At 41.7% G+C, this 72089-nt stretch overlaps 2 protein-coding genes across 3 annotated transcripts in view; one reads left to right on the top strand and one right to left on the bottom strand.

Annotated features, from left to right (window-relative positions):
• Window positions 1-3554, top strand: part of LOC121874561 (oplophorus-luciferin 2-monooxygenase non-catalytic subunit-like) — a 9553-nt gene extending 5999 nt beyond the window's left edge. Inside the window, exons 3-4 of the mRNA XM_042378754.1 lie at window positions 2195-2302; window positions 2841-3554. Of these exons, the coding sequence (XP_042234688.1) occupies window positions 2195-2302; window positions 2841-2983 (251 nt within the window). The 3' untranslated portion in view covers window positions 2984-3554. The remainder of the gene's footprint in view (window positions 1-2194; window positions 2303-2840) is intronic.
• Window positions 3555-12449: 8895 nt separating this feature from the next.
• LOC121874560 (protein Wnt-2b-A-like) lies at window positions 12450-61917 on the bottom strand. 2 transcript variants are annotated; one of them, XM_042378752.1, is made up of 7 exons: window positions 61864-61917; window positions 52396-52914; window positions 22675-22910; window positions 22029-22147; window positions 18884-19045; window positions 18464-18728; window positions 12450-18346 (listed from the first exon to the last, which is right to left on the bottom strand). In XM_042378752.1, exons 2-7 carry the CDS (start codon window positions 52479-52481, stop codon window positions 18123-18125), a joined length of 1092 nt encoding a protein of 363 aa, XP_042234686.1. In that variant the 5' UTR covers window positions 52482-52914; window positions 61864-61917; the 3' UTR covers window positions 12450-18122. The 2 variants fall into 2 exon arrangements, with proteins under 2 accessions (XP_042234686.1, XP_042234685.1); XM_042378751.1 differs by lacking the exon at window positions 61864-61917 and having other exon boundaries at window positions 52396-53025.
• Window positions 61918-72089: the final 10172 nt, after the last annotated feature.

The following is a 72089-nucleotide window of genomic DNA, read 5'->3' as shown; positions in this document are numbered from 1 at the left end:
ACTGTCACCCCGTCTGGTCCCCGAGGTATGCTCGAGACTGTCACTTGATTGAAAATGTCCAAAGGAGTCCACCAGACTGGTGCTCGCTCTATGGGACCTCAGTTGCCCAGAGATAATGGAGCGCCTGCAACTACCTAGCTTATACTCCAGACTGGAGAGAGGCGACTGTCAACACGGTTTTATGCTGGGGAGCTCCTGCTTAACACAAATGCACAAGGAATTGGGTATTTGGACCCAAATTCTGGAACAGGGTGGTAATATCGACAATATATACCTAGATTTTGACAAGGCTTTCGACAGGGTACCCCATGAAAGGCTGAAAATTAAACTGGAAGGGTACGGGATTTGGGGAAATGTTCTGGCATGGATCAGAGACTTTGTACATGACCGCAAGCAGTGTGTAGTGATTAATGGCATGAAATCGTCATGTGTACCCGTTACAAGCGGGGTACCACAGGGCAGTGTATTGGACCCGCTGTTGTTTGTTTGTTTCATAAATGACATGCCTGACGTACACTCCTCTATACAAATGTTTGCGGATGACGCCAAGTTATTTCGGGAAATTAAGAACCAAGCAGACTGTGAAGAGCTGCAGAAGGATCTCTGTGAGCTTCAAGAATGGTCGAAGAAATGGCTGCTAAGATTCGGTGTCTCGAAGTGTAAGAGGCTGCAACCGGGACCGTACCAACGGCAAGGAGGCGTATCATATGTCCCAACGGGACGAAGCGACTGCATTAAATGAAACTGAATGTGAAAAGGACCTAGGTGTGTACGTTGATAATGAGCTGAAAATCTCGGGCCATTGCGAGAAGGTAAATCAGGCAACTAAATTATTAGGTCTTATTAGAAGGTCGTTCAGATATCTAGGCGGTCCGTCCCTCATAACGATCTTCAAAAGTGAAGTGCTTCCCTGTCTAGAGTATTGTCACCCCGTCTGGAGTACTGTAACCCCGTCTGGTCCCCGATATATGCTAGGGACTGTCAACTACCCTGAGAGATTAGAGCACCTGAAATTGCCTAGCTTATACTACAGACGGGCAAGGAGAGACCTAATTGAGGTGTATAAGCATCTCAAAGGGCACTACTCAGTCGAGTGCCCCTACCTGGAGCTGGCGGACGCTCGCCCCACAAGGGGTCACAGCTCAAGGTTGAAGAAGCCACAAGCCCAGAAAATTGTGAGGGGTAACTTTTTCGGAGTGAAAGTTGTGAACTCTTAGAACAATCTGCCAGAGAGTGTTGTGACGACACCGAGTGTGAGCTCTTTCAAGACCAGGCTGGATAAGCACTGGAGTCCGTTTAAATATATTCAGGAGCCAGTGCATGCCCAGTAGGGAACTTACCAACAGTGCGGAACAGAGACGTGACTGACTGTCCAAGCGCCTAACGAGCCGATCAATGGCAAAGAGGATAAAAGTAAAGATTAATATAGTTATGTCTAGCAAACAAGCAGATCGCTGCCAAGCAGTATATTTCGTAATTTTTATTCTGTATAACGTGAATTTGAGACATATAAAAGCGTTTTCTTGTTGCATTTAGTGTAACAATTCGATCGTATTCTAGAGTTAATTGTAATTTTACATTAAATCCTTACCCGTCCCAGTTTAAGGTACAAGGGTCAAGGGTATGTTAGAAATAAAAGCATACAGTACCATGGGTATGCTTAGTTATCAGTGTAATCTGTACAGTATACCTCTCTAGACCAGAGAAAAGTGTTTTGTTAAGCATGAAGGTAAATTTAGTCATCAATATACACCATACAGTACGGTCAGTACCCTGGCTAATATAGTCTACTATTTCTATCACCTTACATTTTTTAACAGTGTAAGTGGTCATCATTAGTTGCTGTAGATGAATGTTTTACCTGCAATTTAGGTGTGTAATATTAGATGATTTATTTACTCGCAGGTAACCCCAGTCTTACTAATATAATCATTATCTATGAGAAAGAGACAGACAGACAAAGAGAGATAGAGATAGACACAGAGAAATACAAAGACAGACAGATATATAGACAGAGAAACAGAGAGACGAGAACAGACAGACAAAGAGAAAGAGGGAAACACTTGAAAATCTAACATCAAAAGCTTTCCTGAAGATATATAATACAGTAAATGTATCATAATTCAAGGTTATATGAGTGACATATTATACTGCATGGGACTAAAAGATGAATGAATCACTTTCCTTCCAACAGGTCTGCTTCCGGGGTCTTACATCACCCTCTTCCTCAACTCCCTGAGAACGTTTGAGGAGGAGGTGTGGAGGCCCCTTTTGGATAAGAATGTCGAGGTCGAACTTGGAGGTCAGTCATACTCTGTTCTTCGTTCGTTCTGGTTCTTAGACATAGCTGCTTCATCCTTGTTTTTTGTTAACATTGCCATAACGGGGGGCCGGTGGTAGAAGCGGTATCGCTCTTGCCTCGCAAGCAAGATGTCACGGGTTCGATTCCCGGGCCGGTGGAAGTTGTTTGGACATACTTCCTAGCCCCCATTAGTCCCTGTTCACCTAGCAGTAAAGTAGGTACCTGTTGTAAGTCGAAAGCTGCAAATTCGTATTCAGGGAGTTGTTGGAGCTTCCAATAACTTGATGACATAAACCATTGACTCTTCAGGCTTGTACGCCCTTGACTCTTCAGACTTCTACGCCCTTAACTCATGAGACATAAAGGCAAGCATGAACTTAGTATGCTTCCCTGTTGGGCGCTGTAAACGCTTCTGCGCTTCACCTTACACAAGGATGTAGGGGGTGAAAAAAAAAGTGTCATAACATATTCTTCTTCTTCTTCTGATACTTTAATTCTTCCTAGATGCATGACACCTATCTTCTGTCTTCACCTTCAGGAAATGACCTGGAGTGTGGCTGTGATGTTGCCTGGGTAGTGGAGAACAAGACGCATTTCCTCCCCTTGATGCATGACGCCGTTTGTTATGATGGCGTCAAATTCCAAGATCTTGATCCTGACTTTTATATACATTACTGCTAACCTGCCTCGCTTGACCTGTCGAACTGTCCTGCTAATTACCTAGAAGAGTGTGGTGCTACTATTGTTCTAGGCCTGTTAACTGCTGATTCTGTCTAGGTTAATGAGGCCGGAACATTTATATTATATAGGGTTTTAGTAGCGAAACCCAATTTTCTGTTATCCATTTATTCAGGAACTATCTAGGATACAGTTCCAAGTAACTTATCACTGTAGCTATGAGTGTTAAGAGAAGGACAGAGGCTATGTAAATAGACCTGCTAAATACGTCCGTTCGGTGTGAGGAGTTGAGTAACAATGCCAATGAGTAGTGACCCATCGAGGGAGAACGGAAATATGTACGTCGTCCTCCCTAGACGGAAGACGGAACCATCCACGATGGCTCTCAAATAACGTCTTCCTCTAGTCAAGGATATCCAGCTACTGCCCGCATTAGGTGGCCAGGGAGCCGGCTATTTAGTGCCTTAACTCAGCAGAATACGACGCGGCTTCCCGTGGGTACACCTTATCACGTGCTCTGAACATGCTACTGTGGGGGTATGAGATATTGGTTCACACTCAAGATGGGATGGAGAAAGGAAACTCACAATGTGCTCACTGTATACATATTGTATTGGATGTACAATGCAGCGTGTTGCTGGGTAGGTAGCATAGTAATAAGCGTTGAGTAGAGAGAGCTGGGTGGTGAGGGTGCCCAGAGTGAGGGCATGCGGCTTGAGGGACGCCAAGGTCGCTGGCGGGAACGGCAGCCGCCAGACTGGCGCGGAGGAGGAGGTGTTGCTTGCTGGTGGCACTGTGTAGAAAGTGGCTGGTCACAGCGGTGTCAGGCCTTATAAGGCGGGGGTAGGCGTGAGTAGATAGTTGACCCCCGCTCCGTGGGCGGCGCTGGAGGCGTAGGCTGGGGAATTCGAGAAGGTTCGGTGCTTGTAGGGGAGGAATCCACTACACTACCTCATAGCCAGTGGAAAGTTACAGAGGGTGAAAGAGTATATAAATTAAATGTAATTAACCCATTTATATAATACTTCTGCCTATAAGACAGGGGCTATTGTAGTGGATTTCTCCCCTACAAACGCTGTTTGTCGCTGAGTAGCCGATCCCGCGAATTCCCCAGTGTATGCCTCGTGGTCTTGGTCAACCAGCGCCGCCCACGGAGCGGGGGTCAACTATCTACCCCCGCTATTTAAGACCTGACCTCGTGGTGACCTCTCTCTTTCTACCTACACCAACCAGCAAGCTACTCCACCTCCTCCGCCGCTGCCTGGCGGCCCTCGCTCCCGCCGGCGAGCATGGCGACCCACAAGCTGTCCTCCTCTGAGCACCCTCACCAACCAGCTCTCTCTACATCACGCTTGTAACCACGCTGCCACTTCCCAGCACCAAGCTGCATTGTACATCCAACACAACATGTATACAGAGAGCACATTGTGAGTTTCCTTTCTCCAACCCATCCTGAGTGTGAACCAAACAACCCGTACCCCACACTATTACACTATAGCGTGCGGTCAACAAGGTTTTTAGGTTAAATTAGCTCACGTAACCTAACCTAACCCAACCAGCATCGATAAAGTGTGTATTCGTCCACCAACGTTGCTTCACGGACACTGGCTATTACCCAACATTGTTGAGGGATCATCTTGTCTTGCGGGATATTGATGACGTCTTGTATAGGATGTCACTGAATCCTTGTACTAAAGTGTAAACAAGTTGAGTGTATCCGAGAGGGCGTATGTAAACAATGTTTACATGTTTGAGGTATCAATGGTTGACAAATGGTAATGCTGTAGTAAAATTGGTGCATTATAAAGCACATATGTTTTATTTAACCCAGATGAATGAGAGAACATAACTATGAATTAGTATACATACATACATACATACTATACATACATACATACATACATACTTTTTTTTACTGGATTAGCCCACCAGGGCACAGGTCAATGATCCACATCAGGGCCTGGGGGTGAAATAATAATAATAATAATAATAATAATAAAGGACCATAAATGAATACACAAATGAAAATAAAAGAGATTTATAGTGAGAAACGATATATGTATGTTGTGTTGTCAATAGTAAGATAAACAATTGAGACCCTGCAATTATGTGTAAATGAGGCAGAAAGTCAGATCAGCAACCTGGGACTTGGTCACAATTTTCGTGATGCCATATGGCAGGAGGGTCTACCATTAGACAACACATTATGCTTCCAATATCTTCCCAGGCGGTAGTACCTCCCTGTTTGGTAGCTACCTATTACTGTACCTACATACATACATACATACATACACACATACATGCATACACACACTATCATAACACATACAGTATATTAGTGACGACCTCGAGCACCTGAAGGGTTAGTGGGGTGGGGAGGGGGATGAGAGGTGGATAGGGGTTGAGGGGGAGGGGAGGGGTGATAGGTGGTGTGGAGGGATGAGAGGTGGGATGGGGTGAGGTGGAGAGGAGAGGTGAGAGGAGGGGGATAAGAGGTGGGGGTGAAGTAATCGCCCCCCACAAGAACTAGTCGGCCCAGCAGGATAGTTCTCTTACAGAGGCAATTACACAATCCATCTTCATTATTCTCTGAGTAACTAAATACCTGTCATAAGCTGCTCTTTGTACCTGAGATATCCTTTATTATTATTATCATTATATATATATATATATATATATATATATATATATATATATATATATATATATATATATATATATATATATATATATATATATATATTTTTTTATTACTCCTATTATTATTATGATTATTAACGTTATGAATAATAATAACATAATTATATGTAATATTGAGAATGATAAATAATGGAACAAAATATAGCAAAATGGATTAGCCAAGACCAAAAAACTGGTTTCTGGTTAATTAGTTGTGTTGGAGAGAGGTAAATATCCCGATCCTAATAATGAAAGGGAATTAGTGTCAGATAATGTACTTGTTGGCATCCCCTCCTTCTTCCACCACTATCAACAACTACCTACATCCATTACTACCACCATCACTACCATCACCACTACCACTACCACCATCACTACCATCACCACTACCACTACTATCATCACTACCATCCCCACTATGAACCTCTACCCCCGGTATAACCACCTCCGCTATCATCACTACCACCACTATCAACACTACCACCCCCTTGATTACCGCCACCACTGTCCGTACGCACTCACACACACACACACACACACACACACACACACACGTCAAGAAACACACACACACACACACACACACACAACACGTCAACAAACACACACACACACAACACTATCAAAACACAAACACACACACACACACACACACACACACACGATAACTGCCCATGAGACCCAACAACAACCAACAATCCGTCTAGGATAGGAAGGCCTGGGACCACACCTCACTCATATAACACCATCTGTGAGGGAGTTACTACACCATGTGAGGCCCCTCATAACACCATCTGTGAGCGAATTACTACACCACGTGATGCCCCTCATAACACCATCTGTGAGAGAATTATTACACCACGTGAGGTCCCGCATAACACCATCTGTGAGGGAATTACTACACCACGTGAGGTCCCGCATAACACCATCTGTGAGGGAGCTACTACACCACGTGAGGTCCCTTCTAACACCATCTGGGAGGGAGTTACTACACCACGTGAGGTCCCTTCTAACACCATCTGGGAGGGAGTTACTACACTACGTGTTTGCTGTTCAACACCTACATTAATCTGTATGTTCACTGTATGTCCCTTAACCTGTCTCTAACGAAGGCTTTTGATAAACCACCAATGTATGAAATAAGTCATTTATGTCCAATGTATATTATGTCCAATGTATATTATTATTATTACACACACACACACAACACTATCATAACACACAAACAACACTATCATAACACACACACACACACACACACACACACACACACACACACTATCAAAACACACACACACACACACACACACTCACACACACACACACAAAAAACACACACACACACACAACACTATTAAACACACACACACACTCACACACACACACACAACACTAACAAAACACACACACACACACACAACACTATTAAAACACACACACACACTCACACACACACAGACACAATAGACCACAAACTGGACTGGAAGTCCCATGTAAACAACACTATCAAGGCAGCCTCGTACCGACTCTACATGCTACGACGACTCAGGTCACTTGGGGCACCCATGCCAGAGCTGAGGATTATCTACAACGCATTTATATTCCCCAAATTAACGTATGCGTCACCAGCTTGGTCGTATTCTCTCAACTCTACCCAACAACGTCAGCTAGAGAAGGTACAGAAGAGGGCCTGCAGAATCATGCTCGGCGCAGACTACTCCGGCTACAACAATGCTCTCTCCACCCTGGAAATGCCATCCCTCAGTGACCTCCAGCACCACGTACTAGCAGGGTTTGGGAGCGTACTACTGCACCATCCTCATCATCGCCACTTACTACCACCTGCAGTCCCCCGCCCACCTCGCGCAGTCCGCCACTACAAGAAAATTCAGCCTAAAGAGCCCGCACTGATAGATATAAAAATAGCACCATCCCATCTATTGTTAAAATAATAAACAGCTCCTGATTTATGTACTGTAACGCCCTGTAAATGTATTGAACGTATATTATTATGTCTAAATCATAAGTAAGTTTGTATATTTTCAGCCACTGGCTGCAACTCTATTAGTAAACTGTTTATTATTATTATTATTATTATTATTACACACACACACACACACAACATATCAAGACACACACACACCCAACACTATCACTACTACTTTGCTGTCACTCGGAATCGAGTATGACGATCATCCAGCTATGATACAATGATATGAGTTATTAGGGATGTCACCTAGATTGGTGAGTTTTGAGATGACTAAAGAGGCCGATACTGGACCTGCAGGGTCCTCCACATTCGTTGCACATGAGGAGGGCTGCATCTAGTGCAGGAAGGGGGGTGACAGCGTCATTCCGGCGTTGACGTTATTCTTCCTCGGTTTACAGTCGGGCTGACTCAAAAGTATTGACACCTTCTCGTGTGGTGCTCCTCCAAGCGTTACGATGTGGAGTAATCGACTCCCAGGTGAGGGGGTCAATTTGGCATTTTTTCAGGATTGTCCTAAGACTATCCTAATAACCTTTTCAATTGCCTGCCTGCGTTACGTTTACTATTCGTTACGTGACTGTAAAGTAGCTGCTTTGGCAGTCTACTGTCGTCCATGCGGGTAACATGGCCAGTCCAGCATAGCTGTTCATGGATAATGGTAGCCTCGATGCTCCTACACTTGGTGTCAGCAAGAATACTGGCATTTGTTCTCTTGTCTTCCCAGGGAACCCATAGGATGGATCGTAGACTACGTCGGTGAAAGTTTTCAAGTGCCTTGAGGTGCTTCCTGTATGTGACCCATGTTTCACTGCCATATAGCAGGGTGGGGAGGACCACTGCTCGATATACATGCAGCTTTGTAGATAATTTCAGATCCCTACAGCTGAAGACACGGTTTTGGAGTCCGCCAAAGGCTTGAGATGCACATCTGATCCGGTGCTGAATCTCTTCATCGATGTTTGCGGTGGCGGACAGGTGGGAGCCGAGATACGAAAGTGGGTACATTAAAGATGGTAATACCGTTAAGCTGGATGGATGATGCAGGTGTGCCTGAACCTGGGCAGGTTGAAAGAGAATCTGAGTCTTACATACATTCACCTCAAGGCCGAAGTGTGCATACGCATCTGCGTAGGTGTTTAAGATCTCCTGTAGGTCGTGTTCAGTGTAAGCAACAAGGGTGAGTTCGCCTGCATACTGATGTTTAGTAATGGAAGCTGCCGACGCCTTTGTTCTTGCCAGCTAAATTGGCACTGGCACAATTAAGGAAGGCAGCCAAGGAAATGGAGCCCTGTAAGCATGCCTGCCTGATACAGGGCTCCACCGCAGATTTTTGTTCGGGGTTTACTCCCGTAGCCTTATACCTGCCAAGGTTAATTCGCAAGGCAGCGGGGCAATGGATGGAAGGCGCCAGAACGTGTCCACATGCCAGTGGGCCTATGACCCATCCCTCTAGGGCCCAGCGCTACTCCGAGAACCCCTGCTGGTCTAGCCTGGGCCTACGAGGCACCCAGTTACCGTGTGTTGTCACGAGGAGGCACAGCAGGAGTCTTGATGTTGAAGAGGCTGTGTACTGGCAGGGGAAGACTTATGCAAGTTCCTTCCCTGTTCGCCACGAGGGCTGGCCAGCGGCGGCAGCTGAAAGCGAGAGGGAGCATGCAGTGCTTGCACCTGAACACTGACATAGTGCTGCCACACTAGACGCATTTCACCACCCTGTGTGCGACACACACACACACACACACACGGGTCGAGAGTACCGGTATAGGTGAGCATGGGGGTGGGGATGGGGACTTGTGTAAATGTGTACTTGCAGTACATACTTACTGTATACAGACGCCGTGAGCCTGACTCTCAGAGAACAATGGGGTTGAGGACAGAGCCTTTTTAAGGTTTCAGAGCTGTAACCTTTAGTGAGTAAAGGGCCATTAGAACCTTTAGGGTGGGCTTTAAGGGGCAAGGTTAGGGACGTATAAGGTGAAGGCCGTCGGGAAGAAGTTAGGGAGTTTTGGGATAGGATCGTTGAACTGGGAGATAGACAGAATAGGGACCATCAGGAAAGGCTCATCTGGGAGGTATAGATAGAGACATTTAGTATAATATGGTTGGGAGGGAAAAGGACCCTTAGGGGTCTGGATGGTTGGGGCGGGTCGGGGCGTAGGGAGCGGGCGTCGACGAGGACAAGAGGGGACCTGGAGGTTGTGGCTCTTTCACTACGTCGTTTGATCGAGGGATTAGTGCTGGCGAGAGCCATTCACTGCTAGCTGGCAGGGCCCCCTCCGCTTACCATTATCCCCCCCCCCCCACGTTTCTCTCTCCCCTAGTCCTACTTGGTCCCATCTCCCCTTAGAGTATCATCCAGGAAGGGGAGGTAAAGGGAGGGGGGGGCGACCAAGATACCATCGGTACCATTGACAACCAAAGCCATGGATGCGGAAACTGTTGGGCTCTCCTCAATTGCTTGTGTGCGGCTGCGACTGCGGGAGGAGAGAGTTTTTCCTCTCCTCGAGATGGTCGACGTCCCCGGTGGCGGAGGAGGGAACACCGACCTTAGTGACGGCGGGGAAGAGGTGTATCAGCACCAGACAGCACAACAGTGGCGGCAGCTTTGATGAGACAGATAGTCGAGGACATGATGACAACCCCGCGGTGATAGGGGGGCAAAGGATTTAGATTAAACTAAAAGAGAGAGAGAAAGAAAAAAAGATTGGATTTTTTCCCACGATGAAGAGTGGGGAGGGGGGTTAGGGAGTTGAAGGAGGGAATACAGAGAGAAAAGAGAAGGTAAGGTTGAATGGAAAGGGAGGAGAGCAATGGTCACTGTTCACAATATAATGCCAGGAGGCAGCTCTGTCATTAAATAAAGTAAGATAAACTTCACTGGATTCAAACGCTTTTATATCAAATGTAAACAATAACTGGAATTATATTTTGTCGTTTAAGAATTTCCGATTAAAGATAGACTAAGGCCAGTAACCTCAAATAACGTGAATTTTATCAGTGAAAAGGAAGTGTTCTTCAGTGCTAAAATAAACAAATATCCTGTAGTTCGAATCTAAAAACGAACAATAAACATTTTAAACAGTTTTGTTTAGACATAAAACTAACTCGTTCATTCACAGCCTCAAACATTATTAACACACACACACAATACACACACACACACACACACACACACACACGCACAATACACACACACACACGCACAATACACACACACACGCACAATACACACAGACACACACACTCGCCACACAATAAACTTCCCCAACAAACACCACTGGCACACACACACTGGGAGAGGGGGGGAGATCTTGATTACAGTCTTGCCAGCCCTGCATGACTTCCTCACCAGGTTTTTGTTACCAGATCAGAGGAGGAGACTGTTGAGCCCACACACACACACACACACACACAATACACACAGACACACACACACTCTCTCCGCCTGGACAATTCGATCGATATATCTTTTCCAAGTTTAGACAACCCAAATAATAGTTCAAAGACCGCTCCCTCCCTCTTCCCTCTCACCTTGCTCTCTCCTACCCCTCTCACCTTAACTAATAGTCATCCTTCGCTATGGTCATCCCTCGCTATAAGTGTTACCCTTCAGCGTAATTACAGGTCCGCGTCTCGGCAGGTGAGGTCAGGTGAAGTAACCACGGCAGACAGGATTAACCTTGAGACCTCGACGGCTGGCTCTCTGGGTGCCGTCCATATTTGTGTCTGCCGTGGACTCTGGGAGGGGAGGAGAGGGAGGGAGAGAGAGAGGGAAGGAAATCAACTGTTATTTTTGATTTGGGAATCCAATTTCTGATTTGAGAAGAGATAGAGGGAGATAAGAAGAAGAAGAAGAGCAACAAGAACAACACAACAACGAGGTGATGATGGTGCAGAAACCATAGAAAATGGAAGAAAAAGAAAAGGACAGGAACAGAGAGAGAGGCCATCTACACACACACACACTTGGGCACACCCATAAAGATAATCAGAATTAACTTCAACAGATGGACTCAGCCAGGCGGTTTAACATATGGACTCAGCCAGGTGGTTCAACATATGGACTCAGCCAGGTGGTTCAACAGGTGTACTCGGTCAAGCGATGACGTCCATATACTGTTCATAACTTGCTGTACATGCACCAATATAAACACGGCCGGCTTTACCCCAGCCTCCGTAAAATAACAGCAACAAAAGTCAACAACATATAATTAGAATAAGAAAACAAACAAACAAACCCACATTGGCAATTTTTTCGTATTTATCAGAATAAAATTATAGGTGTACTGTACATCTAAGGCTAAGAATTATAGGTGTACTGTACATCTAAGGCTAAGAATTATAGGTGTACTGTACATCTAAGGCTAAGAATTATAGGTGTACTGTACATCTAAGGCTAAGAATTATAGGTGTACTGTACATCTAAGGCTAAGAATTATAGGTGTACTGTACATCTAAGGCTAAGAATTATAGGTGTACTGTACATCTAAGGCTAAGAATTATAGGTGTACTGTACATCTAAGGCTAAGAATTATAGGTGTACTGTACATATAAGGCCAAGAATTATAGATAATTTTGATCAGGTAGAATGAGTCTTGATGGTGACCCAAAACTCCTTCATAAAACTCTACGAGAACGAGACCTTACAAACACCAATTTGGTTTAATTCTCTATAATATTAAGATAAATTATTAAATCAAATGATGTACTGTTTCACATATAATTTTATTGTGTAGTGTTAAGAGAAATTATCAATAAAAAAGATCGTTTATTTTATATTTTATTTTACTTTCTGTACAATATTATTGGATGTTAGATCTAAATAAACAGAACTATTTTGGGATACATAATTTTATTTTGTATTGGTTTCAAGATAAAATATATATAAAAAGAGCTAATATTTATTTTCATCTTTTCATATTTTTTTCCACCAAACATTACAAAATATTGGGATTATGTTCTTAAGTATTTTTCTATAATGCCAAAGAAAAAATAAAATCTGAATAACCTTTTTTCTCTCTTTAAAACTCACAATACAAAAAGTGATAATAATAGATATTTCCTTTATAATCAAATGCTCCAACTATTGTGTAATTATAATCGTTAGTATTGTAATATAAAAAAAATGCGTATAATCACTCCACCTGACCTGACTTGTAAGGATTATTATCAAGGTGAAGGATGCTTACGGTACCTCAATAATTGTTCTTACAACCAATGACCATTTTTTACACCAATAATCAGTCATCAAAATCTAGCTTACTCCAAACTCATTATAATACCCTACATATATTTTAATTATATCATAAATAAACGTCTAAATTACTCTAAGAACACAAATGTGAAGTTCTTATATATTGTATGAGGGATTAATGTACACTAATAATATACCATGGTGGACAGGTCACTATACTATACAAATATATATATATATATATACTGTATATGCGTGTATTTATAAATGACTAGGTTCACATGTACTGTACTGAGTAACTTGTGAAGTGGGCAATTACTTATTAATGTACAACAGACTATATTCTAGGTCTTGTGTGTGTGTGTGTGGTATATTTTATGAATTACATTTATGAGTGCGCATCCGTGTGGACATGTTCGTGCAAATAAAACGCTTTAAATAAATGAGAGGAAAAATCACACACACACACACACACACACACACACACACACACACACACACACACACACACACGATTCAGACTAAACAGGTAATAGTAATATTGAATCATAAATCATTTCTATTATTTCGATTACAAAATTAAAAACTTGACTCATAGGTACAGAAAATCTCGCGACAACCTTCCCCGTAACGGGCAGAGAGGATGAATATGAGAGTCGAATCCGAAGTCATGTACTGTACATGTGTTCGATCTGGAGGGTCGATTAAGAATGTCGAATTTGGAAAAGGTTTAATAAATGTATCGAATTTGAGTGTTCAATCTGGAGATCGAACATGATTGTCGTTTCTGAAGTGACTATTAAGTGTCACGTCAGGAGAAGGTCGCGTATGAAAGTCGTTTCCTGAGAGGTCGACTGAGTGTTAAATCTGAAGATTAAATAAGAGTGTCGAGTCTAGAGGGTCGAAAGGAAGTGTCGAGCCTAGAGAGTCGAAAGGAAGTGTCGCGTCTAAAAGGTCAAAAGGAAGTGTCGAATCTGGAGGGTCGAACGGAAGTGTCGAGTCTAGAGGGTCGAATAGAAAAGTCGAATCTGGAGGGTTGAAAGGAAGTGTCGCGTCTGGAAGGTCGAATGAAGTGTCGAGTCTGGAGGGTTGAAAGGAAGTCGCGTCTGGAGGGTCGAATGGAAGTGTCGAGTCTGGAGGATCGAATGGGAGTGTCGAATCTATAGCTGGTCGAATTTAGGTGTATTACAGGTCGAGTAATAGATGGGGCTACATTAATTGACTGTACGGAAAATGTACAGTACATTCAGCAAAAAGAAAAGTATTGACCGTAGACCTCATGGCCCGCAGGAATCGAAAATGAGCAATTACTTCAGATGTGATGTATCGGATAGGTTAGTACCCCTAGCTATAGAAAATGCTTCCTCTGTGATTTTAAGTTTATTGATTAATACCACAGATAACATTATGAATGATATTAAGCATTCATGTGCAATGTAATATATAATTTAATGATGAATAAATATCGATGTATTTGTGCAACAGGGTAAGGGTAGTGTTATAAACCCAGAGGCAAGTTGCTATTTCGTTACTGTTGTGTTTGGAAGAAAACCATTACAAAGTTAAAGTACTGATTAATATAAATTGTGAATATATGATTATGTCTACAGTTGATTTGTACTTTAAAATTAAGTAAAGATTTACTGAATTATTGATTTTATTTATCTGTTAACGACAATCGCTGTTTTTATATCAATTTTACTTAAGGTAAATAAAAACGAAATGCAGACAATTTTTCTGTTACTACCAGGATTGCGGCCATATGACTACAGCTGCAGCAGTCCTGAAGCACCCACACACGACGGAACGTCAAAGGAAACGCAAGATACAATGTTACTCTTCACTATAATGGTCTGAGCAACGCTGAGATAGCTCGCCGGACTTATAATTCAACGCGATTGTGACAAAAACTGTTGCTATAATTTACCATTAAAGTCAGTGTCAATGAAATACCATGATTTCACTGAAGAACTAAAAAGTTGTGGTTAGAGACGAGCTGGTTATTTTTTATAACGTATCATAAAACATTTATATTCAACACACAACCAAGATAACTTTACATACATTATACACAGGGACCAAATAGATATGGAATTATCGTGAAAGGTGTTTATAGTAATACTGCTGTACAATAGGAGCAGACCTACCAATATACAACGATAACCACACGAATACTTTTTAAACCTTCGCCCTAAGTAGTAATATATTACACACACAATAATTAATTAATTCGTTTACTTGAAAAAATGGAGGCTTACCTACTCCATCCTCTCCTACGGAACCACTGTTCTCCAGCACTATCAGAGCTTTATCGAAAGATGGGCTTATGAATCTTCGGTGAAGTTTATTAAGACTTCCGCCAGTGATCGGGGTGTGTTTCTGTAAAGTTGTAAACATCTCTGCCTTCCGGTTCCATGCTGTGTGAAATTTCTACTTAGAAAAAATTCTACCCCTGGCGCTATATTGCGCATGTGCGGTCATGCGCCAACCAGAAATCATCTGTTCTGCGCATCTAAACAGACGCCACGAGACCCAACTCTGCTATTTGATTATAAGTATATATATATAGCTTGAAATAATAAAGATATCGCAAGCTGTCAGTTGCCTTTTGTTCCATTTTATTGATATTGTTTGGGAAAAATGGGTAAATATTTCACAGTGGTAGACATCTCACATAACGCGGCAGGAGCAACACCATTTCTGCCAAAAAAGCCCGTCAAAATGACGTTACTGTGACACATTGTCACTGAAATTAAGTTTATACTTTACTTTGACAACTTATAATTTATAATTATAATACAATTGCAATCTATTATTATTTTTATTTAAACTAATTTACGAGAATTAAAGTAATTGACGAGAAATTGTTAACTCGACTTAACCCGGCGAAACATCTGATGGCTGTCAACGCTAATCAGACTAATTATTTATATTAAACCAACACCCCAATTTATATTTTTATACATTTGAATCATGAATTATACGGAAAATTTAGAGAAATCCATGATCTATCCATAACAACAGGCCTTTTATACTTTAAATTCATTTACACACTCACCATCCGAATTAGGTTGTTCCAGGTGCGAGCATCCCGTGGCATCGAGCGACTGCACGATTGAACGCGCTACCTTGGTGTAGCAGACAAACATAGGTGTTTTCTTTGATGTGTCCCACGTAGACAAGTGAAGCGTTCGCGAGCGACCAGGAAGCAGGAACTAGACTCGCGACCTAGAAGCAGCGATCAAATATTTTGATCGTCGCTTCCTCAGTTGCGCGAGTCCTCGCATTCTACTCCAAAACTAAAGAAGGGTATAAATTTATTTTCCACTGTTAACAGCTTGGTCTTGCCAAGAAATAGATCCTTGTGGAATATTAAAGCATCTGCAAAATGTTTCTCTTATATAATATTTGCAGAAGATTGTAAAACATCATTTATTCAAGAGGGTGCTGTGTTATTCTCAACTGTATATTCTTGAATTGCATATGACTTTGCGTCCAGACCCTCTGTGTCAATGAGGATATTATGTAAATGTGTCGAACACTTTATAATGTTAACAGTAGTATCTACCTTTTTTCAATCGCTTTATTTAAAATTCTCCATTTACATGTACCAATTTCAAATGCACACTCTACAACACACCTGGCACGGGACAATCTGTAATTAATTTCATATTTGTTCAGATCATTCCTAGGATAGTTTTCAACAAATATAAACAGAGTGGGTAGGCCTCGTCCCTAGTCAGAATACATTCTGGTGTACTCGTGAAACTTCTTTGGATCTTGGCGAAGTTCCTTGTAGAGATGGTGAAGTTCGCCTACTTCCACCCTCCTCTAATATATGGGATGTTTTTTCCTGGGTACCTCTTCAGGTACCACACATTGAAAGTCATTATTTTCTAAAAGTACCAGCAAACCTCTGTGATGCGTAGACAGCATGTTAACGCCAGGAAGACACTGGCAGGTGGGGCACAGTCACACAGACCGTTTTGGAAAGTAGGTAGTGCGTCTACGCCCTGGCCGCTCCATGCCGCAGGAATAATATTACGTGGAATTATACAAAATAATTCCCACACCCTATTGTCATCCTGAAGCCTAGGTCATATGCTATACTGAATATTAACCAATATATGGATAGATAGATACACAAGTAGATCATTAGCCAGATTGGCAGTTACATACAGAAAAAAATAGATAAACAGAGTTACATAGTTACGTACAGGGCCTAAACTACAATTAGAGACTAAGGTCCACATATACACAAACATTGGTTCACTGATAGATCATGGTCGACTACCACTGTATTGATAACACTACACACAAGGAGACACACCTCACAACCTCTACAGTATTGGATTCAATAGTCTATAATTTCATCTATTATCTATCATTCTTCTCACCATTCTCGGTTAAGTTTTCCAGGACCGAGTGTTCATTTGGCTGTCTGTCAGGTTAACACATAATTAGATGAAAGAGAAGGAAGGGCTTATTTCCGTGTCACTTGGTTTATGTCGATAATCCTCTTAGACCCGTGATTGGTTGATGGGTATTTCACATCCTAATGGTCAAGGTCGATTGGTATTTTTTTTTTACTAGGATGGGTGTAGACACGTAATGCAATTTTCCAGTAGTCGCAACCCCCTAGCTGGCTGCTGCATTTGTATCTGAGTTATTTTTTTCTAGAAATAATTGTTCTCATACACATTTTAGTTTTTTATTTGATTTATTCTCTTCACTGGGTGCGAGTGAAAAAAAATATAATCTCAAATAGATCTTTTCTTATACTTTTGTAAATTTACTATCAATTTCATTTCTTATATCACTTTGGGTCTGTTTACATAATTATGTTTTCTGCTTTTCTATAATATTTTCTTGAATATTTCGTCGTGTCTTTTCACCGATACTTTATACGTCTTTCTCCCCAATAAGGACAGTCGTTGTTGTTAGTCCTTTCTGTTGCTATAATCTTGATAGTCTGACAACATATTATTGAGTGTCTGTCTGAGGCCGACATGATGAGCCCACAACGGGTCTAATATTGGCGACCTGCGGTTTAGAGTTCATAGGTGCTGGAGCGGGCCCCGTTGTTGTATCTGACGACTCAAACAACGTCAGGATGAATGACAACACCAGATCCTCCAGGTCTTGTTAGTCGACGGAGTAAACACCATCTTCCTGAAGAAGAAACAGGTCTCAGGCGTTATGACGGGTCCAGCTCCCTTCAGGTACTGTACCTTCATCAGGCCTTAAGCAGTAGACGAAAAGAAACTCAGTCGAGCTGGTCAGAGACGATGTAAAGGGTCCTGCCAGGCCTTACAGAAGTGTAGGTCCATCCAGGCCTCACAGGTCTTGCATTCAACGGAGCAGCACCACTGGAACATGCACTCACACTTGGTGGTGATAAGCCGCTTGTGGGTGTCGAAGCCTCGGCCACAGCACAGCAGTTCACAGCCGTCCGTACCTTGTGATGTCCGATTGCACTGGCGGCCTCCCGTGCCCGTGAACCCTGTGGGGGAAGAAGTAGTGTCAGCTCTCTCTCTCAAGTCACCTCTCCCTTCTTCCTCTTTCTCTCACACTGTTAAGTTATCTTTCACACTCATCATTAAGTCTCTCTCTCTCTCACCTGAGGAAGAATCAGCGTCGCAGTAGTCCGGGGAAGACTCGAGGTACACCAGATCTTTCTTCCTGGGTTTCCTGTGATCACCGTATCGGGGGACCATAAACACACCGTTGGGTTGGACTCTCACCTCCGTGGCTTCGTCGTAGCGACTCTTGAGCCAGCGTGCCGTGGCTCCGAAGGGCGCCATTGTCTGCCAGCAGGTCCTGACTGTACATGAGCCAGACACCCCATGGCACTTACACTCTAGACGCATCTTCTTCCGTACCCCCTGGAGGAGGAGAGGGGTTAGGGGTAAGTCGCTCAAGAGATGAATGGAGTTTTTATAGTATTCTCTCCCTCTCTCTTTATACTTATATCTATCCATCCATCTATCTATCTATCTATCGATATAAATAACTATCTTCGACTCTCTCTCTCTCTTACCTTGCGACCAGCGCGGTTGTTGTGTAGGTTCATGAGAGCTCTGGCGTCCCGCGGCCGACGATCACGGGCGTCTATGAACTTCCTGGCGAAGGCGGTGCCGTAGCGGATGTTATCTGAGCAGCCGCCCCACGTAAACTGTCCTCCCCGGTCACGATGGCTGCCCTACAGAGTAATATTTCACATAAGCTACATTTAAATAGAGTACATTTGACACTTGAGAGTACACACATAATGCATTAAGATACATGGACTTAACTTAAATGGTTATGTTGGCGTCCTTGGGGTTGGTAGAGTTCAGGAGACTAGAGTACACTAAGGCAGAGTTGTAAAAAGTACCGGGCTTTGTTACCTAAGTAAAAGTATTGTTACATTGGCTAAATGTTACTAAAGTAGAATTAAACAAGTATTTCATTCCTAAATTACTATAGTACTGACCGTAAAAAGTAATAATAAAATTATTATTTATTTTAAAGATTTAAATAAATCCACAGTAAATTATACAAAATATTTAACTAAAGATAAATAAAGACACAGTATTACACTTGTTTATTTGCAAATCTTTCTATTGAGATTAATCAATAACTGCCTCTCAAAATTATGGATGTCCAATCAGGATCTTGTGAGCTTAAATATATGCCCAGCATGACATACGGAAAGTGAATACTTCAGCCTCTCTTCTTGCTATAATCCATTGTAGGTATAGTGTGAAACATTCTAGAATCACAGCCTCTTTGAAATTCATTTTAGCTACAGGCACCTCCATTATGCAAAAGAGCAACTGACACCTAACAGGAAGACCAAGCCCCTGAAGGAAAGTTGAGGGAGAAGAGAGGGGATTCGATGGGGGAGGGGCGGTAAGAGCGGAGGCTAGGTAAAGTGCGAGGTTAAGATGCTAATGGACACAAGATTAAAGGGACCTGACCTGATCTTACGTCACCTCACCTCACGAGACCTCTAGGTATGTGACTGTGTGGTGTTTCCCCACACCCACACCGTATCCTCCGCCCACCCACAAGAATTAATTTAAAAATATATTATTAGTATGCCACAGACATTAAGATGCTTTGCTTGGGGCACGTAACGAGTAACGAATTTTGTTTTTACAATTGTATTGGAGTAAAAGTATTAGAAACCATACTCAAGTAAGAGTAAAAGCACTAAAAAATTTGAGTACTTTTTAAAAAGTAGCTGCCCAAAAATGTTAATTGAGTACAAAACACGAGTAAGTTTATTTCATTACTTCCAACTCTGCACTTAGAGTACACAGGAGACAAGAGTACATTTGAAGTACACTTTGGGTACACAGGAGACTAGAGAACACTTACAATACACAGAAGAGCGAAAATGAATACTCAGAGCGCACGAACAACCTAAGACGTACCCAAAGTACTGCGAGGACATGACGACAACGGAGAGTACACAAAGCTTCAGATAAAGCTAAGTGCCTCCTACCGTATCACTTACCTCCTCCTACTCCTACTTTACAGATTTAAGCACAGCAACAGCTACAGCTATACGGACAGCAACAGCTACAGCTATACGTACAGCAACAGCTACAGCTATACGTACAGTAACAGCTACAGCTATACGTACAACAACAGCTACATCTATACATACAGCAACAGCTACAGCTATACGTACAGCAACAGCTACAGCTATACGTACAGCAATAGCTACAGCTATATGTACAGCAACAGCTACAGCTATATGTACAGCAACAGCTACAGCTATACGGACAGCAACAGCTACAGCTATACGGACAGCAACAGCTACAGCTATACGGACAGCAACAGCTACAGCTATACGGACAGCAACAGCTACAGCTATACGGACAGCAACAGCTACAGCTATACGTACAGTAACAGCTACAGCTATATGTACAGCAACAGCTACAGTTATACGTACAGCAACAGCTACAGCTATACGTACAGCAACAGCTACAGCTATATGTACAGCAACAGCTACAGCTATATGTACAGCAACAGCTACAACTTTAAGCACAGCAACAGCTACTTAACTTAAGTAAATTTGCTGATATCACTAAAATAGGGCGTGTAATTAAATCTGACGAGGACTCTGCAACACTACAGGAAGATCTAAACAAAATTTTCGAATGGTCTGAAAAATGGCAGATGAAATTCAATGTAAACAAATGTAAAGTACTCAGTATAGGAGATGTAAACAGGGAAACCAGATACCAGATGAACAAGGTCGATGTTATTGAGAAATCCGACTGCGAGAAGGATTTTGGAGTAATGATGAGTAGGAATCTTAAGCCAAGTAAACAATGTGTATTTGCTCAAAACAAGGCGATTAAATTGCTTGGGTTCATACAAAGGAGTGTTAGTTACAAGACTAGCGAGGTCATCCTAAAACTATATCTTGCGCTTGTGAGACCTCACTTGGATTACGCAGTTCAATTCTGGTCACCGTATTACAGAATGGATATAGAATCCTTGGAAAGAATTCAGGGGAGAATGACAAGACTAATCCCGGGCATTAGGAACCTTGAGTACAGAGACAGGTTAAAGCATCTTAATCTGCACTCCCTCGAGAGACGTAGAGCGAGGGACGATCTGATAGAGGTGTATAAATGGAAGTCGGGGCTGAACAAAGGGGACATTTTAAATTAGACAAATTTAGATTGAGGCGCGAACAAGGTAAACATTGGTTTGGAAATAGAGAAGTGGACGAGTGGAACAAGTTACCAAATATCACCATTAACTCGAATATGCTGGATAGCTTCAAACATAGGTTGGATGGATATATGAGCAATAGGGGTTGGGTGTAAATGGGACTGCCCAGTATGAGCCAATAGACCCGCTGCAGTTTCCTCCATTCTTATGTTCTTATGTTCTACAGTTATGCGTAGAGCTACAGCTATACGAACAGCAGAAGCTACAGCTATACGCACAGCAACAGCTACAGCTTTAATTACAGCAACAGCTACATTTATACGTACAGCAACAGCAACAGCTACAGTTATACGTACAGCTACAGCTACAGCTATACGTACAGATACAGCTATACGTGTAGCTACAGCTATACGTACAGCCACAGCTATACGTACAGTTTCAACTACAGCAAGTCTCTTAAAGCTAAAAACGTCCATCATGACAAAGCTAAGGCGCCCCTCCTTCCTCACCTTCTTGGTCAGATCACAGGCACAGTTGGTGATGGCGCCGCGGCTACAGGCCCGGGTGATGGCGTGCACTACACCGGCACTGTTGATAGAGTACACGAACGCCGACTCCCGGGTACCCGCTGGAACACGGAGGTCAGGTCAGGTCAGCTTGTGCAGGAGGTCAGCATATAGTTACGTTAAGCGTCAGCTGTGATGCAGGTCAGGCCAAGGTCAATATAGCTAGCTCTAGTCAGGTTTAACCTCAGCCGAGCAGGAGGTCAGGTTAGTTGCGTAAGGAGAGTTGGTCAGCTTTGGATAGGTCAAACGTCAGCTGTAAGGGAGGTCAGCCTTTATCAGGTCAAAGATCAGCTGAGGCAGGAGGTTATCTATGGTCATGGAAGTGTCCTGGTGACAGTAGTAGTCCCTCGGTAGTATGGCTATATGACTATGGCAATAATGGTCTTACCATGGTGGCAACAGTGTTGTACTCAGCAAATATCAGTATCATGGTTGTCATGGTAGCAACATCATGGTGGTCATGGTTTATAGTGGTGGCGAAATTTCTGGAAATAATTGTCTTTTCTTTAGTAATATTTTAGTTTGAGAGCAGAGACAGAGAGAGAGAGAGGCTGATAGAAGGCCAACAAGACTCATACACAAAACGTACTTCTCAGAACGTGTCTGCCGAAGACGGACGCGTCACGAGGGATGGTGGAACAGTTCCAGCGGGAGTGGTGAAACTGTTTCTGACAGTGCCTGACGCCCTGGATGGCACCCTCCGTCACGGCTAACATGGCGTCCGGATGTCGCTTACACAGTACTCGCTGTCGGCGCACCAGCCCGGGGATGTTTTCACAGTGGATTCTTGTCGACGAATATGAGGCACTGAGCTGCGACACGAACCTGCAGCAGAAGACGAGAGAGGTAAGGTTAATGAAAACACCTGACGAACCTTCAGCAGTATATGAGGGTGGCAGGGTTACTGAAGACACCTGAGGAAGTATAGTGGTGACATATAAATGATTTTAGGTGATGAAGGTGTTAGTTAATGTTTCTAGGGGGACAGGAAGTGTTTAGTGTGGATCACAGCCGAGACATTCAGCTGTATCACATGGCTAAATAGATAAAGTTAGAGACAGTGTTTAGTTATGTTTAAATAGACAATTATGTTTTTATTGTAATTTACAAATACAGTCAAGGTACGTTTAACGTATACGATACTTCCTGAGAACCTGTACGTTAACCGGAAGTATCGTCAACCAAAGATGCATCGACCCCACCCTGGCTCTCGCACCTGGCAATACTTGGTGAAGTAAGACTGTATGTAATGGGGATTGAGTAGTGGATCTATTTTTGACTGTATCACTGTCAGCCTGGAGTGTTTAATATTTATCCTGACAGTGTCAGGATAAATATTAAACAATCAAAAGGTAGCATTTATATAATAATAAACTATTCATTGTTATTTAAGATCATGAGTAGTTTCTAAATGTTCGTATAATTGCTTAAATAATGAAGAAATATGTTCATAAATTGGCAACTTAACAATCAGAGCTGCCACAAGATTCTCACATCAAATTGCGAGTGCGAGAGCCAGGGTGGGGTCGATGCATCTTTGGCTGACTGTACAGTACGTTAAGCGGACACAGACTTATATATTCATCACAGAAACCTTGAATGACCTTAAGAGAGTCACTTATCATGTACGAAGATTCTACTTGTCAAAAAATTATTTCTATTATATCACCAGAACAATCCCCTTCCCGAAGACAACCCTGGAGAAGCAATCACGAGTGCCTGGCGGAGGTAAAGGTATGTAAGTCCAACGTTCGCCCATCTTCCCTCCACCCAGGAACAGCACAGATGAAAATTACGCCAAGCAAACGGTCGCCCGCTTTCTGCTTACTGTAGTGCCAACTTTACGTCTCTCACCATGCCACAAAGACTGTTAATGGAAAATACACCACTCGAACGTTCTCCAAGCCTTCTGCCTGCTGTGGAGTTCATTTATGGTTGGGGCCCAAACCAGAGGGCGGACGCCCCCCTCAAAGACCATAAAGAGACCACCGCCAGATGGGCCATGAATGGTCCACTGTGTAAACTGAATCCATAGGGGGGAACACGATACTCTGAGGGCTCACAAGCTGATCTACGATTACTATCCTTACTCCTCTGTATGTATATCCTCTTTCTTCCTCTCTCTCTCTCTTTCTTCTTTCGATTGTGTGCAGAAGTTGTATTTTTGTCCTTGTACCTACTCCCCCCCTCTCTCTCTCTCTCTCATCATCCATTTCACACAAGGAAAATGGTCGAGTATATTTTTAGTACTGTTCAAAACAAGGAAAATGTTAGGCGAGTATTACTGTAACTATACAAGTGTTGCGGTAATGTAAGGTTGACTCTGACCTCTGTATGTACTAGACTGTGTATTCGATATGACAGAGGTCTGGTTTACTAGCGTTTGAGATCAAGTTAAGATCAGACACCACAGTTTGTTTCATCTGATGCATTAACACCTTAACGTTACCTACCTGGAGGGAATAGATTAAACTAGGATAAATTAGGTTAAGTTATGTTCTCTTAGGTTACTTCACGTTCAAATAGATTAGATTCTGTTAGGTTAGGTTAAATTAGGTTAGGGCCTGTTAGGTTAGGTTAAATTAGTTATATTCTGTTAGGTACTGTTAAATTAGGCTAGGTCCTGTTAGGTTAGGTTAAATTAGATTAGGTTCTGTTAGGTTATGTTAAATTAGGTTAAGTCCTGTTAGGTTAGGTTAAATTAGGTTATATTCTGTTAGGTTAGGTTAAATTAGTTAGATTCTGTTAGGTTAAATTAGGTTAGATTCTGTTAGGTTAGGTTAAGATTCTGTTACGTTAGGTTAAATTAGCTTACATTCTGTGAGGTTAGGTTAAATTAGGTCAGGTCTCTTAACAGTTGCTCACCGAACGTACTTTGCCAAATCTAGTTAAGGTAGAGTCTCTGAGTAATTGTTTATACTGTTTCTGTGTTTTAGCTGAAATGAAGTGAACCGGATATGAGAAATATTGATCATAGAAAAGTTTATACATCTTGGGCAGTGTGATAAAAAATTATGTAAACAGCTTGGGTTAATAGGCCTTAAGAATGTTCTATTTATTAACTTATGATAAAGATTCACCATACTGGTACCGTACCTGTTAAGTTATACCCGAGCATGGATGGACAGTCAGGGGGAAGGATGGACAGTCAGGAAAAAAAATGTCCTGTCAGTCCTCTCTCTCCCATTCATGAACTCTGAGACTCATGAACCATTGAATCCGAGACATCACACATAGTTGGGGCCCATAGATGGTATACACTGGGCTGGGTGATGTTTCGTATTCACAAGTTCATGAGTCTTACAGAATCAGAATCAGGTACAGTATTACCTTATCTGCGTCACCCTAGAGAGGGGAAAGAGAGAGAGAGCAAAGAAAGATAAAATGAGAGAGAAAAAATATAAATAAAGACAAAAGAGGTAGAGAGAGAGAAAAAAAGGAAGAGAGAGAGAAGAAAGATAAAGAGAGAGAAGAGAGATAGAGAGATAATGAGAGAGAGAGAGAGAGAGAGAGAGAGGAGAGATATAAAGATATAAATAATACCAGTTCCTTGTGGCCAGAAATACATAATAATCATCCAGAGTTAATTTTTTCCCTCCCACTAAACACAGATTAATTTGAATAAAATCATGTGGGAATTATGTTTAAGCTTATATAATTAATAACATTACACCTGAATTATAGGGTACTTATATAAGGTATAACATTATATAAGACTTCAATTTTAACCAATTCCCTAGTAAAAATTTTTTTTTATCTGAAACCAGTTATATATTTTTTTCTTATAAATGATTTAATGGTTCATTATCATACCAAAAATCTGCTGAATGGCATTATCTTGCCTTTTGAGTAACTTAATTGCAATATAATTTTACTTTAAAGGAAATTAACACTGAGAGAATATTCTGTTTAACAAGTATACTTCTAACGTGTGTGTGTGTATATATATATCTATATATATATATATATATATATATATATATATATATATATATATATATATATATATATATATATATATATATATATATATATATATATATATATATATATATATATATATGTGTGTGTGTGTATGTGTGTGTGTGTGTTCTATTCGTATTATTTGTATATTTGTACAAGAAATATACATTATATTTCTCATTTAATTCTTTAGGTTAATATTATAAGAAATATTATTAATATTATAGTTTTCAAAACAGAAAGATGAAGAGATGAAGATGGACAACGATCGACATGGAACTGACATACAGACGGATACACCGGACAGACAGACCAACAGACAGACAATATGAAAATTATTTCCTGACTTGCCCTTGAAGGTTACGAGGATAAAAACATGAGTGTGCCCGGGCTCCGTCAGCTGAGTTACCAGGGCTCCGTCATATCTCAAAAGTCATCAAGAATGGAGAGAATCTGAGGTAGTGAATTGCTGAATATATTATGGCGTTTTTCATAAAGGGATTTTTGATTCTGTCGCTGCAGAGGAATGTGGAGCAGATTGTGGCTTGGATATTTTTTTCATTTTATTTTTACGCTTTCTCTATTTTTATATTGTGAATTTATAACCTGGGTTTATCTACGTGACGAAATCTTCGAGAAATTACTGGAGGTATTCTTGCTTGAGTTCAGCAATTTTTTGACTTGATATAAAAAAAAATCATAAGAGATATAATAAGAAGACCTTCGTTGAACTTGTTGGGGGAATTATTATTACATCAGGTTTTCAACATCTAGTCTTCTAATATAAACACTTGTAACTCTCCTCCGGCGATCGTCATTTGTTATCAAGACGTTATATCAACTTTGTTTTTCCCTCCACTTATAAACACAGTTCATCTCTTGATATATTTTGTTCACTAGTTTATTAAGTAATCTAGAATATAGACACTGTATTGTTATTGTTATCTAATATATAGACGCCGTAGGCCTACTCTTATTGTTATTTTACATAAACACCGTATTGTTATTAAGCTATTCAAAATATAGAGACCGTATTAGACTATCAGAGCTAAAAAATAATACCAATTAAGGGACGATCGTGTATACCATATACTGAAAAACCTGACTGACTGACTGGCTAACTGACTGGCTGGCGGGTCATTCAGTCCACACCTACAGATTCTAGCTAACTGAAACCACAGTAGCTTGAGGCTAACCATCCATCACCCCCCTGCCGTGTACCCTTCGCTCACTCCGACATTACTATGCATACTGCACCATTATACACTAAAACTTAATACATATAATTATGCCATTAGGCTAGTTTAGAACCCCAGTGTATGAAGAAGGGGGGGGGGGTGGTATGCGGTTAAAAGAGTCGTATGTATGCATTAGGTCTCTTGAGCTATATATATCTTTCTGGTTGATATACTGTATACTTATTTGTCTATAGTTATATATCATCTATAAGTATATCTACAATTTGTTTTATAAGAAATGGAGTAAGATGTAATAGATAGAAGAGATAGATGGATAGATAGTTGAGATAGATCGATAGATAGCACACAGATTGATAGATAGTAGAAATAGATGGATAGAAACAGACAGCTTCCTTCAATATTTTCATTTACAACAGGTATGTAAACATGGGAAAAGTATATTGTTAGGCGTTTATTAAGTATTTCTATATACACTGTGATGTATATGTGTGTGTGTGTGAGGAAATACAGTAATGGTGGGTCATATAGTATTATGCCTTAGCTGATATACACTGTCTTCCGTCATAAACTATATTAGAAGAACATGAAATAAATAAATATATTGCTGTTGAAATCTCTACCCCTTAATGTTTACGATCCCTTAAGTAGATGATGCCAGATAACGTCAAGTGTTCAGTGTCCGCTACTGTACAGTACAGTACTTTCTTATAAAAACGACAAGTCACATGCTATATCGGAACCTGCTATCGGAGTCATTAATATTTTTTACCGTGGTTGTGGTGTTTTTCTTAAAATATTTTAACATAATTTGTAAAATTCTATGCTATGGATGATCTCTATTTACGCTTATCTTACTCATTCTCTTTTAGTGTAAATTGGATATAAGGAAATGTGGTGTGGTTGAGGAGCACGCGGCCATCACCACACACCACGGGTCTCTCAGGCCACACGGAAAGCATCACATCTTGATGGTATAATTTACGAGCGTAATAACACCGTCGATTCTTGTTCGTAACTGATGCTTCTTTAATACCAATAATAAATTTGGAAAATATAAACATTGTGAGTAATTTGCTCGTATCTCTTGGTGGAAAATTTACCCGTGTTGTTACGATATGATTGGTGGTGTCGAGGGCTTGTACACAAAGAATAATCTCCGGCTAGGCTGTAATCTGGTTAAATTACTGCTTATTAATCACAATTGAAAGGCTATCTCAGCGTGATGTTGTTCTTCGTAATGAGTTTCAGGACTAAAATGATCATTTGAGATGAACGATTGACGCAGTGAGTGATGGAAATTGAGGGAGATGGCAGGTGCGCTGAGAAATCTAGCCTCACCGCGTCCCTCAAAATCAGCGGGTAGCCTCATAAGCAGTGGACGTTCAATCAACTACCAACCTCATATTTCCCCAATAAAATTATCTGAGAAGCAACAATTAAATGCATGATTGAGCTTGCGAGGTCAGATAGCCACGAGTCGGCAGGACAAGAAGCAAAATTTATTCGGTGCTCAGGTTGCTGCAATCTCTCCCTGACCATTTTCCCGCCAAGTGGGCAATTACGTGGAGTCGTCCAGCCTCAATCAACGTCTCTCTCGCCTCCGCCTCTCACTGTTGCCTGCCGTCTCCAACCTTTTTTGTTTTCGCCCTTTACTTTTTTTGTGTCGTACATTACCCAATAAGCAGGTTCTGGAGTTATGAGTATGGATATTTAATCTTTAGCTGAGTCGAACGAAAGCATTTGGAAATATATCGTTCACTGTTTTGCATCTCTGAGAACAGCGCCCAGCATACAAAAAAGCTATCCTTCTTATCCTATGATTTCCTATGCAAATGCCGTGTAATCGTTCATAAAGCGTCGTAAAATAGCGCTTAATTATCTGCAATTACTTCACTTGTACGATACGAAACATTATGATGACTAGGCGGTAATGACCGGGTGCAGTGAACAAGTAATACAGGGTGTCTCGACCTGAGTTCCAACTGATATGTTTGTGGACTACAGAACATATTTTCGGGAGTGGTACTCTCTCTCTCTCTCTCTCCACAAAGGCGACTGGACGTTCGCTCTAAACTCTCAAGAGTCTCAGTTGCCTTAATTATTATTACCGATGTAGCGATAAAGTCACTAAACTGTGTGATAAGATTTAGTGTAATTTTCTTTTTATATAACAGCGCCTCTCATGGCTCGCCCAGGTATCAAGACAATACAATTTATATAACTCCTCTTATACCTGAAAATACCAATGTAGCCTCCAAAAACCAAAACAGAGCATCGACTGCTTAAAAAAAATCAATCAGTTTCGAAAGTTTTCTCTCACACTGTGTTTTAAACTTTTCGGTGCCTCGGATGATATTATCAGGGTATACCTCGCGGTGTTGATCATATCTGCCACACTACATGTTGAAATTAACTGAATAAATTTGATGCAACTTTGGAAATACCGCCCTTTTTTATGTCCCATTTTATTGACTACGTCGCTACATCAAGATGAAATTTTCAAAACACAGCATTTTTAAGAGTCTGCCGCAACATTCAGTATAGTTAATGAGAGATCCCTGCCAGACTGGGTCCAGATTCTCAGATATTCGTAAGTAAGAATGTATTAAATTTGTACATTTAAAACTACGAAAAACTACGAAAAAATCCTCAGACGAATACCGAGACTCCACAATAATGAGACGTGGCTCTCATCCCCAGTTACCAGTATCCTCGCCTTGACTCCCAAAGCTTATAGAAATATATACATATATGTTACAGGGGAGGGGGCGTGAATTTCCACAGTTCATGAACTGGCCAGTCGTTTTGTCCACTTCATGGTATGGGTTCTTAGCCTAACCTAAACCAAGCAAACTACCATAACCTAACCTAGGTTATAGGTAAGTTAAGTTAGGTTAGGTTAGGTTGGGCTGGGTTAAGTTGGGTTCGTTTAGAAACCCATTTCACGAACTGAGAAAAATGACTGCCCGGTTCATGAACTAGTCAATTTCACAAACGGTGCGTAACATACTGTGTACATATATATATATATATTGCCAACGGTTACGAATTACGATATAATCCAAATGCAATTTTAAATTCATTTTGGAAGGAATGTCTGTGCAATTACATATATCTTGGTTCACCGTAAGAGTCAGTTGGCTGCGTTATCTCATTCTTGGTCACGAAGGCAAAAACAAAAATTAAATGTAATTATTTTTGAGAAAGTGTTGAGAGGTGAGGCAGCAGCTACACCACAAGATGGAGCACTACCTACACTATTTTCCCACATCTGGGGAGGATATCTTGTTTGCCTGGCAATACTTGTTGTGTGAAGTCCCTTGGGCCATGGGTTTGATATTACTCAGCTGCTTCAGTAAATATGTTAGCCACACATCATGCACGCCTGGATAGTTACCCAAACACCGACACACAACCATCATACAATCATATCTCACTATGTAATTTTTGTGTACGTGTGTGCGTGTGTGCACGTGTTAGCGTCAGCATGTGCGTTATCTAACTTGTTATGAATGAACGAGTGGCGAGGAGATAGTAAATACACGGATGTACGTTTTTATGTGTGTGTTTTTGTGTTTGTGCCTGACCGTGTGTACATAACAGGCGTGACCAGGGTGTGTCTGCTTCATCATCTTGTATACATGCACACGCTAACACCTGCGATTACACGGTGGACACGCCTCTACACATACGTAAACATTCGTTCCAAAAAGTATCTTTACGATTTTGTGTGAAACAATATGACACAACGGACAAAGGATTATGACATCCCTACCGAGACAGCAGGAGTCGCGGTGTTCATTTTAAAATTCATCGGATCTCCTCCATAAAGAGACTTTTTGGAGCCGATTGCATAAACTTATAATCCGACACAATACAGATAATTAAAACTTAGGGTGGCATCTCTAAACTAACCAAATCAGGTGATAAGCAAACCAATGACCCAAAATACAGCTGATACAAGAAACAACTAGTCATCATAACAAAATTGTCCAAAGCAAAACTAATTCAGGGAAACATCTGATTACCAGACCAACTGACTGAAGTAAACAAGATCAACTGACATGATAATAGGCATAACAGCTGATCCTTAACATTGTTGACGGTAATATTGTTGTTCTATTATGATTTCTTCCTAATGTTTGTACTTTTACATATACACACCGCATAATTACTCTATATTTTGTGTTATTATTCATTTAAGTTGTATCTGAAGTGCTATATTGACCCTGCCCATTTACCTCCTACCAAAACACATGTCATCATTTTACTTGTTTCAACCGACGGAATTACCCGGTTTATGATGAAAGATATTATAACTGATATCTTACTTATGGCTCCTCTCGTCTGGTAGATGTTCATAAGAGAGGAGCTTTAGTGATACTTAGTGAGCGTCTGTATTGTGTAAACTTTGTACAACACACACACACACGCACACACACACACGCACACACACACACACGCACACACACACACGCACACACACACACACACACAGGAAATGTGGCCGATGTATGTGTGTTTGTAATCATGATTGTTAATATAACTATGGTCAAGTCATATAACAGGAAGATTTAAATTAGATTACTGAGTTGACGAACATACGAACATCTCAGCAACACCACTGCCTACATCATCCACAAAACAAGATGGTTTCATGCGTTCCATTTATACTAGCAACTATTTGGCTTATATTAGTGTCACTAGTCAAGTCTCTTCCAGCAATGATTAAGATCGTACGTGTCGCGTGTATTTTTTATCTTCTCCACACTTATTGCTGCCACTATCACCTTCAGTAAGTAATAATGATGCAATTTCTTCTTCAATTTCAATGCTAAACTGTTGCTTAAATTAATATATATATATATTTATCATGGTGTATTTTAAGCTGTCACACAAGAATCTATCCCACGATATTAAACTAATTATAAAAGGAGGTAAAATGGTCCTTCTTATCTCTTCTGTGATTTATTGGTTTTGTTTGTGTGCATGTAAGAGACTCCCACCCGACTAGCCACCGCCTTCCAGATTAGTGGCCAACGAGCTTTTTCTCTTTCTTCAAATATCTCTCTTTTCTGTAACTCCTCTGTATCTTTCTCCTGTGTGTAGATTATGTATTTCTCTTTCATGTCTTTCAATTATCTCTATCTCTCTGCCGCTCTTTCTGTCTTCTCCCCATTCTAGTTGGAAAACCAAAACAAAAGCACCGCTGAAAAATATTGTCTACGTGAGGCAAAGTTATTGTAGGAAAGAGAACATCGTAATAAACAATTAACAAAGACCAGCTTGTTGTTGAAGACTCGGAGGTATGTTAGAGTCCTCGGCCTTACAATTACTGCAGAAATACATCGACATTTAATACCTGGCGTCGACGTGCACTTGCATATATTATCTTCACTCGACCTTGGTGGTTGTAGTTGAAAGGACCCGGGCTCTAAAGGTGTGATCCCAGCGTTAATATTTTCCCCTGACAAGCAATTTGAAGGGAATACTGGAAAAAACATATGACAGCTTTGTTGGGCTAAACCTTGGTCGATTCACCTTCTTGCTTACCATTGTTCATAAACCTGCACTGTCTTTATAGAATGTTTGTATAATTGCACTGCCGATGTACATTGTTTGTATACCTACACTACAGTATATATACCTCTCCCTCTCCTTGTTTTTATTCTTGCACTGTCTATATACATAGTTTGTATAACCTACACTACAGTATATATGGAAATAGTTTATTTACCTGCACTATTTATGTATACACACACACACACATATATATATATATATATATATATATATATATATATATATATATATATATATATATATATATATGTACATTATTTATTTATGTACATTCTTTAAGTACTTTGATTATATAACTAATGCAGGTACATAATTCAATTCATGTGAGTATATTTGACGATTTCACTGAGTAAATATGTATTTATCTATCTATCTTTCGATCTATCTATCTATCTATCTGTCTTAGTTACTTCATTATGGACTCTCACATTTTCTCATGCTATCATTTTTGTGACTAAATTGTTCACTTACGTTACAGCACAAAGATCACAAAGGATCGTACGTTAATATTTTCTTTCTTACGAATGGAGATATAAGAGAGCGATTCACTACCTCACTTGACTTATGATAAAATAAAAAGATCGTAGCTAGAAACTCTTACGACAAATAGTGAATACAGAAGACCTAAAGTTACTGTTTAGAATGTTCAAGGATGGGACCAGTTTAAATCCTAAGTCGCGTCTAATCTCTCTCTCTCTCTCACACAGACACACACACACACACACACACACATACACATATATGCATACTTAAATACACATGTACACACACATACACAACTATATACATACACACCGCACACATACGCCCCACACACATACACAAACATCCCACAAGCATACACATACACCCCCAGCCCCATATAGCGCCCCCCCCACACACAATATATATTCAACACGGAGTAATATATATATATATATATATATATATATATATATATATATATATATATATATATATATATATATATATATATATATATATACGTAACCAAACTGGGAGGTAATCAACTACCTGTGCAGAGAGAGAACCAGGAGGGTAAAGTCATGAAGCTGTGGAACGTCAGTCTTGGCATTTACGATGCGTTTTTGTGGTAATTTGTGGCATTTCCTTGATTGAGATTTTGAGATTAAATAGAGAATGAACCTTTTATGTGGGTTAGTGGAGAGGTGGTGGAATGTTGGTGTGTGTGTGTTTGTGTGTGTGTGTGTGTGTGTGTGTGTGTGTGTGTGTGTGTGTGTGTGTGTGTGTGTGTGTGTGTGTGTGTGTGTCGGACAGGGTGGTGAAATGCCATCAAGCAGATGAAAAATAACAAAGCCTCAGGGCCTCATGGAATCCCAGCCAAGGTGTATAAAGCAGGAGGACCTCTGCTTACCAGCCGTCTCCACTCTCTCCTGGAGAATATATGGGAAAAGGAGGAAATCCCCCAAGCTCATAAAGACGCTTCCATTGTCAATATTTATAAGAACAAGGGAGACCGGTCAGACTGTGGCAACTACCGTGGGATGTCGCTGCTCTCCGTAGCTGGCAAGATTATCGCCCGAGTCTTCCTAAACAGACTCCTTCCTGAGGCGGAAAACTTCCTCCCAGAATCTCAATGTGGTTTTAGACCATCACGTGGCACCACTGACATGACCTTTGCTGCCCGCCAGATACAGGAAAAGTGCAGAGAACAGCGTCGTGACCTGTACATGGCTTTCATCGACCTAACCAAGGCCTTCGACTCGATCAACATGGAAGCTCTCTGGCGGACCCTCAGCCATTTTGGCTGCCCACCAAAATTCATCGCAATTGTGAGGCAACTCCACGAAGGCACGAACGGCAGTGTCCTGCACAACGGCGCCCAGTCTGAGTTCTTCCTCATCCAAACAGGGGTTAAGCAAGGGTGTGTATGGGCACCAACTCTCTTTTCCATTTTCTTGGCTGCCTTCCTTACTCGTGCCAGTGCCAATTTAGCCGGCGGGGTGGACATCGAGTACCGGATGAGGGGGGGGTCTTTTCAACATAAGATGAATCCAGGCAAGAACAAAGATGTTGGCAGCTACCATTACTGAACTTCAGTATGCAGACGACCTCACCCTTGTTGTTCACACTGAACACGACCTACAGGAGATCCTTGAGGTGAATGTACGTAAGACTCAGATTCTCTTTCATCCTGCCCCAGGTTCAGACACACACCTCCACCATCCATCCAGCTTAACGGTACTACTCTCTCTAATGTTACCCACTTTCGGTATCTAGGCTTCCATCTGTCCCCCACCGCAGACATCAATGAAGAGATTCAGCACAGGATCAGTGTGCATCTCAAGCCTTTGGCAGACTCCATACTCGTGACTTCATCTGTAGGGAGCTGAAATTATCTACAAAGTTGCAAGTATATCGAGCAGTGGTCCTCCCCACCCTGTTATATGGCAGTGAGACATAGGTCACATACAGGAGGCACCTCAAGGCACTTGAAATCTTTCATCAACGTAGTCTACGTTCCATCCTCCGAGTTCGCTGGGAAGACAAGAGAACAAATGCCATTATTCTCGCTGACACCAAGTGTAGGAGCATCGAGGCTACCATTATCCATGAACAACTATGCTAAACTGGCCATGTCACCCGCATGGACGACGGTAGATTGCCAAAGCAGCTACTTTACAGTCACCTAACGAATAGTAAGCGTAACGCTGGTGGGCAACTGAAAAGGTATAAGGATAGTCTAAGACAAACCTGAAAAAGTGCCATATTGACCCCTTCACATGGGAAACGATTACTCCACACCGTAACACTTGGAGGAGCACCACACCAGAAGGTGTTAATACTTTCGAGTTAGCCCGACTGCACACTGAAGAAGACAAGCGCCAACGCCGGAAAGGAGCTGCCGCTGCCCCTCCCGCACTAGATGTAGCCCTCCACACATGCAACATCTGTGGACGACCCTGCCGGACCTGTATCGGCCTCTTTAGTCACCTCAGAACTCATCAATGAAGGTGACATCCTTAATAACTCATATCATATCATAGCTGGATGATCGCCATACTCGATTCCGAGTGACAGCAAAGTAATAGTAGTGGTAGTAGTAGTAGTAGTGTGTGTGTGTGTGTGTGTGTTATCGTGTGGCTGTGTTGTACATATAATCTGTATACGAATCACTTGTTTAAAGAGAACGTATCTAGTTCAGGTAGATTCTTATATTTTCACTTACGAGGCATATTGATTTTAAGAACTTTTGAGACTCTGGATCAAGACCGTCATGAATTTTTCCTCACAATATGGGGATGAAGAAAATACCTATTATTTCTGACATAGTTCAGAGTAATTTGACGTTATTTTAATTTTCATCTCTGTGAACATTTTACTGTGCTCTCACATCACCAATTATGGGGAGTATTTCAATGAGGCACCTTTGAAAATTCTGCTTTGTATCGTAAATTAAGTGAGTTAGCAAGTTTCAGTACATCCTGACATCACCAGTTATCCAGAAACACCAACAAGAAAAATCTTACGAAACTTTGAGATACAGTACGTGAACACAGCCACAGATCTCAGAGGGGTTGGCACCACTGTCATTAACACGGGGTTGTGTTACCTTGTAAATTGCGGCATTTTAGCACACTTGCGCTAACGAAGGCCTCCCTCCCTCTCCCCCAGCTCATAAAAACAAGTGTTTGAGAGCTCTCTGAGCGGCTTCTCACGGGCCAGGAGACTCACAATATGCTCAAAATTATGGGGAGGAAGTTGGGAGCGATTATACAGTACAACCTTATGCTAATGGAGGAACCCACCAGCTAACACTGATCTAACAAAAGTGATCTAAGATTTGCTGAAAATGCTCTCTCTCTCTCTCTCTCTCTCTCTCTCTCTCTCTCTCTCTCTCTCTCCCTCAGAACAAACATACCTACATTGCAAAACATCAAAGGGCATTTATAATTCATTTCTCCATCACTTCATCCCATCAACTCTCTCTCTCTCTCTCTCTCTCTCTCTCTCTCTCTCTCTCTCTCTCTCTCGCCGTATCTTTTAAACTAATATGCAAAACTATCCACCCAATTCTAAACATCCCAAGAATTCATCACTGCTCTTTACCAGCTCCACGTCAGACTGCCTATCAAATACTTCCACTGACGGAAAAAAAGTAATAATGAAAAAAGAAAAAAAAAATATCAAGGAGACCAGATGCCATGAAAATAATCAATAAATACCTGAGCTGATCAAACTACGTGAGGAAGTTGATTAAAATGCCTCTGATTCGTGTTGCTATATTTTTTGTTTAGTATTGCTTATACGCCATTACACACTCTAGCTCGATATGCAAAAAGTGCGATTCTGGTGCGTACGTGAGAGGGAAGACTCACTGAGAACCTGTTTACGAGTCTAACTTCGGTTCTCTGTGACTCAACGACTGACTGATTAACCGTCTAACTGTTGAGACAATTGATATATGTGAAGGTAGAGGAAGGTGAGTATAATGCACATCAGACTAAATAACTTAAATTTTCTTTGCTAAAAACTTAAAAATATAAAATAAAATAATGTTAACACACACATGTGCTGTTAGGTACCACCTGCAAGAAAACAAATATTATTTTTTTGTAATTCGGTTGAGTTACGAGTTTGTTATGTGCCTGTAGTGTCTTATCTTACGTGTATCTTAATGTACTGCTCAAGATGTTTTATTGCAGGAGTGGGTTATGCCTCTCTCTCTCTCTCTCTCTCTCTCTCTCTCTCTCTCTCTCTCTCTCTCATACACACACCACCTCATCACATACAAACTCTATCTTATAAACTCTCTCTCTCTCTCTCACACACAAACCTGTTTGCGACAACACAACATCTCTGCCACCATGACTTGAAATTGAAGAAGAGTGAATACGCTGCAAATTATGGTTGAGTCAGACAGGTATTTTAAGCAGTCAAGCATTTACCTGTCCCTCTGTCTATTTCTGTCTCTCTTTTTGTCTCTCTGTCTGTTGCTCTGTCTTTCTGTCTATATCTATGTTTATTGCTCTGCTTGTCTCTCTATCTCTTTCTGTCCCTACAGTCTACCTCTCTTCCTGTCGTACAGTCTGTCTCACTGTCTGTCCACCTGTTATTCTGGCTACAACTATCTACCTGTCTATCTACCTGTCTGTTTATCTATATTTACATAATTCTATTTCCATAAAATGATGTAATATGTACGAGAATAGTTCCTTAGTGGCAAATTGCAGGAGAAATTTTTCTTTCAACTACAAGTAAAAAATTCTTAGATTTTTTTTTAAATATTTGCCTATAATCTTTTAAAGACGGCATAAATTCTGAGAGTAAATTATTTGTAGATAACTGATAAATTCTAAAAAAAAAAAAATCTGAAAATACAGGGAGATTTTTTTCAATGTGACTCGTAAATTCTAAAGAATTATATCTAGCCGTAGTAGAAGGAAATTCTGTCTACGTGGCGATACATTCTATGGAAAAAATATTTAACATTTCTGAAACATTACATTCGAAATTTCTAGGGAAAGAAAAATTCTTTCTAAATGAAATATAAATTCTAAAATTTAAAAAAATTCTATAAAAAATACTTTATAAATTCTCGGAAAATAAAAAAAAATGACCCAAAGAACAAATAAATTCAAAGCAAAAACAATTTTACTTAAAGTGACTCGTAAACTCTTAGCTAAATTCAGTTCCAAAATTATTCTAGGAGGGAATTCTTTGTGAATGGCGCCAGCATGTTTGACAAAAGAGGATTATAAATACTAAATGGATCGTACATTAAGAGATTAGATCCTGTAATCCAGTCAGGTTCTACCAAACTCGTTTTCTGTGTTTATATTTATGTCGCCTCCTGACTCGCCTGGTCCAAATGTCATCAGCCAAGACCGAGAATGTTAACGTGTGTGAGGGAGGGAGGTGGAGAGGGAGAGAGTGGGGCGAGGGAGGTGGAGAAAGAAGGAGGGGGGGAGGGAGAGAGAGGGAGTGGGGGGAGGGAGGTGGAGAGAAGGAGGGGGGCGGAGGGAGGGGGGAGAGAGAAGGAGGGGGGGGGGAGGTGGGAGAGGGAGAGAGAGTGGGGGGGAGGGAGGTGGAGAGAGAGAGAGTGGGGCGAGGGAGGTGGAGAAAGAAGGAGTGGGGGGGAGGTGGGAGAGAGAGGAGGGGGGGGAGGGAGGTGGGAGGAGAGAAGGAGGGGCGAGGGGAGGTGGAGAGAGAAGGGAGTGGGGGGGAGGGAGAGAGAGAGTGGGGGGAGGAGGTGGAGAGAGAGGGGCGAGGGGAGGGGAGAAAGAAGGAGTGGGGGAGGTGGAGAGAGAGGGAGTGGGGGAGGGAGGGAGAGAGAGAGGAAGGAGGGAGGGAGAAAGAAGGAGGGGGGGGGGCGTGGAGAAAGAAGGAGTGGGGGGAGGTGGAGAGAGAGAGAGTGGGGGGAGGGAGGGAGAGAGAGTAGGGAGGGGGGCGAGGGAGGTGGAGGAGAGAAGGAGTGGGGGGAGGTGGAGAGAGAGAGGGGGGAGGGGAGGTGGGAGAGAGAGAGTGGGGCGAGGGGAGGGGGAGAAAGAAGGAGGGGGAGGGGGAGAGAGAGAGGGAGTGGGGGAGGTGGGAGGAGAGAGAGAGTGGGGCGAGGGGAGGGGGAGAAAGAAGGAGTGGGGGGGAGGTGGGAGAGAGAGGGAGTGGGGAGGAGAGAGAGAGAGTGGGGCGAGGGAGGTGGAGAGAAGGAGTGGGGGGGAGGAGAGAGAGAGGGGGGAGGGAGGTGGAGAGAGAAGGATGGAGGTGGAGAGAGAAGGATGGAAAGAAGAGCGAAGTAGAGAGAAAAACGGGTGAAGAAAGAGGGGGGTGGAGAGGGAATGAGGGAGAGAAAGAGTGAGGTAGGTGGAGAGAGATGGAGGGAGGGAGAGAGGGGGGGGGAGGAAGGGAGGTTGGACAGAAAGAGAGAAGGAGAAAGAGTAGGAGGATGACAGAAGAGAGAGAGAGAGAGAGAGAGAGAGAGAGAGAGAGAGAGAGAGAGAGAGAGACAGAGAGAGAGAGAGAGTCTTACCCAAATGCGCTTCGGATGTAAAACATTTCTGGGCCGAGAAACTGTTAAGAGATAACAGGGTATTGCTGGTGCTGACATGAAGCACACTGGATGACACACACACATGTCGGCCGAGTTACATGTACTGTCCGTCGTTGGTTGTATCACATACAGTACGTATACATGAACAGATGATATATGAGGTAAATCCTTAGGTTATGTGTGTGTGTGTGTGCGACCAATTAATGTACGTTTTTAGTTTCCTCTCCAGTGTTGATATATTGTCTCTTTGTTCTCGTTATCTCTCCATCATTCTTCGTTTCTGTATCTCCCTTTCTATCTCTTAGTCTCTTATTTAACTCTTTTATTCCTTATCTCTATCGTCCACAGTTTTGCTCTCTGTTCAATCTGTTCTCCTGCAGCTCTACCATGTTGCTTCCCCACCGCCACCAGCACCCCCTTCCTCCTCATCCCCTTCCCCACCACCACTAACACATCTTCCTCCCTCCCCCCCTCCTTCCATCCATCCCTACCACCACCAATCACCAACACACCCACCCCCTCCCTCCTTCTTCCCCACCACCACCAACCACCAACACCCCCTCCTTCCTACCTGCCTCTCACATCCTCACTCCTTCCCTTCTCCAAAAATTGCAATATGTTCATCAATGTGTCCGCCACAGTCCCCTCCTGCCTTAGAGAATACAGGTTGGTTCTCAGTGGGCCAAAATCTGCCTAAAAACTAGCTGGCTTTACTCACATCCCTTATTAACTGGACAACAACTGACCTAATTACCATAAATTCCCCCCATCTCACCAATTAGTTTCGGTATTTGACAATCCACAAAAATTCGACCGTCATTCATCACACAGTTTGGGGGTTGGAGAGAGGAGGAGAGAGGAAGAGGGGGAAGGGAAGAAGGGGGGAGGAGGAGGAGGAGGAGGGGGAGAGGAGGGGGAGGAGGAGGAGAGAGAAGGATAGGAAGAGAAGGGGCAAGAGGAGGAAAATTTGATGTTTGTGAGTTGAAAATGTTGTCGTGTATATGGAGAGAAAGAGAGAGGGAGAGGGAGTGTGTGTGTGTGTGTGTGTGTGTGTGTGTGTGTGTGAACTTACAGACAATTGACTACATATATTTATACCATGAGAGATATATATACATCATACACCTTACTGGATATATTATATGCTTCCTACACTTGGTTCTGTATATTATATTATATCTCTCACACACCGGTTACATATATTAGCCAGGAGAGAGGCAGGTGTCTGGGGAGATCAGGTGGGTGAAGCGGGGGATCTTGGTGATGGATGCTGACAGGTAATTACAGGTAGACAGGCGGCCACCACCTCAACATACGTTTTCACAATTCCTTCCTTGAATTATTTTCGTTCTCACTCTTTTTTTGGGGGGGGGGCGGTGGGGGGATGGGGGGGAGGGGGAACACGTGAAGATTAACCCCCTAGTTTATTTTACCTGATGATTAAATACCTGAAAGCTACCTGGAGGGTTATGTTAAGTTAGTTTAGGTTACGTTACGTTATCTTGGGTTAGGCTACGATAGGATAGGTTAGGTTAGGCTACGATAAGATAGGTTAGGTTAGGCTAGGTTAGGTTAGGTTAGGTTAAGTCAGGGTTAGGTTGGGCTGTATTAGGTAAAGTTAAGGTATTTAATCATCAGGAGAAATAAGGTAGGATGTCTAATCTTCAGGTGATTCTGATGGCGAATTTCCCACACACCTTATGGACGAAATATTCTGGTTGTAATGTGTCGGGATCCCTCATATCACTGTCTCGATTTCACGTTCACACACACACACACACACGGAAGGAGAGATAAACAGATACTATTTACATATCTCCTGTTGTTGACAACAACATTAGTAACCACTCACCACCACCCCCCACCACCACTACCCCCACCACCACCACCACCACCACCACCACCACCACCACCACCACCACCACCACCACCACCAATACCACCACCACCACCACCGCCACCACCACCACCACCACCACCACCACCGCCACCACTGCCACCACCACCACCACCACCACCACCACCACCAACCACCACCAATACCACCACACACCACCACCACCACCACCACCACCACCACCACCACCACACTCACCACCACCACCGCCACCACCTCACCACCACCACCACCACACCACCACCACCACCACCACCACCACCACCACCACACCACCACCACCACCACCACCACTACCACCACCACCGCCACCACCATCCAAATAATGTAATCATTCATCGTAAATTAATATTTATTCCATGTGAGAACCAGGGGACGGCCGGCCAGTGTTATCTCAGCAATAATCTTAATGAAAATAAATCACAAATACCGAGCTTCAATTACTACCAAGACTTTAACAGGTAATTACAGGTGGGTAATTACCTCCCTCTCTATATTACAATAATTATAAACAATCGTAAACCCTATTAATGTTACGTCAGAGATAATTGGCGCAATAATAATCGGGATGATAATTGCCTTCTATTAAATTAGATGAAGGAATTTAGTTATGTGTGAGTTATGTTGTTATTGTGAGAGAGAGAGAGAGAGAGAGAGAGAGAGAGAGAGAGAGAGAGAGAGAGAGAGAGAGAGAGCTTCCTTCCTGTCACAGAAAATTGCGTGTTTTCATGACTCTGTTGCAATTTTCCAAGCTGGTTTTGTCGAGAGACTAGTTATATCATTAATGGAGTGAGTGGTTCCGGCGAGACTCTATTGACTCTGTGTGAGAGAGAGAGAGAGAGAGAGTGTGTGTGTGTGTGTGTGTAATCGGAAAGAGACGACGGGGAGAGAGAGATGAAAAGGGGATGAGGAAAGGGACGAGGGAGGAGGAGGAGGAGGAAGGAGGAGGAAAGAGTCGTTGAAGCAAAGGGAAAAGGGGGAGTGTAGGAGGAAGGGGAAGAAGAAGTCGCTGAGGAAAGGGAAGAGGGACAGCGTAGGAAGAGGAGGAGAAGAAGACGAGGGGGTGGTAATCGCTAATTACCTGCCGGGCTCTTGTGTGGCTGTCCTCTGATGATGCCGCCGGGGGGACGACAGGTGAGGCGAGAGGGGGGCGAGCAGGATAGAAGAGGCAAGGCAGGAGGAGAGGGAGAGACAGGAGGACTGAGGAGGAGAGAGGCGAGGGGAGAAGGCGAGGCGAAGCGAGAACGAAAGGAGAGGCAAGGTGGGGCAAAAAATAGAGGCGAGAGGGGGGGGGAGGAGGGGGGAGGTGGGCAGAAAAGAAGAGGAGGCGAGAAGTAATAGGAGGGGAGTGGGAGTGATGAGGAGATGGGGGAGAAAGAGGAGGGGAGTGGAAAAGAAGAAGGGAGACGGAGAGAGAGTGGAGGGAGAGGGAAGAAGAGTGGGTAGTAGTAGAGAGATAGATTTCATTCTTTCATCCTCCCTTCCTTCTTTATCATCCTCCTTGTCTCCTTTCTCCTTCTCTCCCTCCTTCCTCTTCTTTTTCCTCTCTCCATCTTCCTTCTCCTCTTTGTCTTTCTTATCTTTTCTTATTCCTCCTCCAACGTTTCTCCCGCCTCTTACTTCTCTTCCTCCCCATCACCTTTACACCTGGCTGGCTTCCACAGGTAATCTTCCATCAGTAATCTCATTAAGAAGATTTATCTGTCTCAGCCGCAATATTTAATCCACTCAGGTAATTAACAATAAATAATCCTATTAAATAATCCTACCTGGGTAATCCACTCGGGATAATCCAGTTTGGGTAATCCATTTAAGATGAAGAAATGTTAAAATATATAGAGTATATATTTAATTAACCTTTGATAACTGACGCTATCATAGATTATTCACTCGACACATATTCTAATTGTGATAAATTATTAATATAATTAACTAGATATAATTCACGTTAAATTAATTATATTTTTTTATAACATACAAGTATTTAAGATAATTTGTTTTAGTATAATAATATTGTTTAACTCTAGGTCAAGAGCTTACCCCTCTGTCTATCTCTCTATCTCTCTCTCTCGGTCTGACTGTCAATGTGTGTGTGTGAGAGAGAGAGAGAGAACAGCCGTTATACTCAACAAGTTTTACAACATATTTTCGCAAGAGTTCCCTCAACATACACACACACCATCGTGCAGCAACCCTACCTAAGCCGCCTGCCTGACTTGTGGATTGTAAATATTGCCGAGTCTTTGGCGTTTAAAGACGATCCGTTCAGCAGACCTTTAGTGTGTGTGTGTGTGTGTGTGTGTGTTACAACCCTCGTGACTTGCTTATCTACCTGTCAATTAACCTTTGATCAATCCCAAATAGAGGGGAATAGATGGATACACTGATTTTCTCTATCTATCTATCTATCTATCTATCTAATCCCCCCATGATCGCGTGTCCAATTCTCTTTCTCTCTCCTGACATTGATTTACGTCCATTCTCTCTCTCTCTCTCTCTCTCTCTCTCTCTCTCTCTCTCTCTCTCTCTCTCTCTCTTGCATACTAGTACTGATTAACCTCCACCTCGACAACATAATCGGCAGCAAATCAGGACTGACAGACCAACAGACACGCCGTGATAGCTACACACTCTTACCTTCAATCTTTCACAAACACTCCGCCGTCTTACGATATGCAAATTCACTCAAGCTTCCTCTCAAAGGTGTAACAATCAATTCCCTTTTTATTTCATATTTTTTTTACCTGTTCTCACCGATAAACTCAACTAGACTTTAATGGTGAAATTCGACCCTGATGTATTAATGTTGCCGAGACTGGCTGTTGGGGGCTGTGGCGAAGACATCTTACGAGACTAATAAATAACGTCTTGAATTAATTATGTCTTGGAAGAAATATGTCTCGAGTGTCTACTGTCTCAAGGAAATAAATATATCAATTTCTTTCAGGAGTCGAAATTATCATGAACTGTTTGAAATTAATTATTTAGTTGTCAAGAGAGGAGTAAATTAGTATATGTAATTATTGTCTGTATAGTAGTAATAACTAGTTACTGTAATAGTAGTAGTACTTGTACTATTTTCATGCTCACCTGGCCCGTAAACCACGTCCCTCGTCTATAGTTACAAATAGCTGATTGGTTCATAGAAAACATTCGTGTTCCTGTCCACTTATTCAAACTAAATGTGTTCACGATTGGTAAGCCGACCTATTATTATATAAAATAATGTTAAATATCTGGACTGTCAAAAAGCCAAACTGTGGAATGCTCTGCCTTCTTCTGTGTTCCAAACTCTTACAATCTGTCTCACTTCAAAAAGCTGGTTTTCCGGCATCTTTGTGGTATAGATTAATATAGTCTTTTTCTCTTCTATTTTTCATTTATTTTTACTCTTATTTTCTCGTCCTCCAGGGCCAGTTGTGGGTCGATGACCTGTGCCCGGGTGGGCTATACCCCACAAAAGAAAAGGAGAGAGGATTTTAGAAATATTTAAATATTTATCATAAAAGGTCGAAGACAAAGATGAAATCCGCTTTCGAATGAAGTCTTTTCACCATTTCTTTGTTTTGTACGAAAAATAAAGCAAACAGAAACTAATGACACCAAACATATAGCACAATAGGCAATGATATGCAGTTTGTACGGCTGAATATATCCCAAATCAATTATACAACTGAAACTCGATAAGAGTCAATGTAAATATGCATAATCAGGGGGGAGGTAAGGCAGGCTGGGACTCCTTCAATGAGTCTCTCAGTCTCAAGCAGGGGAGGAACCATTCCCCATGCGTTGGTGGCTTCAGTGAGTGCACTTACGTGATCAGTACCGTCCGCCAGCTGGTAGTCTGGTACTGCCAGTACTGATCACGTTGCGTCACGCGAACTATTCACGTATAACTTGAGAGTTGAGAGTAGTGTCTCCAACTCTCCACAGTCACTCCTTCCATTGTCGTTGTCGCCGTCGGGAGCAGTCATCCGAGGCAGGCAGGGGCACTTTATCTAATATTATCAATATTATTGATATTTTTATTATTATTATAAAAATTATTCTTATTACAATTTAATATTTTTCTGGCTATAGGCTAATACAATTTATCTCCAGTGTCCCGTCAAGTTCAACACAGCACATTTACATCTATAGCCACTTCGTAAATGTTCCTTTTCAAATCCACACAAGTACTTTAATAAATTGTTCACAAATAGAGAATTATTTTGATGTAAACATATTTTGCTGATGGTACGATAAAAGTATGGAATTACGGTACGGTATTTTTTCCGCACTGTACGGTACGGAAAATAATTGGGGGTACGGTACGAAATTACGGTACGGTATTCTACCCAGGTACGGAGTACGGAAAAATATTCCGTACCATACGGTACTACTAGCCTTGGACACAGCTCGTCACCTGCCCAGGAAGGTCCACAGCTCGGGCAATAAAGGATATCTCGGGGTATAAAAACAAAATGGAAGATAAAAACAAACAAAACGAAATTCGAGGTCATACCCATAGCCAAAGTAACCAAATTCAAGCCGTCCCCATTGATGATAGACGCCGAAGAGATTGAGTACTCTAAATAAGGTAGGTTGCTCGGCCTCACCATCTCTCGGACGAGCATCACGTCCCACGTGAAGGACAGACTAAAGAAAGCCAAAGTCGCCGCCGCCAAATTAAAACGTTTCAAACTGATGCCTAAGAAGATACAAGTCCACCTGTACAAGGCGGTGGTGAGGCCCGTGTTGGAGTACCTACAGTACATGACCCAATCGTCACACTCGGGAAGACCAGACTACAACAGCTACAGAGCTTCCAAAACAAGTGTCTGAGGTCAGCCAGTGACCAAGCGCCACCCTACCAGGAGACAGTGGAAACCAACCACCTGAAAAATAAAATGGAGGCCCTCAACGCCAGGTTCCATTGAGGGTGGGTGAGCATGCCAGGGAGGTGGGTGAGAGTACCAGGAGGTGGGTGAGTGCCAGGAAGTGGGTGAGTACCAAGGGGTGGGTGAGTGCTAGGAGGTGGGTGAGTTCCAGGAGGTGGGTGAGTGCCAGGAGGTGGGTGAGTGTGCCAGGGGGTGGTGTGAGCATGCCAAGAGGTGGGTGAGAGTGCCAAGAGGTGGGTGAGAGCTCCAGGAGGTGGGTGAGAGTGCTGAGGGGGTGGGTGAGAGCTAGAAGGTGGGTAGAGTGCCAAGAGGTGGGTGAGGCTCAGGAGGTGGGTGAGAGTACCAGGAGGTGAGTGAGGTGCTGGGGGTGGGTGGACGTGCCAGGGGTGAGTAGAGTGCCAGCCTGGCACTGCCAGAGGTGGGTGAGAGGGACAGGGTGGGTGAGAGTGCTAGGGGGTGGGTGAACGTGCCAGGGATGAGTGAGAGTGCCAGGGGGTGGTGGGGAGTGCTAAGGGGTGGGTAGACGTGCAGGGGTGAGTGAGAGTGCCAGGGTGGGCAGGAGTGACAGGGGTGGGTGAACGTGCCAGGGGGTGAGTGAGAGTGCCAGGGAGTGGGTGAGAGTGCCAAGGGGGTAGGTGATTGCCAGAGGATGGGTAAAGTGCCATTAGTTAGTAAGTTGCATGTATTGAGGTAAGAATAAGTATAGGAAGGTCGCCTGTACAGTTTATGGTGCAGAGTAGTTGAGGTCCTTAATAATGTTCGGCGCTGGTAGTATCAACAGGAGGAGCGTGTACTGTTCATTATCACTATAGGTTGGTACTGTCAACAGGAGGAGACGTGTACTGTTCATTATCACACTATTGGTTGGTACTGTCAACAGGAGGAGACGTGTACTGTTCATTATCACACTATTGGTTGGTACTGCTGTCAACAGGAGGAGACGTGTACTGTTCATTATCACACTATAGGTTGGTACTGTCAACAGGAGGAGACGTGTACTGTTCATTATCACACTATTGGTTGGTACTGTCAACAGGAGGAGACGTGTACTGTTCATTATCACACTATTGGTTGGTACTGTCAACAGGATGAGACGTGTACTGTTCATTATCACACTATTGGTTGGTACTGTCAACAGGAGGAGACGTGTACTGTTCATTATCACACTATTGGTTGGTACTGTCAACAGGAGGAGACGTGTACTGTTCATTATCACACTATTGGTTGCAGGAACAAAAAATTATCGAATCATCCGGTAAAGAGCTATACATTAAAATTATCGGATGCAAACGTATGAATTATCTAATTATTTCACGAGAACATGCAGACTGTCACATTATCGGATACAAGAATATCAAATTATTTCGCGGGACGTGTAGACTATCCAATTATCGGGTGCAAGGGTACCAAATTATCAAATTATTTGGTAGACAGTAGGACACACCCACTCCGACTACCATCTAGCTGGGGCGAGACGTGTACACACAGACATACCCTGACCACACCCCGAAAACGACCCATAATAACTGTGCTCCACATTCCCCGACTCACAAACGTTCATGCGAGATAGAAATATTTCCTCGTAGCTGAAGACATGAAAAACATATATAACTGGATAAATTAAGTTAAAGCACAAACATTAACTTAACCAAAAACATACTTCATAACAATGCGATTCCATAACTTTACATGTATAGAAATATTAATTATATTTTTGTGTTTGTTTTATACTTAAGTAAATTAGTTAGGTGCATTTCTTGTGTGTTTAGTCTATGAGGAATAAATATATTTGAGAACACACAACCGTAATATATATACTTGGTACTGTACATGACGAGAACAGCCGAGGTTAAAAATGGCGATAAATATAATAGTATAAAACAAGAAAATTGAATTGTGTGAGCCTGTTAAATGACGAAGATCGTGAGTTTTCCTTAAGAATTATAGAGAACAAAATCATATACACCTAATGGATAAATATACTCAGTATATACTAAAGACCTCTTGGTAGCTTCATGTACACCTTTAAGTATAAATATAATAAACATTCGCTTGCCCTAAGTTAAGAAAAAATCTCAAGTTTCAAGAGACAAGTTGATGGTGACGGTGAGAAGGACTGGGTGATGTGTTTAATTCAGTAACCAAAGGAGGTGAGAGTGCATCCGTGACAAGTGGCGTGCCGCAGAGGTGTGTGGTAAGGCCGGCGTGGTTTCTCTGTTCCTTTAATGTTACACAAGGTATTATTATCCCATCCGCGGAGATATTTACTGATGGTATTAAGTTATTTAAAGAAAGTTCAAATTTTACTAACTATAAGGACTTGGAAAATAATTACTGTTACAAATATTTTACGTCGATAAATATAAAGAGATGCATTTTGGCGTTAACAACAGTCGGGAGGTTTATAAGACGTCTCACTGTCAGGAAACTATCGCCCTTATTGATACTACGTGTGAAACAGATCTTGGCGTCAATAATAATTTCCTCTACCTAATGTTACAGATCACTTCTAGAGCCAGTGAGCCTTATACGCATGTTTTCCTTATAGATTAGTCCCAATATCTTATACATATCTAAATGATCCGTCTCTTATAAAGTTCTTTAGACACGCTGGCCATTCCAATTTTGGTGTATAGTAATCCTAGTTGGTCACTGAGATAATTTCCAAGACTGACCATTAATTGAGAAGATCCAAAGATGGACTATAAGAGGCGCCGTTACTCCCTTACCAAGAAGAACCACAACGTTTACAGCTGACCAGTTTATATTACACAAGAGATCAACAAGATTTAACTACGGTTTATAAGGTACCTCAACCAGCACTAACCAATATGGAATTAGTCGCTGGCCGTTACACTAGAGGTCACAGCCCTAGAGGTAAGAGAGTTACCACTGTGTGATCTCCTGGAACAAAATGCCAGTGAGTGTTGTGGCGGCACCAAGTGAGAAGTCCTGCAGCCTTGACCAATAATACTGATACGTTCTCGGGTATATATTCAAGAGCCCGGGTATGACAACACTGACCAGGTAAAGGATGAAGAAGATAAATAAAGATATAATAACTCACATTACAGAATTAGACACAAGGATTATCATATGATCGTTAGGGACGTGTTGATGTTAAATTATTAGGTAGAGGAGCAAGCAAACTGGGCAAAGTATTAAGTGTAGACATTCAGATGGTTAAATTATCGAGTGAAGCAACGGCCACCATGAACTTATCAAATGAATACATGTTAAATTATTAGGTGCATCAACACACACACACACACACACACACACACATACTAATAACGAACATAAATGTTCAATAACATTACTATTTTATTTTTTTCTTAAAAATAATAAGTTACAGTAAGGTCGCCAGACAACTTATGAAAGTATCTGATATTGTTAAGGCATAAAGGTGAGCGGGAAGTGGTCCTAACCTGCATTAGTGAGGTGTGCATGGTGGGGAGCCTGTAGTGATACCGAATATTTTAATGAAGAAATATCCTGAATATACAGTATATGTAATAGCTTCATTAAAATAATAAAACACATTCGCTAATTATTAATGAATGAATACACACAGAATCCCCGCAAGGATGTGAACGAAATCCTCGAACCCACATCACTCAGGTTAGCGAGGGTGCCAACACCTGCACCACAGAGAGCTTGATGGCCTAAGATATCAAACACAACTCCATGATCAGACCATAACAGTGTAACGAATGATGGACAGAAAATAACAGATACCTAAATTAACTAATATATCGAAAACCATAAATAATTGGATTTTAAGTTGAATTATGACTGAATTATTTAAAAAATTCCATTAATAAAGTTTTTTTTTCGAAGATTATACGAACTGGGACGCAGGGAAAGAATTCACTCGGTAATTTACGAATTTTGTTACGTAATAATTGAATAATTAATTATTTGACCCATTAGGGTAAACTGTACCAAGTCAAAATATCCATAACAATACAACCAGAGAGAAGGTTGGTTGATCGTCCTGGGAAGAGTGGAAAATATTGGTTAAGAGAAAATACCCCTAAGGAAAAAACAGTTGTAAGGTTTGTAGACCGTCCTGGGAAGAATGTATCAGTATATCTCTCCTAATTGTCAGTATACTAAAGATATCAGTAGTGGAGGTCAAGATATCAACATACCAAGAAGCGGGAGTGTGTAGGAAGACCTTACGAGGAACCCACGCAAACAGGTTCTTCCTCCTCCTCCTCCTCCTCCTCTTCTTCCTCCTCCTCTTCCTCCTCCTCCAACATGGGAAAACTGGTCTCATTTGCTCCCTACTCACCATGATTTACATCATCGTTAACCACCATCACTACTTCTACCACTACTACTACAACTACCACTACTACTAGTAACAGTACTACTACTACTACCGCCACCACCACTACCACTACTACTACCACCACCCCCACCATATATCCCACATACCATATTCTCTACCATAAGTCCATAACCAACACAAACCACCACATACCGCATCCTCTACCACCACTACCACTACTACCACCACATACCGCATCCTCTACCACCACTACCACTACTACCACCACATACCGCATCCTCTACCACCACTACCACTACTACCACCACATACCGCATCCTCTACCACCACTACCACTACTACCACCACATACCGCATCCTCTACCACAACCACCACTACTACCACCACATATCGCATCTTCTACCACCACCACCACTACCACTACTACCACCAATACATACCTCATCCTTTACCACCACCACCACATACAAACATACCACATTCTCTACCACTACCACCACCACCACCATCATCAGCGAACATTAGCATTCCAAAACAAGCTTTTTCTCTTCACTTTTTCGTGTTTTGTTTTCAGCTTCCGACGCTTGACTGACCACCATTAATGACTCGGTAAAAACCGCGGTAAGAAAAAACACCATTATAATATATCTCAATGATTCTATTCAGTTCCTATAATGCATAAAATGACATAGTGATTTGATAATGTTATTCTATGAATTAGTTAAGGCGTTATGGTTGTCACTATATTGGGTGAGGGGGAGGGGGGAGGGGGATAACCTTATACTTGATGGGTGGAGGGGGTAGGCATGGGGGATAAACTGCTGTATGTATGTGTACTACGTAATTGATTCCCTGTAACTGTAACTGTATTCTGTTATGTCTGAATAACCTTTGTGATTACCACTTCTTGCATGTTCTCACAGTTCATATAATTATTATCTCCATTTTCGTTGTCTTTATCGTCATCATTACCATCATCATCACCATCATCATCACTGTCACTATTATCATCATCATCATCACTACAACACTCACGGGGACACGTTTATCACATCAAAGACTGGCACTGACGTCTTCAACACAATTACCCTCAACACAAGGCACTCGCCGATCAACATAATCTTCATCACAAGGTGGCTGGCTGGCTGGTTGGTAACACCGCCACACTACCACCTCCATGTAAACACCTAACTCACTCCTCGCTGTGTTGGGGTTGTCAGGAGAAGCGGTGGACACTCGTCACAAACCACCACAGACACTACCACACACGGAGGCTAACTGTCTGTCACCGTCACCACTACTTGCTGGGGCAACACTTATACATCATCATCATCAGCAACAGCAGCAGCACCATAAGCGGCAGATAACAGCAACACGAATCATCAACGGCACAAGTACCGCAGATAACAGCAGCATCATGCAAGAGAGAGAGAGAGAGAGAGAGAGAGAGAGAGAGAGAGAGAGAGAGGTGGGGTACTCACCACCAGGTAGCGTGTGCTGGGTGTAGGACCAGGAGAAGCGAGGCCAGCACGGCCAGACCCACGGCCCCAGCCTGCCACCACCTCATGGCGGCCACTGCCTCACATGCCGTGCCCTAGCGTCCACTCCGGCCAGCCTTCAGGACGCCCACAGGACGCCATGGTGCTCCCTGCCTCATGGTGCGTCCCCTGGAGGCGCTGGTAGGAGCGTCCACCTGCGCTGCTCCCACAGGTAGGTGTCTTCAGACACTTCACAAACTGTTCCTCGCTACGTCTCCCGCCGGTAGAGTCCTTTCTTCCCTCCCCTGAGTTCTGGACACAGTCAGAACCCCACAAGGTGGTTTTGAAGGTTTAAAATGAGGTTTTGAGATCCTTGGGAGGAAGTTCTGAGGTCTCTGGGAGGTTCTGAAGTCCTTGGCTACTGTTTTTACACTCCCCCGCAGGGCTACCAGCCTAAACTTGGCCGTGTGGTATCACTCGTCACCACTACACTAGTTAAGTGCTCATCTCTCCTGTAAGACACTGTTAAACACTTGATTATCACAGGTTTGAGACGCCTCCCGGGTCAAGGAGTGGGGGGAGGAGGAGGGGCAGCAAGGCGTTGTACCGGCACACCACCAAGATGCACACTGAAGGAACCCCCGTGATCACAGGACGTCTGCGAGTAGCCCACCACACCTCACTACACACCTGGACCCCACCACCACGCACTTTTCCGCCACACACACACACCTGGACTCCACTTGGCATTCTTCCACCACCACATTTAGTCCCTACCACGCCTCCACACACTCCTCTCACATAGACCCACCAACGCACTTTCCCAACACACCACCTCCCCTCCCCATTCCCCCAGCAACCCCCCCCCCAACCAGAGGGCGTGAAGTATCCGCACGTAACCCCCCCCTAGCTCACCTTCACCCACCAACCCTACAGAACCGCGGATAATTACGGCCCAAAGTGCGGCTGACCGCAATGAGATGGTGCCGCCGATTTGGCCAGTTAATTTGTATTGGTGCTCATCACTGTCTGAGGCTGCGTGTGTGGGCGGGCGTGGGCGGCCCTCCCTACCTCGCTGACCGCCTGTAGCACATCACTCCTTTGTACTTGTAAACAATGTACTTTCACTTGAGTCAAATTTCTGAAAGATTATGACTCATTGGATACTCCTGTGCCTGCCCCTCTCCTCCCACTCTCACTAGCCCATACTGCTCTCACCATCCTCTATTCCCACTCACCACTCATTACTCCCACCACCTCCCACTCACTGACGACCCTGACCCTCAGTTACTCTCCTCCCCCCTCCGTTCACCACCCTTCCTCCCCCTCCTCCTCCAGCAACAACCAGTCACTACCTTCTCGTTCTTCCACCCCATTAATTATCCCCACACCTGTACTCTCTCCCCTCCCCCACCTACTCCCTCGAACGCGACCGCCCCATCCCCTCCCCCTTCCCACTGCTCTATCCTCATCCCCATTCATTATCTCCCCACCCATTCCCTCTCGCTAACACCACCACTACCACCCACCCACTCACTGACCACCTTCTCTATTCCCCATTCATTGCTCTCTCTCTCTCTCTCTCTCTCTCTCTCTACTTAGAGGGCAAATGGGGATATTATATTTGTTTCAGATGTGTGTGTGTGTGTGTGTGTGTGTGTGTGTGTGTGTAAATAACAGACATAAAATATCCAGGTCACCGATATGGGTTGGACAATTAATTAGGGAAGAGTTGACTTAATTCCAGACGGTACTAACAGGTCACAGGTCAAGGGTCAAAATATAGTGAAACCTCTATTTAACGGACAATAAGGAGAATGTCTGCTATATCGAATGTCTGTTATATTTGAAACTTCCATCTAATCAACTATATAGAGATGAAAGTTCGTTATATCGAGGGTCTGTTATATGTAGAGGGAAGTCTGTTTGTTATATGGAGGTTTCATTGCACTGGATAATGTATTTTGAACATTGTACTGTGGCTGGTCAAACAGGTTCCCAGAGTCCCTGTTCTAATGGGCCTAATTGCTAATGGGTCCTAACACTAATAGACTCAAATCCTAATTGTTTTGTAAGGTTAGGTTTGGGTTCTGTTAGGTTAGGTTAGTAAAAGGCGTCATTGGGGCGGAGGTTTGTGCGGTAACGAGTAATTTTCCACTTACTGCAATTAAAACAATTTACTATTTTTTTAATAATAAATTCCCTTAATTATAACAGCCAGGGCGGATGCTCAAAGATTAACCCGCTAATATATTTCCCTTAACTGGAAATAAGAGACTGAATCAAGTTAAGGTCGAGTCTCAGTGTAAATCTAGAATTGCGACGGTCCAGTGGATGCAGCGCTCGCCTCCTGTCCCATGAGTTGTTGGTTCGATCCCCGGGCATTCCCAGTTCATCCAGCTGAGGAAGTGAAGGCGGTGGAGAGCAGTACCGGCCATGCTGCCTCCTTGTGCACCGGAGGCCTAGTATACAGTGTGCTGTATCCACACATCCACACTGCCTCTAATGGGTAGTCATGCCTATGGGACCCACTTACACCTTTTCACTACTACTATCATCCTTTATTATCACAAACTAACCCTACTACCACCATTACCTATCTCCTATCCTTCTACCTATTTCCTACCCGCCATCTATCTCCTTTCCTCTTACCTGTTTTCTATACCTATACCTATCTCATATCCTTTACCTATCTCCTATCCTTCTACCTATCTCCTACCCGCTACCTACATCCCATCCCTCGTTCCTTAGTCACTGGAGGGTAGCAATGTAACCCGGCTCTAAGGATGATTAATGGTCAACTATCCGCGTGACGTCACAACATGGCTGAGATTAAATACATGACGTCACAACACGGACTCTCTCTTTCTCTCTCTCTGGTTGTCTCTCCCTCTCTCTCTGTCTATCTCTTTCTCTCTCTCTGTCTATCTCTTTCTTTATCTCTGTCTTTCTGTCTCCCTGTCTGTCTCTCTCTCTCTATCTCTGGCTGTCTTTCTGTCTCTCTCTCTGTCTTTCTCTGGCAGACTCTATCTCTTGGTCCAGGACTCTAGATCTTCCTCTACTACCACCACTAACATCACCACGACTACTACCACTACCAGCATCACCACGACTACTACCACTATCAGCATCACCATGACTACCACCACTACCATCACCATCCCTACCACTACCACCATCATCACCACCACCACCACCCCCACTATCACTACCAGCATCACCATGACTACCACCACTACCATCACCATCCCTACCACTACCACCACTATCACCAGCAGCCCCCCAGGGAGGTCGACCATCACAGACAGACCTGCTTGGCGTAAACAAATGGGCCAGCAGGAACCCAACGCGTCTATCTGCTCTCACATCATCTTCCTCTACTGATTAAAGACAAGCTTGACCACTCATTATTATCTCTCGGTTAATTATGTGTGTGTCTGTTAGTGAAAAAAAAAACGCAAACAAAATGTTGGACTGAGACTGAGTAGAGTAAAAATTATATAGATATGATTAACAACACCTTAGGTACAGCGTCCTTCAAGGTATTAAGTTGGGGCCGCCGCTGTTTGTTGTTAAGAGAACCCCAACAACATTTGAGACGAAGCGACATGAAAATGCAAATGATCATCCTGAAAACCTCTCCATAATTCAAGATTTTTTAAACCCTCCCCCCTTCAGTTCCTCTCTCTCTCTCTCTCTCTCTCTCTCTCTCTCTCTTTTAGCGCAAGTTTCCACAGAGGGTTTGTTTTTGTCGGGCGAGTCGAGGCAACATATCCACATATGATAATTGTCGGGCAGGAGTTTTTGCCTCCGCCTGTACCACTCATCCAACCTGTTCAATTATGTATGAATTATTGAGCATTGCGAGTGTTGGCTAGTGTTCCATAAAGCTTCACTCTTTCCAACAACATTACGGACGCTTAGATCTTACGGTAGGTGAACATTGAGGCCAAAATACCCGCTCCAGGTCTTTACATTCGGCTGGCTTCCGGTATGGCATATCATTTCGTTAATCTTGTTCTGTGAATTTAATTTGTTCGGGCTCAGATACTTTTGTCGAGCAAGTTGTCAAAGATACGACGAACGAACGCTTTAAGCCTTTGAGTTACCCCTCGAGTGGCTTGATTTAACCCTTTGATTATGACAAAGTAAATCCTTGAGTATAATAAACTAATCCTTTAAGCTTGATATTTTAGTAGGATAACTTGATACTTTGTGTACGATAACTTGATACTTTGTGTACGATACTCTGATACTTTATGTACGATAATTTAGTATTTTGAGTACAATAATTTGATACTTTGTGTACGATGATTTGGTATTTTGAGTACGATAAGTTGATACTTTGAGTACAATAGCTTGGTACTTGGCCACGATAATCTGATACTGTAAATACGATAACTTTACACGCCTGAGACTTCGAACTGTTGGAACAAGACTTCGAACTGCTGGAAAAGGCTTTGAACTGTTGGAACAAGGCTTCGAACTGTTGGAAAAAGGCTTCGAACTGTTGGAACAAGGCTTCGAACTGTTGGAAAAAGGCTTCGAACTATTGGAACAAGTCTTTGAACTGTTGGAACAAGGCTTCGAACTATTGGAACAAGGTTTCGAACTGTAAATGAACCCATAGGTGGCGCTGTAGTATCTCATTTGGGTTTGAAACAGCACCGAGCGGAAGGAAACCTTTAGTGGTGGTTATACGCAATACGACTATACCATGCAAGAGCTACAACAACTGACTTGACCTTTCACCTGACCTTTTCCCCTCCTCCTACGTATCTCCTATCCTCTCCTCCCCCTACCTACCTCTTATCCTTCTTACCTACCTCCTATCCCCCTTACCTACCTCCTATCCCCCTTACCTACCTCCTATCCCCCTTACCTACCTCCTATCCCCCTTACCTAACTCCTATCCCCCTTACCTATCTCCTATCCTCCTTACCTACCTCTTATCCTCCTTATCCCCCCCTTACCTACCTCCTCTATCTCCTATCCCCCTTACCTACCTCCTATCCTCCTTACCTACCTCCTATCCCCCTTACCTACCTCCTACCCTCCTTACCTATAAAAATTAACCTCACGATGTCAGAGTCAGACTAAGTTAGCCGTAATAACTCTCTAGTCAGTCCTCTTGAGACGATTCCATTACGTTCACTCGTTAAGTTTTATGATGCGTTACTCAGCAAGTTCATTTGGAAGCAAGGAGGGCGTGTGTCAGGCTTGATGCATGGAATATAACATGAATCCTTCTCCCTGGCCTTCTTCACCGTCCTCCTCACCCTACCCCCTCCTCCTACAGCCTAGATACAGTACAGGTATTCTTATCAAGGTGTTCTACAGCGTGTCTCATAGATCACACACCTGTAGGAAAATTAATATTATTCTCTTTATTTCTTTATTCAGGTGAGATGGTAAAGAGAGAGAGAAAAGAGATAGTTTTATATCTCATTGCAGTCGTTACAGGTGACCAATTAGTTGCAAAAGTATATTTAGTTGATACCAGTTCGGTTCATGTGACACCCTGTACTACTTGTTTGTGTCTATGTTCTCTTGTTATGCTTTGTGTGTTTTCTTTGTTTCACTCAGTTGCTGCGATAATTTGAGATTAAATAACTAATTAACTAAACTAATTAACTAATCAACTCAACTAATTAACCAGCATAATGAACTAACTAACTTATTAACTAAACTATTTAACTAGATAATTAACTCCCTAACTAATTAAGTAACTTAACTCAAACCGTATTACAAAATTTGAACTATATTTACATTAAGTGACAAAGAGTCTTAATAGTAAAGAGACTCCACAGTTTTAAACAAGGATGCTGGGATCACCTGAAGATTAGCCCCCCAGCTTATTTTACCTGATGATTAACCACCCTAACGTTACCTGAGTTATTAGGTTATGTTAGTTTAGGTTAGGTTATTTTAAGTTAGGTTAGGTCAGGTTAGCATTTACGGACCATCCTATACATTACATTACATTAACAGATAGACAAACGTAACTCCTTCCAGCTGTTTAATCTGTAATTGTTCTTTGGTCCTAAACAATGACCAACACTTCCTTGATGTTATGGAGGCGACGACGAGGGAATGAATTAGCACCTTCTCCTCCCCTTCCCTTTGTTCCTCCTCCCTCGTCCTTTTTTCCATCCCATCCACTTCCCTCTTCTTCCCTCCCCTCAAATTCCCACCCCACCCCTCCCCTTCTCCTCCCTCCCCCTTCTTCCCTCCTCTCCCTCCCTTCGCCTCACCTGTGACAGTGAAGGGACAGGTAGACAACCCTGAGGCCGTCATTAGTTATCCTTGTGTGAGTGGCACTTGAGTGAGTGTGAGAGGAACAGGATGAAAGAGGTGAGAGGAGTGAAGAGGCGGCAAGAGGAGGTGAAAGAGAGGAGGACAGACTGGAAGAGAGAGGGAGAAGGTGGGACGGGGGTTAGGGAGAGGCAGGGGGAACGCAGATGGATAGAGGAAGGGGAGAAACAAAGATGGGAAGAAGGAGGGAGATGGAAGAAGTACGAGAGGGGAGGGAAAGAGAGGAGGAGGTGAGGATGGGGAGAAGGGTGAAGAGGGATGTGAAAATGGGAAGGAGGGAGAGGGGAGGATAGACAGAACAACCTAGATAAATAGACACAGACAGATAGACAGACAGAAAGACAAACAAAGAAGATAAACATATATGTTCATACAAACAGAGAAAAAACACTTTTCCCAATTTACGATTAAATATTTATCTTTGAAACCGAAGTTAACTTAACTTAACCTACCTACCCCAAACTAATCTATCAATAATAATGATAATAATAATAATAATAATAATAATAATAATAATAATAATAATAATAATAATAATAATAATAATAATAATAAGAATAATAATAATAATAATAAGAAGAAGAAACATCTATTCATTAACCTTAGACCTTGTGTGTGTGTGTGTGTGTGTGTGTGTGTGTGTGTGATTTGGGATGTATTACAGTAGACAGGCAGATTGACAGGTAGATAGATGCTATAGGTAGATACATATAAGTTTAAATAGATATGTAAATAGATAAATAGATAGTTATGCGTTTGTGTAGGTAGTTATGTAGATGTATTTATATAAGTAGACACGTAGATATGTCTTTCTGCAATTAAGTATATAAATAGATATGTATATAAATAGGTTAATGCCGAGTAATTTATTTCACAATAGCCTCATTTCTATACAAATTCGCAACTCAACATTTAGCAAAGAAATTTAATCTCAGAAAAGCAACAACACGGAAAGACAAAAATGTAGGTTAGAATATAATTAAAAGCAATAAATGCCATGACAGGAAAGTATAGACGTTAGAAGAAACAAAGGAGAAGAATAAACGCCATGACACGAAAGTATAGACGCTACAAGATAACAAAGAAAAGAATAAATACCGTGAATACGAAGACAGAAAGAAAGAAAGAAAGAAGAAACAAAACTAAAATAAATCTGAATAATGAAGACAGGAAATGACTTAACACATAAGAGACGAGGAAATTAACGCCAAAAGATGAAAGGAAAACAAAGAGGAAAAAATGTTTTAAAATAGCAAGAAAATCGGAAAACTACTGATAAAGGGGAAATTAAGTGAAAGAAGAGAAAAATAATTAATGTAAGAAGAAAATGTGAGATAAAAGAGAAAAATAAGTGATAAATGAGAAAAATAACACATAAGAGGAAAATAAGTACTACATTAAGAAAATAAGTAATAAAAGGGAAAATAAGGGATAAATTAGGAAACTAGGTCATAAGAGGAAAATAAGAAAATAAAATGGGAAAATAAGCGATAAAGGAGGAAAATAAGTAATAAAAGAGGAAAGTAGGTAATAAAAGGGGAAAATAAGCTATGAAAGAGAAAAATAACTCATAAAAGAGCAAATACGTGACAGAGGAGACTACATCCCTCACACATATAAAACATCCACCTATCAGATCAGGCAAGGCAGATCTTCAGCCCACTAAACACATCTTCCCCCCTCCCCCTGCCACACCACCGTCACTCCCTAAATAAAAAAAAATAAAAAATAAAGTAATTTTAATAAGGACAAGAAAATAAAATTATTCAACGAAACAAATAAAAGAAAAAGTCTAAAAATATTCAAGACAATGAAAAAATGTCAAGAAAATACTTTAGGAAATACTGAGACAAAGAAAGATTTACGAGTATTATATGAATGCAAAACAATAGAAAAAATATCCTAAGGTTTTTTTAATACAGAGGTAAAAAATAAGGAAAATACGTAAGATAAATAACACAAGAACGATAATCTAAGAAAATACAAAGAAATGAAGGGAAATTTTATAATGCACAGAGGACAAAGGAAAAATCACCCTCATACTATAGGAAAATTATACCATTGTTTATCATTCATGAATAAAACACAATTATGTCACTATTAACATGTTTAAAATCTCTCGACCAACCCCACACTTACGACACTCAGTTACGTACGAGTTTCGGGATAATTTGAATGTCGTAGCTTAAAAAAAAAACGTCGTAAGTCAAGGGCGTCTTTACACGAATAGAATAATGAGAAAATTTAATGTACGAAGCTCTCAGATTTCAAGACGAGAATGACAATAATTTACGATATATCGAGACGAAAATTACGATAATTTACCATATCTGAAGAAATTATTGCCTTCGTCTTTTGAGGATAAGAGATAAAGATAAATATTTTTTTTTTTTTTTAATGTGTATTCTTAATGCCTGGTAAATATACTAATTCAGTTGATGATAATTATGAGGAAGTAAAATAATGGATCGGCAGAGACGAGTTGTAGATGAATGATATTAAAACTTGTGCCCCGAGATAAAACACAGCTGGACAGGATTGGCAAAAATAAATAAATAAATATAATGAACTAAAACAAACTGGAAATATTATGTGGTGGTAGGGCCGTGGTCGTCAATCCGCACACCAGAAAATGTTACCTAGATTAATAAATTCAGTTCGCTGTTATATTAGTTCTTTGTCACGTCACTTTTTGGGGGGGGGGTTAATCCTTTTCTGTCCTGTATTTCTTTTTGTCACAAACACAGACACACAGACACAAAATCTTTGACGAGAACATCAGAAACTTCATTTGGTTTATAAAGTCACAACCAACAGAGATTTTACAGTTTATCCAACGTACTGTACTGTAAGTCAACGGATTCGGTGATTACTGACAACATTTCCAAGTTTTTAGTCTTAATTTCAAAGTCACTTGACGATGATGTTATTTGCAGCAAGAAACTCAACAATACAATTTCTAGAGTTTTGTTGGTAAATTTGAGTCAACAGATACACGCCTTGTTACATCACATACTGTACTGTCTTGTAAGAACAGCTTTGGTAAATATTGCGTTATTAAATTTGTACTTTTTTTTCCACAGGTTTTCTTTATATTGGGACGTTGGTGGTTGAGATGTTAATGAAGGAAGTACTATGTTGAGAACACTACACTACCCCTGCGCGGCGCACCAGTGAGGAGGAGACCTGGTGCCTACTCAAGCGCTCACTTGTACACTAACAATGTCTCGTGCTCGGAACCCTGAACAACGAGCCGACATTTCCAGAAATTTCTCACCATTACCTTCAAGAGGGCCGGGGGCCACCAGGAGCCACTCGGCGCTCTTGGCCTCCTGGCTGGCGGCGCCTCATTGGTTCCCGCGCTTCCCGGTCTCCTGCCGCTCATTGGTGAGTGGCTCGAGCTCGCTTCCCTATTGGCTGGGAGCCATTGCCGCCAACACCCCCGGATTTTTAACCTTTGCGTCCCCAGTTTGTAGTCCCGAATTTGAGGCGAATTATCAATGTTTTATTGCGCGAACTGCACTTCTCCTGTCTGCTGAGATTCACAGCTGCGGCGGACGAGGGAAATTTGCTGTGATTTACCCTCCGTATTGCTGTGGTAATCCAAAATGGCGGACGGTGTAGCTCTCCTCTGAGACCTTCCCCAGATGGGAACGGTTGTTAGGATAAAGTGTTTCTTGAGATAATGACCCGTGTGTGCCCCGAGTGGCTCCCCTGTGCGTACTTCACCGTGTACGTCGCTCACCGCGTCCACCTCACCTCTGTGTTATTTCCTGTGTTCGTAGTATTTCGTGGTGGCTTCAACATCCGTGTAATAATATATCTGTGAAGGCGGCCGTGTAGGTAATTTTCCGTGTGCCATAATTATTCGTGTGCATAGTTATTCGTGTTCATAGTTATCCATGTGAGTAGTTTTGTGTGTATAATTATCCATGTCAGTAGCTTACCTACCGTTATGGTAGATATTTGTGCATATTTTTCCGTGTGCGTTTCTCACTATGTGCATAATCTATCATGTACGTTTTTCACCTTGTGGGTATTTATCCCTTTAAGTCACGAATAATTCGTGTGTATTTCCGTATACACGGAATTCGTTTGGGTAAGTTCTTTATGTAAGAAGATCCCGTGTGTGTGTGTGTGTAGTTTCACCCGTGTAGTGTGAGTAGTTCTAGGTAACAATTTCTTACCGTGTTCCTAATCTTACTTCCCGTTTTCCTATCATCCTATCTGGGTATTTTTTGGTTTATCGCGTACTCAAAAAACTCGTGTACGTCATATATCATTACGCATGATATCCCGTGTACGTATCAGACTGTGAGTGTTTTTTCTCATGGAAGTAACTACAGGTGTGTGTGTGTGTGTGTGTGTGTGAGTGTCGTATGCCGTGTACATTCCTCCCCGTGTCCAGGGTGTCCTATTTTATCCATATTATTTGGTGATCGTGTACGATATTTCACTGTTTTTTACCGTGTGGCTTGGTTACTGTTTCCAGCACGCTGTTTATCGTGTTCATTTTTCTTTGCTTATTTTTACCTTGTTCTTTTTCTTATAGTGATTCTTGTTTACCAAAATCGTTGTTGGTTTATTCCTTGTTTACCTGTTGTCTGCCGTGTACTTTGTCTACCGAGTTCATTATTTATGAGTTAATATTTCACTGTACAGTATATTGTTTGTTGTTCACCTAACCTAAGCTGACCTAACCTAATCTATTGTAATTATTATTATCGACATTATTTTTATTGTTATTGTTTTTAACAGTAGCATTGGTAGTACTCGAGCTAGTAATACTATGAATATCATTATTATAATCATAGTTACTATTACCATTATTATTATTAGACAATATTATTATCGCTGTTTTTGCTTACTGAGCAAGGTTTTGAACAAAGAATTATTGAAAATATGTGCAAAAAAGTTATACAATAATATTCAAATAATCTCATCGGTTTATTGTTATTCTCAAGACTTTAATATCTTTGAAATTCTGACTCGTCGTTAGGAGTGTAGATAAAAAATAAAGCCTTGGAAATATTAATTTATTTTCGGAGTTAATTCACACGACAAAAAAAAAACATATTTATCATTTGGTGGACGTCAGCGGTGAAGACATAATAATAAGGACCGGTTCAATGTGAATATTTCCTTGTACCCCCAACACAGTCCAGACATAATAACAAGGACCGGTTCCACGTGAAATTTCCCACTTGTGTGTCTCCTTCAAGTCATGTTGTACAGTAAAACTTCTATTTAACGGACTATACGGTAAGGAAAATCCGTTATAAAGAGGATCCGTTAGATATGAAACTGCCATCTAATAAACTATATACAGTAGAGATGGAAGTCTGTTATATCGAGGGTCCGTTAGATAAAAAATCCCATCTAACGGATTATATGGAGAGAGAATTCGTTAAAGGAGGTTTCACTGTATTCTTAAAAGCTCGCACGAGGAATTTTCACCAAACAGCAGATGTGAGAATGCACCTGACTTAACCACACGACAATAATGAAGGAATTTATTTAAAATGTCCGCCACGTTATTCCCTTCTTCTTTATTTCTCCTTAAATTAAGTTGCAAAAGCGTATCTGAATGAATCTGAGACACCAAGATGAATGCTCATATAAACTGGTTCCCCCTGTTGTCATATACATTGACAACAGGTATTTACTACCCAACGACGGCTCTAATTGGCTGACTTAATTAGATCTGCTGATGATAGATACATGACGTGTGTTGGCGTCTGTAAGAAGCTTCTGAAGAATACAAAATAATCAGTAACGCCTATGAGTAAATGTATTGCACTACATATCTTCATAAAACCAGTACAAAGACTCAATTATTTTTAGAATTTATTGAACGAGTCGATGATTCTATTTCATATTGGCTGAAATAAAAGTAAAACGAGCACTCGCTTGATATTTTTCCCCTCGTCCCTTAACGAGTCAGCCAGACGCCGTTGTTTAGTGTATAACAGCAAGGAAACCAGTTCAAACACTCAGATGTTTAGAAATACATCAAACTTCACCCCCAAGTGAGGCAGTAAGTAGTAGGCAGCAAGCAACATGTTTGGAGTAAAGTGCCCAGTGTGCCGCTTATAGCCTAGACCGCCGGGCGCACGACTACTCCCTCAGCTGGTCTTGTTCTCGTATAGCTGTGCCGAGACGGATTAATGATTTACTTATAATTTGCTGTGATTAGTAAGTGACTGTTAATAGATTTCTTCAAATTTATTTACCAATGTGATTATTTCTGTTTTTACGAGTTTCTTCTTAACTAGTACAAAAAATAAATAAAAAAAAATCGACTTGTACAGTAGTCATTCACGATTTTATCAAATATTTGTTTTCGGTAAGAATTTCGGTTGGTTGGTTGGTGATACTGAGAGAAGAGAGCATTAGCTCTGAGGGTGCAAGAAGGGTACAGTACAAGGTAAAGTTCAGAAGTGGGAAATATAGGAGGAGGTTGACAACAGGTGGTCTATCCACCTTGCGGAGACGAGGTTTTGTCTTCCGTCAACAGTGCTGCATTAGAGGACTCTTGCTACTAGGGAAGGCCGGTCTCAGCTAAGCTAAGCTAAGTTGCTCTATTTGATGTTTGCTTGGGGCATATTATGTTGGGGGGGTCCCTCCAGGTCCTTGTGGCACTGGAGGGGTGATCCCCATCTTTTTCGCTTTCTAGTTTTTATTGTGGGTGTTTGTGATATTTTTTAAGGTCTTTGTTTGTTTGTGGGGTCCCTCCAGGTCCTTGTGTGACTGGAGAGTTGTGCCCATCTTTTGGTTCTTTTTTATTGTGTATATAGAGGCTCTGGTTCTTAGTTACCAGTTGTTATGTTTCTAGGCCACCATCTGTGCGATGTGTTGTTGTTTTCCTCAATTAGTTGGTTTAGTATGGGATCCTGTTCCTGCTGGATTTTTTCCCATATTGCATTTGCTTGGGTGTGTATTCTGGTGTTGAGTGGGTCTATGCCGTGTTCTGGTGTTGAGTGGGTCTATGCCGTGTTCTGGTGTTGAGTGGGTCTATGCCGTGTTCTGGTGTTGAGTGGGTCTATGCCGTGTTCTAGTGGGTCTATGTGTTCTGGTGTTGAGTGGGTCTATGCCGTGTTCTGGTGTTGAGTGGGTCTATGCCGTGTTCTGGTGTTGAGTGGGTCTATGCCGTGTTCTGTGTGTATGTCTTGTGCTGTTTGTGTGTATGGTGGTTGGTGTTTTGCCGCTCTTCTGAGGGCTATATTTTGCACTGCTTGAAATTTAAGTTTGTTTGTTCTTGTGATTGTGTTCAGAGGTATCGGAGGGTATTCTAAGTGTGGTCTGATCAGTGCTTTGTATAGGTGCAGTTGTGTGTTGGTGTTTAATTGGCGAAAACTTCTGAGCTTTGTAAGTTGTGATTTTGCAATTGCTATTCTTTCATTGATGAGGGGGATTATTCCGCTTCTGGTTATCTTGAGTCCTAATATTTTTCTATTGGCAGCATATGGTATTTGTTGGTTATAGACAATAATGGGGCAGGGGTTTGTTTTGCGATGTGAATTATTTTGAGTTTTTGGACATTGGTTTATATTTTTCATTTTTTTTCATAGTTATTTATTATCTCTATTTCTCTGCTTGTTCTGATGGCCATAATATGTTTGGATTTTCCTGGGTACCTGACTATCTGTGTGACATCATCTGCATATGATGTATATTCTGATTGCCGAGGTTGTGGCATGACTGCTGTGTATAAAGTGTATAATGTCGGCGATATATTACTGCCTTGGGGAACTCCACTGTGAAGGTTGAAAGTTTGTCCTAAGTGGTTGTCGATGATTAATTTGGCCTTTCTATTGTCTAAAAAATTGCAAAGTAGTGTTATGATATTGGAAGGCATGTCCAGTTTGATTATTTTCAACTTCAGTCCTTCATGCCAGACTTTATCAAATGCTTTTGATACATCTCTTAGAATTATATTGCATTGGTTTCTGTTGCTTGCAGCATTTGCAGTTATTCGTATATTAGTGCTATTGCTGTGTTGGTTCCTCGATTTTTCCGAAAGCCGTGCTGTCTCGGGTTATATTTGTTTTCTTGGTCTAGATAATTTCTAAGTCTGTGGTTGAGTATTTTTTCCCATATTTTACCGGGTGTTTCCAGTAGTGAGATAGGTCTGTAGTTCTCTGCTTGGGTAGTGTTCTTGCCTCGATTTCGGGATGAGTGATTTTGGCTATTTTAAATTTGGTAGGGAAGAAGCCAGTTGCAAGTGAGGCATTATATATATTTTCAAGCTGTTCGATCATTGACTCAGGTATGTTTTATAGAACGATTTTATTAATTTGGTTTATGCGAGGTGCTTTGTTCTTGAAGCTTTTGCTAATGTTTTTTTCAATATCATTTTGGGCTAATGGAGAAATTATTGCGTTATTATTATTTAATGAATTGAGGTTGATTTTTCAAGTAGGTTTCTATTTCTCTCTGTTCTTGCTCAAATATTTCTAGTTGCCTGTTTTGTTTATTGGCAGAAGCTTCTATTGTCTTCGTCATTGATTTTGAAGAATTTTACCCCAAGACTTGTAACTCTTATGTCCTCTGTACGATAACGTGGGAAGGAGGACGGCGCTGCCAGACGCACGAATTCAAGATGGTTGCCAGCGGAAAATCTGCGGGAGAGCGACAGCGGGTTTCACTTAGTTATTTTGAGAACACATCAACAAGGTGCGAGAAAGCTTTAATAAAACGTAATTTGGCGTGTGAGATTGTCAGTATGAAGCAGAACACGTTAGAGGGAAGTAGAAAGCTTTAAAATTTGTTATTAAAGCTTTAAGTTGTGATTGTGATTAGCAAAGGTCGAGAAGACGTTTGTGTTAAAACCTGTATTAGAACGACAGACAACGCTGGTCATGGGAACGGTGACTGCTCCCTTATTCACTGTCTCTTCTTCACACCTCTCATACTCTCCCTCACACCGTCCCTTCCCCACACCCTTCTTCTCTCACACCCACATACCCTTCCCTTACAGCCTTTCTCCCTTACACCCTCTTTCCCTCCCTCCTTCCCTCTCACTCTCCCTTCCCTACCTACCTCTCACACCCACTCACCCTTCCCTCACATCCACACACACATTCCATCCCTTCCCTCCTCAACCCGCCATAGCAAACCTTTATCATTAAGTCTGTTTGTCCTCACCTCCATAAAGCCGCTGAAAGACCAAGTTGTCCTCCTGCCGAAGGTCTTATTGGTGACACACACATGTTGACACTTACTGTAAGGGAAGATATGATCCGTTCACAGGTAAACAGGTGGAATATCTAGTTTATCAATTTTTATTTTCATTTGAGAGAGATAAAGGAAATAAAGGGAGACATACGGGACTATGTTTAGTTATTGTTGTATTAATAATAAAGAAATATGGTTTAATGAAAGCATAATAATATATATACTGTATATAAATAGAGTAAAATAATAATTAAATGTGATAACGTAACACATTAAGATGATACTACTACTACAACTACAGTACTAATACTACTACTACTACTAATACTACAGTATTATTACTACTTACTCTTACTATTAAAACTGCTCCTATTATTATTATATTAAAATTACTACTACTACTACTACTATCAATCCAAAAGTTGCTAAGATTCTTTATTATGATGACCAAAAATATTGATAAAATTCATCAATATCAATTCATAAAAAATTTGAAGAGGGAGCCTGAATTCCGCTAGATTTGGCGATTTTTTGCTACGTTGGTAACGCTGTTTGTCCTACATAATATACCATCTATTCTCGCAGTTCACACTATCTTGTTTATAATACTTATTTTCAGTCTTCATCAAGGGAATGACTCAATGAATAGATTTGGAAACAATAACATTTGGCCGACCTCTCCCGCCCACCATCTGTTCAAAAAGAAGTGCACGAATAAATAAATTACTTACGTTATTTGTTCATCATTAATTGCTGGAATTTCGCAGTTATGTACGTTCACTTTCCCCCGCCATTACTTCGTTGTTTCTTACAGCCGCTAGTCAAATGAGCTTTTAATTTCTAGTACGGGAAAAACAATTAACAAAATCTTAACGAATTATAACACTCTATCTTACTGAAACATTGACAGTAAGGCTGCATTTACACCAAGCCAGTCAAGTCAAGTCACGTCAAGTCATGACTCATCGTGAATCGCCACTCTAATGCACATTTACTCCAATGTATATTCTCAGAAACCATTCCCACCAGAGGAGTCAAGTCACGTCGCATCGTGTCACGTCAAGTCACAGATGGGGTTGGGCACATTTTCTTCATCAGTCACGTCGAGTCCGCAGTGGTGTGTACATCATGCAGGTTGACGTCCTGATAAATTTAGTTCGAGAGCGTCCACCAGCTTTTTGAAGTTTTCAACTGTCATCCTAAAGAAATTGTAGAATTTGTATTGATGGTTCACCAAGTCTGGGAATAAATGACTGAAGCTTCCAAAATTGGGTCTTTTGGTGTTGAGTTCATGCATCCAGATTCGGGTCCTCCTCTTGCGTTTACGACGCCGAATCCACAACAAAACAGCTAATTCAGCGAGAGAATATGCGTCCACTCTCCTCGAAATCAGTCTGGGTACTGAGTCCTGATTGACTCAGGTTGACTCGGTCGGTGTGAACGGCAATGAGTCAAGTCAAGTCAAATGACTTGATTGACTTGACTTGACTTGACTGGCTTGGTGTAAATGCAGCCTGAGAGAGCCATTTAAAGTTTAGCGAGTAAGAGAAGCTAATTACAAACTTGTCTTTAAAAATAATAAAACATCGGTATTACTTTATGGATACAAGAAATCCCTATTATTTGAAAGAATGTTGAAACCATAAAAGCGTAATTATAAAAAAAAATCAGTTACAGGACAACATGGCAAGAGATTCAGAGAAAAGAAATTCCGTAAATTCATGTTTCTTTATTGCCGCGTACTGTTGGTGGCAGCTGTCAGGCCCGGGGCGGTGCGGCTCCCTGGCAGCAGACAAACACCGCTGGTAAATTGGCCCCCTAACTTGTCAGGAAGGGTAAGATCTCTGAATAAATAGTTAATTTACGTCGGTCTGGCCTTTGATCTGGGCGAGAGAGGCTACTTATCCGCACTCCACCATACATCCGCCTGGGGGAGGGCCCTTCAAGTCCAGCCACTCCCAGTGTTGACAAATTAGACCTTTCCTGCGTAATCTGAGCGCTCTTTTTTTATCGAGTATTGATAGAAAGAGAGATGGCTCAGAATTAATTAGAGATCGTTTCCTGTAATTCCTAAATTATGGGTAATTAAAATCAGTTGAAATGATTCTGTTGTTAGAATATACAAAAAAAATTTAATATCGTAAAATGCAACGACAGAAAAAATAGGTTGTAATCCTGCAAGAGTCGCCTAAAGGGCCAATTCCGTGTGACCCAGCCACCCTCCATGAGAGTTCCCGGCCTGGCGCTGCTCCAGCCCGCCCCTAGCGCGTGCTGAAAGCAGCCACTCAGGGACCGCCGTGAATACAAGCCTGATTGTAATTGGTGGCATTACGTCCCGCCGGCATTAATTGGCAGTTTGATCTTCCGTAAACCATATCCTCTCATCTACTTGATTTAAACCATTGAGCGGAGTACATATACGGTTATTGAGCGCGGTTCACTTTGATGGCTGTTCACTTACGCCGTTTTTGCAGCGACAAGTGCATTCAAGGGGACTTTTCCCCTTTTCATTGATGTCAGACCCGAGCCCAGTCCATGTGAATATGCCTGATGCGAATATTCTCCCCATCCACGAGTATAATTGAGATATTTCTTTTCAATCTTATTTAATAGTAGAATTTAATGGAAATAACCGGCCACTTTCGAATAACATATATGATCCCTGTGAAATATAATACAGTACCATATATTATATCTTTCCATCAGTATTTATTAAAAATTGTCCATTATTTTCATTTCCTGAAAATAATTGATTACCCGTATTATTTTTTACCATTCTTTTTAGAGGCTTCATGTACAATAAAACATCCGTTAATATTTTTTAATCATGGCGTTATTATCAATCTCGTTATTATTATTATTATTATTATTACTATTATTATTGCTGCTGCTATTTCTATTATTGTTAATACGAACTTGAAAGGCGCAGTGTTATCCTGGCATGTTCGTCCGTCTGTCCGCGCGTACATCTGTTCGTCGGTCGTCAGTCGTCCGTCATTGAGAATTTTTTTTTTCATAATCTCTCATCCTAGTTACCTGTTGTCATGTGCATTAGACAATAAGTTAGTACAACAGGAATGTGCTGGCCAACGCGAGCGCTCCAATGAACGCTGATGGAAATGTGATTGAAACTCTTAAGATTTTTAAGATGTTGAAGATGATGAATAATCAAGTAATATACTGTACGGTGGTTAATTATCGTGTGTGTTTTGAGGAAATCTTAAATGGTTAATCTCTGGTTTTAACTCATTCCAGACAGTTAATGTTCACAGTGGACTGACGTATTTACAATAGCGAGGCGTCCTCTCTCCTAGGAAAAAAAATCGTCTAGCTAATGGTTATAATTTCCATTCAAGAATATTTCCTGCAACGTCTTTGATAATTTTTCATTGACAAAGTTTTTTGCAGTAGATGCTAATTAAACTTTTCTTATAATTAAGTGTCGTTAATGAATTGTTGAAGAAGTGTAGAAGAGCGGGAGCCCGTGTCGTGGCCCAGGGTTCAGTCTCAACATTACCATTAAGTATAAAAAATAACTGAAAATATACTAAATTGTATTAATGTCATTATCTTAGCCATTATTTATTATTATTATTAGTAGTAGTAGTAGCAGCATATCCACCATTCTTACTACAGTTTTTTAAATTATAATTAATAAAATTTTATGTTATTATTATGGTTATTTTACTAATATCTTCATTACCAATATAAGTATCATAAACATCATAATGATTATATACTTTTACCATCAGTAAAAGTGTATCAATATTAATTAGTTTATAGCACAATAATGACGTTTACTCTTGCTTAATCCACTAACGCCTTAAAGCCCATCACAAATATTGTTATGGGTAACAGTGTAGGTACAGTGATCGTGGGAGTAGGTACAGTGATCGTGGGAGTAGGTACAGTCGTCGTGGGTGTAGATATAGTCGTCGTGGGGATAAGTGTGGGTACAGTGGTCGTGGAGCAGGGCACAGGATGAACGAAGGACCTCTCCAGCAACACTACACAACTTCCTCAAGAACATTACTCCCCACTTACACACGTACGCCCACATGTGTGTCTATGTGTTTTTGTGCACTTTTTTGTTTTGTTTTTGTATCCACACATTGTGCATGTGTGGGTGTGTGTAAAGATGATTTCATGACCATATACCTGTGCTAGTAATTGTGTATCTGTGTGTTTGTTTGTAGTTCTATAAC

The sequence above is a fragment of the Homarus americanus genome, unplaced genomic scaffold (genome assembly GCF_018991925.1).
Source record: "Homarus americanus isolate GMGI-L3 unplaced genomic scaffold, GMGI_Hamer_2.0 scaffold34360, whole genome shotgun sequence".
NCBI classification, from domain to species: domain Eukaryota; kingdom Metazoa; phylum Arthropoda; class Malacostraca; order Decapoda; family Nephropidae; genus Homarus; species Homarus americanus.
The sequence above is the reverse complement of the archived record's forward strand: the minus strand, read 5'-3'. Positions and strand labels throughout refer to the sequence as shown.

Excerpts from the sequence above, each read along its gene's own strand:
- LOC121874560 (XM_042378752.1), bottom strand. The coding sequence starts at position 52,481 with ATGAGGTGGTGGCAGGCTGGGGCCGTGGGTCTGGCCGTGCTGGCCTCG. Across the intron at positions 18,729-18,883 it reads ACAACCGCGCTGGTCGCAAG|GGGGTACGGAAGAAGATGCG; the intron begins GTAAGAGAGAGA and ends CTCCTCCTCCAG. Across the intron at positions 18,347-18,463 it reads CGACGCTGATTCTTCCTCAG|GGTTCACGGGCACGGGAGGC; the intron begins GTGAGAGAGAGA and ends CTTCCCCCACAG.